We start from the raw sequence: 72,089 nt of genomic DNA on the forward strand, positions 1-72,089 counted from the left end.
AGGTACGGCTTAACGTCGGGGATGGCCGGAATCGCTCGGTCCACGCGCGCAGGCGGGTGTTCTCGTCGGCGGCGAGCGTACCGGCCAAACCACGGCGAACTGGTTCAATCCAAGGGCACGGTGAGCTTCACGGGGTAACGTAGTGACCGTGTGCACAAGGAATCGAAGGATGGTTGAGTGGATTACCCGGTCCACGTACTCCAGCGGGGTTGAGAGCTCCGGCGAGCGTGGACTGGCCTCTCCGGCGAAGCAAACTCCGATTCCTCGCTCGGGGAGCTTCACGGAGGTGTGCACAGTCTTCTCCGAGGGCTGGACGGGGTTGGGAATGGCTCTATTGGCCGGTCTACGGTGGCAGAGGGATTGGGCGGCCGCGGACACGCTGCGCACGGGCAAACGGCGGCGAGCTAAACTCCGGTGTGGTTTGAGGGTGCGCGGAAGAGTGCAGTCGAAGCCTGGGAGGGCTTTATAGGCTCGAGCGCGGGCCATGGCGCTGGCTTGGCTCGGGCGCGGCGCTGGGCATGCGGGGGCACGCGCGGGCGTGCTCTGGCGCGGGCAGAAAGCGTCGAACACGTGGAGGTGTGTTTCTTCCATTGTTCAAACGTCTGCAGAGATCGCAAACGTGCGAATCTTGCCATGAATCCGGCGCAGATCTCTTCCTGGCACCTAGGGCTATCTCTCATGTGTGAGTTCCAATGGAGGATACGCCCTAGATCAGGAGATAGACGGGCGCCAAATCTGGCTTGTCTCACTGCCCATATCGCGACAAAACTGATGCCAATACCTGTCAAACGTCAAGGTCTCGGTTTCCACTTTTTCCAGGGGGTGCCTTAGGTGGTATGCCACACTTTTGGTATAGAACCTAAGTGGTTTTGGTGCCATCTTCGAGGTGAACACGGTTGGTCTTTGGATTAGGGTTAGAATTTGACTTAGAGAGAAATAGAGAGCTCTAGCTCTCTCTCCACTTGGAGATTTGAATAGGGGTTTCTCCAGGGGTCTTTATGCAATATTTCCCTCCCCTAATTGCTGGTTATAAGGTTACTTAAGGTTTGGGTAAATGTTACTCATGCTTTGCACACTTGTTCATTCTCTTTTCCCTCTCATCAAGGGTTTTGGGTGATAGGGTTTAAGAGAGGTCTAGGGTTCTTCTCCCCTCTTATCCAAGGTAGTAAGTGTGCAAGGATTAGAGTAATGCTTTTGGTCACTCACAATCCTTGGCTAAAATTTAGCTTTCCAAGGCCCTCATGCTTTTGCTCCTTAAGTTCTTCCACATGTGATCATAGCCTTTAGTATCAAGGTGTGCTCTAGCCATGGTAACACCTGGGGTGTTACAGCCCTCCCCCCTAAAAGGAATCTTGTCCCGAGATTTTAGGTAGAGTCCCTTGGGGGTGCTTGAAGGTGTGTTAGTGCTATTCTTTCTTTATACTCGAGTTTCTCTTATTAACTGCTCTTCGAATGTCATTCTCTTTGCAACTTTAGAAGGAAGCCCTTCTTAAGTTAAATCCACAACTTAGACTATCCTTGTTATCTAAGTTTTTCTTATAATTGAATTCAAAGGGCAGGCGGGGGTGGGGTTTTGGGGTTACATACCGACTCCTTTGGGTAGAAAGTCGGGGAAGTGGGAGCGTAGAAAATCCTCAGTCTCCCATGTAGCTTCTTCTGCTGAATGGTGACTCCACTGAACTTTATACATTCTGACCGACCTTGCCCGAGTTGATCTCTCCTTTTGATCTAATACCTTGACGGGGTATTCTTGGTAGGACAAGTCTGGTTCTATCTCAATGTCTGGTTCTGGCAGCATCTCAGTGGGTAGGCGAACACATTTCCGCAGCTGAGATACGTGGAACACATTGTGAACTACTGACATGTGAGGTGGCAATTCCAATTGATATGCTACAGGTCCACAACTTGCCTTGATCTCATAGGGTCCAATGTAACGAGGAGCTAACTTGCCCTTGATCCCGAATCTCTGGACACCCTTGGTTGGTGATACCTTGAGATAAACATGATCTCCCACTTCAAACTGTAGAGGCTTCCGCCTCTTATCATGATAGCTCCTTTGCCTGGCCTGAGCAGCTTCTAAGTTCTTGGTAATAACCCTGACCTTTGCCTCTGCCTCAAGTACCAAGTCTGGCCCAAAAATTTCCCTTTCTCCTGCTTGAGACCAATTTAGTGGGGTCCTACATCTTCTCCCATATAAAGCTTCAAAAGGTGCCATCTTTAGACTGGACTGATAGCTGTTATTGTAAGAAAACTCTGCCAAAGACAGACACTTGTCCCAATCCTTTCCGTAATGTAGTGCACATGCCCGCAACATGTCTTCCAAAATCTGATTCACCCTTTCTGTCTGACCATCTGTTTGTGGATGGTATGCTGAGCTTCGAATTACTTGTGTCCCAAGAGATTCTTGTAGCTTCTCCCAAAAGCGTGCCACAAACAGTGCTCCTCTGTCGAATATAATGGTCTTTGGAATACCATGCAATCTTACTATCTGATCAATGTAAATTTCCGCATACTTTTCTGTCTTGTGGGTGGTGTGCACTGGCAAGAAATGAGCGGTCTTGGTCAACCTGTCCACAATAACCCAAATAGAATCATGGTGCCTGGAGGTATTGGGTAATCCTACGATAAAATCCATGCAAATGTCCTCCCATTTCCAAGACGGTATGGGAAGGGGTTGCAAAGGGCCTGCTGCCTTCAAATGACTAGCTTTGATTCTCTGGCAGGTATCACACTCAGATATGTACTTGGCAATTTCCCTCTTCATTCTGGTCCACCAATATAAAGATCTGAGGTCATGGTACATTTTGTTGCTACCAGGGTGCATGGAGAATTTGGAAAGGTGAGCTTCATCCAGTATCTTCTTTCTGAGCTCAGGGTCCTTGGGAACAACCAATCGATCTCCAAACCATAGAATTCCCTTGCTGTCCTGTCGGAAACACTTGTATTTTTCTGCCTTTTGCTTGATCATATCTTTGATAACCTGAACACCCTTATCCTCAAACTATGCCCTGACTATCTGTTCTTGCAATGTGGGCTCTACCGAGATATAGCTTAGGTCACCCAAAGAAACAACTTCCAGGTTCAATCTGCACAACTCATCACACAGAGTGGTAACTCCCACATCCATGTTCATACAATTGCACTGGGCCTTTCTGCTCAAAGCATCTGCCACTACATTGGCTTTACCAGGGTGATAATGCACCTCTAGATCATAGTCCTTGATCAACTCCAACCATCTTCTCTGCCTCATGTTCAGATCAGCCTGAGTGAAGATGTATTTGAGACTCTTGTGATCGGTGTAGATGTTACAGTGAGCTCCCATCAAGTAGTGTCTCCATATCTTAAGAGCATGAACTACAGCTGTCGATTCTAGATCATGTGTAGGGTAGTTCTGCTCATGGGGCCTGAGTGCTCGGGAAGCATAAGCAATGACTCTGTTCTCTTGCATCAAGACACACCCCAATCCTGTACCAGAAGCATCACAATAAACTTCAAATGGCTTGGTGTTATCCGGTTGAGCCAGCACTAGGGCTGTTGTCAAATGCTGCCTCAAGGTATGAAAAGCATCTTCACACTTTTGGCTCCACTCATACTTGACTCCTTTCTTCAATAGTTCAGTCATTGGTTTGGCAATCCTGGAGAAATCCAGAATAAATCGTCGATAATACCCTGCCAAACCCAGAAAACTTCGAATCTGCCTTACTGTAGTCGGGGGTTTCCAATCCATTACCTCTTGCACCTTCTCAGGATCAACTGATATCCCATCCTGAGAAATTGTGTGACCCAAGAATTTGATTTCCTTCAGCCAGAACTCACACTTAGACAACTTAGCATACAACTGATGGTCACGCAGTCTCTGAAGTACAATATGCAAATGTTTGGTGTGCTCGGCTTCATTCTTGGAATAAACCAGAATGTCATCAATGAAAACGACCACGAACTTGTCTAACTCTGGCATAAATACTGAGTTCATCAAGTACATGAAATAAGCCGGGGCATTGGTCAGCCTAAAAGACATCACCAAAAACTCATACAGCCCATATCTGGTAGAAAAGGCTGTCTTGGGAATATCGCTGGCATGGATCTTGATTTGATGGTAACCTGAGCGAAGGTCTATCTTGGAGAATACCTTGGCTCCTACCAACTGATCAAACAGAACATCAATACGGGGCAGTGGGTATTTGTTCTTGATAGTCACCGCATTGAGAGGGCGGTAGTCAACACACATCCTCAAACTCTCATCCTTTTTCTTCACAAATAAAGCTGGACATCCCCATGGTGAAGTACTTGGGCGAATAAACCCCTTGTCCAATAACTCTTGCAATTGCTTCTTCAATTCTGCCAATTCCGCGGGAGGCATCCTATAGGGTCTCTTGGAGATAGGAGCAGTCCCGGGTTGCAACTCAATTGCGAACTCAATGTCTCGGTCAGGTGGCATCCCTAGCAATTCATCCGGAAAAACATCCGGGTAGTCACGGACCACTGGGATCTTTTCCACTGGGGAATCTATCATGACGAAGGCACAAGAACGGGTACAACCCTGGTCAGGCAGATATAGTGTAGTTTCACCACAAGTTGGTGAGTGCACCTCAATGGCCCTAGCTGCAATATCAATCACAGCCTGATGTTTGGTCAACCAGTCAGTTCCCAATATGATATCCACACTATCCAAACCCAAATTGAGGAGGTTGGTTTTAATTATCAGACTACCAAACTTTATAGGCACATTCTTGTTGATTTGGTAGGTGGCAACCCTGCCTCCTGGTGTTGAAATTGTGATACCTCCATTGGTGTGGTGAAAAGGTAATTGGCACTTGGCACTAAATTTGGCACTGATAAAACTATGCGAAGCACCAGAATCAAAAAGAATAATAGCAGGATAATTCAAAACTGTAAAAATACCAGTCATGACGGGTGCTCCCTCTGGAATATCAGCCATGGTGGTGAAGTTCAGCCTGCCTTGCCTCACTTGCACTTTCTGCCTCTTCCCTTGGTTCTGATTAACATTTTGCCCCTGCCTCTGCTGGTTCCGGGGGCAATTCTTGGCATAGTGTCCGGTGTTGCCACATGTGAAGCACATGTTGTCATTTGCCTGGCGGTACTGCTGCTGCTGCTGATTGCTCCTCTGAGCTGGAAACTGGGTGCGGTTGGGTGCCTGCTGCTGCTGCGGTCGGATCACCCATCTCCCCTGCTGCTGCTGAGGTCCCCTGTTCTGAGTGTCGGATACAATCCTGAAGCGCTGTGGCTGAGCTGAAGGTCCTGCCACAGGGGTCTTCCTCTTCTTCTCCGCCTGTCGAGCTGTAATGCAGTCCTCCTGGGAGATAGCCATGTTGACCAACTCATTGTAACTGTTGGCCCTGACGGTGTTGAGAAGGTCACGGAGCTTGGTGCTGAGCCCCCTCTTGAACCTGTCTCTCTTCTTCTCATCCTTATCTGCGAGATACCCAGCATACTGGCACAGGTCATTAAAAGCCTGGGCATACTGCAACACTGTCCTGTTGCCCTGAGTGAGTGCCAAAAACTCATTGAGCTTCCGGTCCATAATCCCGGCTGGTATATGGTGTCCCCTGAAAGCTGCCTTGAACTCTCTCCACTCCACCTCTCGGTCCTCTGGCTGCATAGCAAGAAAATGATCCCACCAAGTCCTTGCAGGTCCGCGAAGCTGCTGGGTGGCGAACCTGACTTTGGTGACCTCTGAGCAAGCTCCATGGAGTAGTGGGAATTTGGATTCCACCACTCGCAACCACACGTCTGCATCAAGTGGGTCCTCTGCCCTTGTGAACAATGGAGGCTGGGTGCTGAGGAATTCCTGGTAGGTGGCTGTCGCGGGGTGACGCTGATGGTCTCCACCACCATAGTGCTGAGGTGGTGGCTGACGCTGAGCTAGCTGCCTCAAAATCTCATTCTGCTGAGCCATGAGCTCCTGCAGAGTGGGAGGTGGTGGCGGCGGTGGAGGAACGTGCTCATTCTGACCACGACGCTGCCTCCCGGCCATCTGAAAAACCACATACTTAACACCTTATTTCCAAGTTCAAGATTTTATTGCGGAGAAAAAGAGTCAGAAACAAAATGATATACTCCAACTTCAACAAAAGGATTTTAAAAAGGCATAAATTCTTCCTTCCAAATTTAAACTGATGACAGCATCCATCAACAAGCTTCCAAGAGGGTTTAGCACGATTACATCAATTGTCCCAAAATGACTCAACTCTATCTAGCCTAGTACCCCAAGGGTGCAAAAGCTAAGCTAGCTGCGAGGAGTCCTACCATCACCAACGTCTAACTCTATCCTGAACACCTAGTGAGCGAACGAGGCAACACTCGACTCGGGGGATGGTGGTCTCCCTGAGCCGGCAGTGTCCAAACTAGAGGCAGGCTCATCTCCTCCCTCGATGTCGGCTTCCTCGTCAGCCTCCTGGTGATGCATATCCAGGTGCTCATTAGCTTCGGCAAGCTGCTGCTGAGTGTTGATAAGCTGGTCCTCGAGAACCTCGATGGTGTTCTCCCTGGTGCCCACTAATTCCTCCAACTCTTGGATATCAGTGGATAGCTGCTCCACCTGCAAGTCCTTCTCCACCATCTCTTGGGACAAGTCAACCACGAGTTCCTCTCTGTTGTCCAAGGTGATCTTGGTAGCCTCCAATAATGCCATCAGGTGGGACATCGCCTCACCGCGCATTACTTGCAGACGGTACATCGCATTCATGCACCGTACGGTCAAGTGCGCAGTCTGTCCTGGGTAGATAGCCCAGATGTCCTTGGCATGCTCCACCCGATCCTTCCACATTGGGTCGTCCTCCTTCTCGGCGGGGAACAAGCCAATGGGGTGGGTAGACAGCTCCAACAGATGGAATCCGCAGAAAGTGGTCAATCCATGCAAGGCAATCGCCTTGATGGTGTCCTCAGCTCGGTATCCAAAAGACTCGGAGTCCAAAGAGCGCCAGCCTGGCTGCAGGGGATGAGGCTCCAAAGTCATCCTCACCCTACAGCGGGGCACTCGGTGCTTCTCGAACTGCTGCACCACGTACTGAGGAGGCGTCGTGTATCCGGCCCCCTGAAGTACCTCCCACAAAATGCGGGGAAAGCCCTCTTGTGCAAGTCCGTCAGTGTGGGACAGTGCATTTCCGTCATCGGAGGATCCGTGGGAAGTCATCTGTGTACGGTTAAGCGTAAGTAAAAGAAAAAAAGAATTATAAAAAGAACAAGAAAAATAAAACTCAGCCCCTTTCTCTAGTTAAAATAAAATGGTACTGGGAACTTCGTTGATTGTTATCTTGTTTTTAAGTCCTTACTTAGTTATCCATTTGCTTAATTAAGAATGCATGCATGCTCGTCCTGAACGACCTCACAATAAGATAAAAGGAATCGGGAAGAACTCCCATCCTGTAAAAGTGGCCTGTAGGGCCTAGTTACTTAACCACCTAGCTACCCTTCTATTACCCTAAGGCTTCATGTCCTAGGTCTATCCTGCTCGTCCTACTATCTATCCAACATTGTTTCTACCAAGTTTTACTTTAGAAAACGATGGTATTCACATTTTATTGATTCCTCTGTGGTGGTACAAGCTCCGATACCAGCTGTGGCGGAACTGCCCGAATTATTCCAACTTAAGTGCCTAAGCCCCGCCTTAGAGGCTAGACCACACTTAAATGGGAATAACCCGTCAATCCCTCGGATCTAGTCCGACACGGCTACTGACAGGATCAAGTACCACAATCTCACTCGATGGTGAGTCACAGAGCAAATACAATAAAGCATAAAACCATGCATGAAAGGGGTAGTAAGTTATTACATCATCATAGAAGTTTTGCAAAAGTAACCATCATTGTTCGAAGTGCAGCGGAAATAAACTAACGGTAAATAAATAGAGAGATGGGGAAGCCTGTTGTGGGGGATAGATATCCCCCGGGTCCACTAAAAGAGTAAAGGACCTCACGAAAGGCCCAAGGGCCCAATAAATCGTGTGGTCATTCTTTCGTGGGCCTGGGGAGAAACAACCAGCAAAGCAGAACGATATGAGGCCGGATTGGTGCAAACTCGGACGGCCCACAGCGTCGAGTGAGTGACCGCAACAGATATCCGACTTTCCCGCGCTGGAGCCTCCATGCAACGAAGCCATGCGAGGATAAGTCGGCGAGGGTTACGTAGGGATAATCTCAAGAGGTTCACTATCTTTTAGCTACTTGTTATTATCTTATCCACGTGTACTGCCCCACGGTCGAGTATATAAGGCCTAGGGGGCACCCCTTCAGAACAATCGACCCTTTACTTAGCCACCCACGTCAACTCTCTGTATTCTCAATCCAGAGAGCTCTCTTGTAACCACATTCACCAAGCATACTCACCAGGACGTAGGGTGTTACACATCTCTAAGCGGCCCGAACCTGTAAACCTTGTCCACTGTCCCTCGTGCGATCGGCACGAACCATTTTGCTACAGTTGTCGACACCGTCCTACTCCTAAAACACCTTGAGGGGTAACCCCGGGTGTGCGGTCGGACCCAAAACACCGACAGCTGGCGCGCCAGGTAGGGGGTGTGTCGACGATCCAAGCTAGCTCAATGGCCGTCACCTTCTACAGCAAGATCACCCTGCGTCCCGGATCCGTATTCTGCTTCGGAACAATATCATCTGTAGCGGACGAAGAAGGAATTCTGCACCGTATCGCGGGTCTGTCGGAAAAGAAGTCTCCCCCAACGAACTCCGAAAATACCGGAGAAGCACAACCTCCAGCTTTCCGGACGAAGATCGTCTCCGGAAAGTCGGGGGCCGAGGGCTCGCTGACCCGGAGAACTCCACTGCCTACCTCTCTGACAAAAGAGTGGACACAGATCGCAAGGAAGAAGGTAACCGGGGAGAAGCAAGTTGCTCTTTCTGTTCCTCATGCCTCAAAGGGGAATGGGAAGAAGGTCACCACGACAGCAGCACCATTCTACCCCGACGTCCTCTTCATCGGGAGAGTGGAGTCGCATATCGTCTCCGACGACGAGCCGACCGTACCCGGGGAAGAACTGCCTCAACGAGAGTCCCGACGACGGAGGAACCGGCGCAGGAACGTTCGACGACATCACGTGGCCGGAGAGCGGAATCCGGAGCAGCCTGTCTCGCGAGACGAGGTCTCGAAGATAGGAGAAACTCCGGAAGAACGCGTCTTCAGAGAACGAAGGAACTCCCGACGACGTGATCGCCGACGAGCTCAGGAACAGGCTGAGCAAGATGCAAGGCAGCGCCGGGAGAATCCATTCTTCGGGCGCAACCTGAATCCCGACTTCGCCCGAGCTATGAACACGCCGAGCGAAGTCGGAGGGGTATTGGCTCGGATAGCTGATGGACTTCCTCGGACTCCTGACGCCGAGGGCTACCGACGACTGTTCACCCAGGCGGCCAACCATCTTCTACCGCTTGCTCACCCGCCGAACGATCTACGACACGCCATCAACAGCCGCCGAGACGCGCGAAGCTCCATCAATGCTTCGCGCGAGCGGCGGCATGAGAACGAGATTCGCCGTCGGGAGGAGTACGACAGGGATCATGGCATCCCGACTCAGAGCCAAGCCACCGGAACTGAGTCAGCAACGGCCTCAACTGGCGGAACCGCCCGGGGATGGTCGAGGAACCACAACTCCCCTCCAGGGACAGACATCGTCCCCGACGACAGGAGGACACGTGTGGAGTGTCCGCTCTTACTCCGCGCCTTCGGGCCATCCAATGGCCTCCCAACTTCAAGGTATCCAATGTAGACAAATATGAACCTAAGCAGGATCCAGGGGGTTGGCTAGCCGTCTACACCACCGCTGCTCGAGCTGCCGGGGCGTCCGAAGACGTGATGACCGCGTACTTACCCATTGTCCTTGGGCAAGACGCGCTGCAATGGCTGCGACATCTACCCCGACACTGCATCGACGTCTGGGGCGACTTCAGTCGACGCTTCACCGCCAACTTTCAGTCCCTCTCCGACAAGCCGGCGCAACCGTGGGACCTCAAATCCATCAAGCACCGGGGGGACGAGACTCTCCAGTCGTACCTCAAAAGGTTTCAGACCATGAGAAATCGTATCCCCGAGGTCACGGAGGCGGCCGTGATTGAGGACTTCTACAGAGGATCCAATGACTCGGCTTTCGTTCGAGCCATACTACAGAAGGCACCGACTACCTCTGAGGAGCTGTTCCGGGAAGCCGACCTCTACATCACCGCCGACGAGCGGGCCCAGGACCTCATTGGAGGAGCAAAGCCTGCACCGGCAGCACCACGACGCGACACGAACCAGCAACCCGACAAACGATGGGAGAAGAGGCCTCGCGAAGAAGTGCACGCCGCCGGACCACCTGCCTCTCGCGCCTAAGGAGGACCTCGTGGAGGCGAACGCACGTTGGACGACATCCTCGACGCCCAGTGCCCGTACCACAAGGACATGCGCCACACTCTTCGTAACTGCCGAGACTTCAAGCATTCCGTCGGACACGGCCGACCCTTCCAACCTCTACCTCCTCCTCCGCCGAGGGGAGGACCAGATGAACCACGACAACCCCATCAGCAGGAGGAGGGAGGAGGAGGAGCTTTCCCACGCGTTGACAGGGAGGTCAACGTCATCTTCGGCGGACACGGATCACAGGAGAACAGAAGACAGCAAAAGCTCAAAGATCGCCAGATACTAGTGGCGACCACCGGTCCTCCCGCCCCATACCGGTGGTCGGAGCACCCGATCACCTTCACTCGGGCAGATCAATGGCTCAACTTTGACCATCCGGGCAAATACCCGCTTCTCGTCGATCCGGTGATCCGAGAGAGCCGGGTGAAGAAGGTGTTAGTGGACGGGGGGAGCAGCATCAACGTCACCTTCCCCCGGACACTCCAAGGCTTGGGAGTTCACCTCAAAGAGCTCCACGAGTCGGACACTCCTTTCTTCGGCATCGTGCCGACAGAAGGGGAATACCCGCTGGGCCACATCTACATGCCGGTCACCTTCAGAACTCCGGAGAACTACAGAACCGAGTTCCTGAGGTTTGAAGTGGCGAACTTCGACTGCGGGTACAACGCCATCATCGGAAGGCCGGGATTGGCCAAATTCATGGCCATTCCGCACTATACATACATGATACTAAAGATGCCAGGACCGCAAGGGATCATAACTGTGCGCGCCGACTTCCAAGGCGCCGCAGAATGTTTCCGAGTGGCCATCCAAGTAGCCCTCACCACCAAGCCGTCAACGGTCCCTTCTACACTGGCGAACTCTAAGCCTGAGGAGGACCTCGCAGTACCGGCAAACGAAGCTCAGGCCGCGACCTCTATGCGGTCGACTGAAGAAACCAAGAGAATCAACCTGGGGTTCGCTGATGAGAGCAAGACAGCCATCATCAGCTCCAGCTTGGACGACAAATAGGAAAGCGCGCTCGTCCAGTTCCTGCAAGATAACCGAGATGTATTCGCATGGCAACCTGCGGATATGCCGGGAGTCCCAAGAGAACTGGCCGAGCGCAAGTTGAAGGTTTATCCCCAGGCGAGGCCGATCCGGCAAAAGCTACGTCGTTTCACGCACGACAAGAGAGAGGCCATTCGCACTGAGTTAGCTCGCTTGGTCGCGGCTGGATTCATTAGAGAAGTGTTACATCCCGAGTGGTTAGCCAACCCTGTTCTTGTACTCAAAAAGAATAAAGTGGATTGGCGCATGTGTGTTGATTACACTGATCTCAACAAACACTGTCCGAAGGATCCTTTCGGGCTCCCGAGGATAGATCAGGTGGTGGACTCCACCGCCGAATGTTCTATGCTGTCTTTCCTGGATTACTATTCTGGATACCATCAGATTAGTCTGGCAAAGGAAGATGAAGAAAAAACGGCATTCATTACTCCGTTTGGTGCTTTCTGTTATACCTCCATGCCGTTTGGCCTCAAAAACGCTGGAGCAACTTACCAGAGAGCCATTCAAACATGCTTGGCCGATCACTGGGGCAAGCGTGTGGAGGCCTACGTGGATGACGTGGTAATCAAAACACAGGACTCAAAAAACTTCATCGAAGACTTACAACTGGTTTTCAACAGTCTGAGGCGGTATAGATGGAAGCTTAATCCCGAGAAATGTGTTTTCGGGGTACCAGCAGGAAAGTTGCTCGGGTTTATCGTCAGCCACCGGGGAATTGAGGCTAATCCAGATAAGATTGAAGCTATCATGAAGATGGAAGCACCTCGATCGCAAAAGAAGGTTCAGCGACTTACTGGATGTATGGCAGCTCTGAGCAGATTTATATCCAGGCTAGGAGAAAAAGGTTTGCCATTTTACAAGCTACTCAAGAAGGTGGATAAGTTTCAATGGACTTCAGAAGCACAAGAAGCTCTAGATGCTCTGGAAAAATTCTTGACAACACCACCAGTACTGAAACCACCCCGGCGAGCTACGTCAACTCAACCAGCTGAAGATTTGCTACTGTATATCTCTTGCACGACTCACGTGGTAAGCACCACGTTGGTAGTCGGGCGAGTAGAAGAAGGACATGCCTATCCAGTACAACATCCTGTTTACTTCATTAGTGAAGTCCTAGGCCCCTCAAAGAAAAAGTATCCTCAAGTTCAGAAGCTATTATACGCAGTACTTCTAACTGCCCGCAAGCTGCGTCACTACTTTGACGACCACAAAGTCATAGTAGTTACAAGTTTTCCAATAGGGGATATTCTTCACAACAAGGAAGCCATCGGTCGAATAGCCAAGTGGGCTTGCGAGCTGGGATCTCATGACATCGAGTTCCGACCTCGCACTGCCATCAAGACTCAAGCACTGGTTGATTTCGTATCAGAGTGGACCGAACAACAAGTACCAGACAACCCGGAGACTGCAGAAGTATGGCGAATGTATTTTGATGGCTCACTGAAGCTGCAGGGAGCAGGAGCAGGGATTCTCTTCACTGCGCCTGGAGGCGAACACCTCAAGTACGCCCTCCAGTTGCTATTCCCGGCCTCCAACAATGCAGCCGAGTATGAAGCTTTGATCCATGGATTGAACATTGCCATATCGTTGGGCGTCAAAAGATTAATGGTATATGGAGACTCTCTGGTAGTCATCAGCCAGATAAACAAGGAGTGGGATTGCTCAAGTGATTCAATGGAAAAATACTGCACTGCCGTCCGAAAGCTGGAAGATAAATTCGAGGGTCTGGAGTTTCATCATGTAGAAAGAGATCGGAACACAGCAGCCGATGTACTGTCCAAGCTAGGGTCCAGTCGAACTCAGGTCCCACCCGGAGTTTTCGTGCAAGAAATTCTGCAGCCGAGTATCTCAGTGGATCAAACAGAAGAGTGCAACATCATAGATCAACCCGAGTCAGACCCTGATGACTGGAGAAGGACGATCATTAAGTATATAAAGAATGAAGAAGAACCAGACGACAAGAATTCGGCAGAGCGCATTGCAAGACAGTCGGCTCACTATACACTTATTGGGGAGACATTATACAGAAGGGGTGCATCAGGCGTTCTCATGAGGTGCATTCTCCCGTCCACTGGGAAGCAACTTCTGGAGGAGGTCCATGCTGGGCAATGTGGAATACATGCAGCCTCCAGAACACTAGTCGGGAAGATCTTCAGGTCAGGATTCTATTGGCCAACAGCAAACAACGATGCAGCCGAGTTAGTTCAGAGGTGCGAAGCCTGCCAATACTTGTCAAAGCAACAACACATGCCAGCACAGCAACTGCAGACCATACCAGTAACTTGGCCTTTCGCATGCTGGGGACTGGATATGATTGGACCTTTCAAGAAAGCTCAAGGGGGATACACTCATGTATTGGTAGCAATTGACAAATTCACTAAATGGATAGAGTTCAAGCCCATTGCCTCTTTAACCTCTGCTAAGGCTGTGGAATTCATACAAGACATAATATTCAGATTCGGGATACCAAACAGCATCATAACTGATTTAGGATCCAACTTCACAGGTTCAGAATTCTTTGACTTCTGCGAGCAAAAGAGCATTCAGATCAAGTACGCATCTGTAGCACATCCAAGAGCCAACGGGCAGGTTGAGCGAGCCAACGGAATGATATTGGAGGCACTCAGGAAAAAGGTCTTCGATAAGAATGAAAAATTCGCAGGAAAGTGGATAAGAGAATTGCCTTATGTTGTTTGGAGCCTAAAAACTCAACCTAGCCGAGCCCTGCATGGAAACACTCCTTTCTTCATGGTCTATGGGTCGGAGGCAGTGCTACCTGCTGATCTCAAGTTTGGGGCGCCAAGGTTGATCTTCGAAAGCATAGCAGAAGCTGAGGCCACCAGGCTGGAGGACATTGATGTACTTGAGGAAGAACGGCTGAATGCGGTAATCCAATCAGCACGGTACCAGCAGACTCTAAGGCGCTATCACGACAAGGCTGTGCGGCAACGGTTCTTTTCAGTAGGAGACCTCGTCCTCCGCCGAATTCTAATAGGGGAGGGACGACACAAGTTATCACCCTTATGGGAAGGACCCTTCATAGTAGCAGAAGTCACTCGGCCCGGATCATATCGCCTCACTCAGATGGATGGCACAGAAGTTGGGAACTCCTGGAACATAGAGCACCTCAGAAAGTTTTATCCCTAGCTGTATTTCAAAACTGCTGGGGCGACAATGTATTCTGTAAAGTGGAAATATGTCATCAATAAAGAGAGATTTCAAAGATACTCAGTTCGTTTACGATTGACTTGCATTCTTACTTAACTCGGGGTGACCACTATGCCCTGCAAACGGAGCAATCGACTTAAGTCGGCAACGACTTAAGGCGGTGCAACATGCTCACGCTTACTTAACTCGGGGTGACCACAATGCCCTGCAAACGGAGCAATAGACTTAAGTCGGCAACGACTTAAGGCGGTGCAACATGCTCACGCTTACTTAACTCGGGGTGACCACTATGCCCTACAAACAGAGCAATCGACTCAAGTCAGCAACGACTTAAGGCGGTGCAACATGCTCACGCTTACTTAACTCGGGGTGACCACTATGCCCTACAAACGGAGCAATCGACTTAAGTCAGCAACGACTTAAGGCGGTGCAACATGCTCACGCTTACTTAACTTGGGGTGACCACTATGCCCTACAAACGGAGCAATCGACTTAAGTCAGCAACGATTTAAGGCGGTGCAACATGCTCACGCTTACTTAACTCGGGGTGACCACAATGCCCTGCAAACGGAGCAATCGACTTAAGTCGGCAACGACTTAAGGCGGTGCAACATGCTCATGCTTACTTAACTCGGGGTGACCACTATGCCCTACAAACGGAGCAATTGACTCAAGTCAGCAACGACTTAAGGCGGTGCAACATGCTCACGCTTACTTAACTCGGGGTGACCACTATGCCCTACAAACGGAGCAATCGACTTAAGTCAGCAACGACTTAAGGCGGTGCAACATGCTCACGCTTACTTAACTTGGGGTGACCACTATGCCCTACAAACGGAGCAATCGACTTAAGTCGGCAACGATTTAAGGCGGTGCAACATGCTCACGCTTACTTAACTCGGGGTGACCACTATACCCTACTAACGGAGCTATCGGCTAAAGTCAGTGGCGACTTAAGCCGGTGCAACATACTCGCGCCTATGTAATTCAGGGGATGACTTCCATATCCCGCAAACAAATTTCATAATCATCATGCGTCATTTCATTATCGCAAATTTACGAACCAATAAATTCTGATACAATAAGAGAGTAATTATGTCATTCGAATGATAAACTGATGTCCTCTAACAAATACTCGATCATGCTAACCGCGCGCTCAGAGCACGCAAAATGTTTCTCTATTTCACAATGTCTTTCTCAGGAGCGACCGACGAAGAAGGGCGACTCGAGGAATCAGGGGCAGCATTCACATCAGCTTTTATGTCTTCAGGAACAACCACGCCGGGTCTCCTCATTAAGATTCGTCCCGCCCGAATAGCCTTGTCCATGGCTTTATCGCGCTGGGCTTTGAGAGTAGCAGCAGTTTCTTCGGCAACTTTAGCAGCCAGCCGAGCAGCCTCTAACTCCTGAGCAATGGATTTCTTGGAGGCTCGGAGTTCCTTGATGGTGGCATCCTTTGCTGATATCAATTGCTTAAGGCGGGTCACTTCGTCCGCAGATTCCTGCAGCTTACAACGTTGATTGTCCAGTTCCTCCATTGTAAAACGGTGACTCCTCTCCAAGATTGACAGCGAGTTGCTAGAATCACGATACAATCTGTCAAGGTTGTCACGAGAAGCAGCAAGGATACGCTTTTCTTCCTGCAAACAAAAATCAACTCCTTCAGAAACCAAGCAAGTAATAGGAACATAGCAAGGCAAGGCACAGTTTTGTAAGTTACCTTTTCAGAGTCAAGCCGAGCATGAAGAGAAGAACTCAGGGCATTGGCGTCATCCAAGGCAGCGGAGACCTGATTTAGTTCAGTTTGGCTCTGAGAGTACTTCTCCTCGAAGTCAGCGCACCGTTGAACCATTTCAGCCTGATCTCGGGAATGTTTTTCCTCAAGAATTGCAATCTGCCGAGTCATTCCTAGCAAGAGGTAATCAAACAAAACGAGGTCAGAAGGTAAAACAGTCCACAACAAAGGCGAAGAGAAGAAAAAGGGCACTAACCAATGTTAGTTGCCTCCAAATCGGATACACGACGATGAAGTGACACTGGATTCCAACACGCAAGAGACGAAGCCACTTTTGGGACGGAAGCACCCTGCAATCTCAGCTGGCTGGCCATCCCATCCACCAAAGCCTGATGAGAAGAACAGATGAACATAATGACAAAAGTTCATGCAAAGTAAAGATCAAGCTAAAATACAGCACAATACCTGGAGGTCGGAAAAGAACGAAGGGATCCCCAAATCAGGAGAAATCAGCTGATAACCAGGCGCAAGGCCACCACCCGAAGCAGCTTGCAACGGACCAGTAGGAATCAGCTCAGTGCCTTCAACAGAGCCAAACGCCCGATCAGCGGGGACGCTGCCCTCTAAAGCGACTCCCTGGTCCAAAGTTTGAGCTACCACCATGCAACCAGAATGTGGAGGTGATCCCGCGTGAACGTCCATGGAAGTGCAAATAGGAGACCCTGCTTGGGCACCCTCGGGGGCTGGGTCATAGTTGGCACTGCCCACTTGAGCTGGATCATCCCCGGCAGCACCCTCGGGGGCTGGGCAGTGGCTTACACTCTTCACCCGAGCTAAGTCATCCCCGGCGACATCCTCGGGGGCTGGGCATGGGTCAGCACCATTCTTGAGGTCCAGACTCTCCGCAGTAACCACCTCTAAGGTTTACGGGCCTTCAGCCACTTCCATGGGACCAGGACAATCCAAGTCAGCATCCCGACCCTCAAGATCGCGCTCTAAGGTCGACGAGGCACGGGATGACCTCAACCCAGCATCAGGCACGGCAGCGCAAGCCTCCGTTGCATCATCATCCACTGGCTCTGATAACAAGTCCTCTGGGACCATATCCTCAAGAGTTTGATCAAAGTTGGCCAGGGACAGTTCTTGCAGACCAATGAGGGCAGACAAAGCAGGAGAAGAAACTCCACTACTTTCACCGCTGGCGATGAACTGCCGACTGTTTTTCCGAGTTAAAGGAGCCTCATTTTCTTCCTCCTCATCTTCCACAGTGACAACACAAGCAGCACCCCCATTGGGATCAGCAACAGATGGAGCACCCACATTGGGATCAGTAGTACTTTGGGTACACCCATTGGGGTCAGCGTCAGTAAGTCCAGTCGCAGGCACTTCTTCAGTAGCAGGAACTGAGGTACCAGCGTCCTCATCAAAACTGGATACTCGCCGGAGGCGTCTTCTTTTCTTCTTTTGCTCATCAGTAGAAGGCTCAGGCTGATTGGTTCGGCTAGGGCGCCTCGGGCGAGTACTGACAGGTTTCTGGACATCCAAAGTTGTATCAACCTCTGGAAGGGGCACCACTGCCAACGTACCAGCAGGAGCAGCGTCGGAGGAATCCTCAGCTAGCAGATCAAGCATGGCATTTATATCCGCATCACTAGGGTTCAGGGGCACCTCAAAATGGACCTGCCGTTCGTCATCAGGAATCTCCCCAAGCGAAGCAACCAAAGTACTGACTTCTTCAGCAGAGGGTCGCACTCTAAGGCCCAAATTGCCATCAGTCACAGGCAGATTTGACACAAAAAGGGTGAAGGCTTTGGGAGGAGGCAGGTTCTAGGCTGAGTATGCCACTGGAGCACCAACATTTGACACCTTACCACTGAGGATCATTTCAAGTCGGCTTACCAAGTCTACAGAAGGAATTCTCCTATTGGTAACCCGAGTTGAGTCGGCTAGCCCTCGATACAGATATGCTGGATAGGCCCTGTCTTTCAGTGGCTGAATGTTCTTGAAAACAAAGTCAGCAACCACAGCTTCAGCTGTCAGACCTCTCTCTTTCAGCAGTCCAACTTCAGTTAGCAACACACCTGCCTCAGCCACTTCCTGATCTGTAGGAGACTCGGTCCAGCTCGGAGTGCGAACGTCTGGCTGTCTTCCCGACCGGGAGGGGAGAGAATTTCCATAATTATCAACTATGAACCACTCTAGACGCCACCCCTTAATACTGTCCTTGAGGGGAATCTCAAGATACTCAGTTTTCCGCTCGCGACGCATCTCCAAACTGGCACCTCCGACCAACTGATGTTGTCCCCAAGCCATCCCAGGGCGACAATGATACAAATACTTCCATAAACCGAAATGCGGCAGCACGCCAAGAAAGGCTTCGCATAGGTGAACGAAAATGGAGATTTGCAGAATGGAATTAGGGTTCAAATGGGTCAAGTTAATGTGGTAGAAATCAAGGAGGCCACGGAAAAAGGGAGAGATGGGAAGGCCGAGGCCGCGGAGAAGAAAAGGAGCGTAAACTACAGACTCGTGGGTATCCTGTGTCGGGACAGTAGTCCCGTGGCAAATCCGCCAAGAACAGAGTTCCCGCGGAGGAAGAACCCCGATGGATACGAGGTGGAGAAGTTCAGCTTCGGAAATGATGGACATATGGTTACCTGTGAAAGGCAACTGGCTGTTGGGGTCGATCGGAGGGATCACCGCAGCAGACGAGCTCACAGTCTTCCTCTTGGGCGCCATCTCGATTTCACCAGCGAGCAGAGCAGGAGGCGAATGGCAGAGAGAATTCGGAAGCGGGAATGCAAGAACTAGGGCACGGAAAGCAAAGGCGGTTAAAAGCGCAGCTCTTATGGGATATTCTCGAGCCAGATACCGTTTCAAAAAGTGCCCAGTCATCACCCGGCGGTTATTTCCAAAACCCCAGCATGCCACGTGGTCATCCGGCAGTTATTTCCAAAAAACCGATGCGCCACCTCATCACTCGGTTATCATCCTCAAAATAGCTCATGCGGCCTGCTATCACTCGGCGTTGACTCTAAAACGCTGATTTCGTATTCAGTTGCTCGGCATTACTTCTAAAATGCCAACGTCGACCTCCAGTCACTTGGCGTTGCCTCTAAAACGCTGATTTCGTATTCAGTCGCTCGGCATTACTTCTAAAATGCCGACGTCGACCTCCAGTCACTCGGCGTTACCTCTAAAACGCTGATTTCGTATTCAGTCGCTCGGCATTACTTCTAAAATGACGACGTCGACCTCCAGTCACTTGGTGTTGCCTCTAAAACGCTGTTTTCATGTTCAGTTGCTTGGCATTACTTCTAAAAATGCCGATGCCGACCTCCAGTCACTCGATGTTACTTCTAAAATGTTGATATCATATTCAGTCACTCGACGTTGCCTCTAAAACGCTGATACAATGATCAGTTGCTCGGCGTTGCTTCTAAAAACGCTGACACAATCTTCAGTTACTCGGCAGTTACTTCTACAAGCGCCGACACCACCTACAAAGTTACTCGGCAACCATTTCAGAAAACATCAGTTCAATGCCCAAGTATTTTACTTACTCTTTCAAAGGGATTAGACTCACAAGTAAGCAGGACAGTCATCAAAAGAGAAGCCAAACGCCATTCTTTCATTCAAAGGGAAGTTAATAAACTTACAAATCAACTCTTCGCGAGTTGATACTCCCCTACTATTACTACATTACATTACTACTACTACACTACGCTATACTACTCTACATTACTACTACATTATTCTAACTATACTATACTATACTAATATCTAAGAAGACCAGTGGCGTCTAGCCACTGGCCCTGCCCCTGCTGCCGCTGCCGCCCTTGGTGCTGCCCTTGCTGCTGCCGCCTTTGGTGCTGCCCCTGCTGCTGCCGCCGTCACCGTCCCTGCCGCCGTCGCCGCTGCCCCTGCCACTGCCGCTGCCGTCGCCGTCGCCACCGTCGTCGTCGTCGCCATCTTCGTTGTCGTCGTCCTCGTCCTCGCCGCCGCCGTCCGAGTCCTCCTCATCCGAGGAGTACTCCGACTCATCCGAGCCCTCGAGCCCGGAGCGCTCGACGGCCCGGATGTATGTCCAGACTTCCGCGGCTATCCCCTGGGAGTCGTCCGAGTCATCGGACGACGCCGGGGGAGAGACGGGAGCCGGAGATCCCTCGGACTCGGAGGAGAACTCCTCCTCCGAGTATTCCGAGTCACCAAAATCCTCCGATGGAGGAGTCGGTTCGCGCTTGCGCTTGTTACTCTTGCCCATGGCGGAAGCAGACGGGAGAGAAGAGAAGGAAGCAGTAAAGAACAACGAGGAGAGGTGAAAAAACCAGAAAGGCAACGGCGTTATTTATAAAGGGAGAAGGCAACCGCTCACCTCCAACCGCGATCACTGAACAGTCGCAAAGCATTCAATAAGCACTTCCACCCGTCTGAAGACACGTCAGGCGGCTGACGCCGTTTCATGCAACACTACACCCATTGGGACTCCAGTCAACAGCGCAAAGGATATGATTACACTCGCCATCCCATCACATTACTACTCAGAAGCAGCCGGCTAAAACACTCAGCGTACCAAGCCGTCCCTTGCCCACACCCATTGGGGGGGGACGCCCAGAAATTATCAGTATATTTTTCAAAACGGTCACATCTGTGCAGGGCACGCAGTGAATACCTCAAGACAAAAATGAGATATCAGTAAGGATCAGAGGAAAGCCAAATATAGCCAGCGAAGTACAAGATATGGCCGACAGAAGCGACGTGAAGACTAGACAGAGAACGTCCATCAAACGTCCAATCAGTCGTAGAAGCAAATAAATTGCACTACCTAGCAAGATATGGATGGATTGCGAACTCGGCTGCAAAAGACAAAATACATGCTGACCTCTGAAGCATAATATTGATGACATAGTGCGGATGACATCATACCAATTTTTTACAAGCAGAAAGGATAATCTTCAGCAAAAGGACACAAAAGGAAGACCTTCGAGTGGTTTATCCTCAAAAATCCACTTGAAGGTCAGGGGCTACACCCATTGGGTGCACCTCTGGTGCACCCCATGGATTATCATTCCAAGCCGAGATAGTGCCGATTTCTAAAGCGTGGGACAAGATTAAAAAAGCCAACCCTCAACCAAAATGAAGGAACACAAATGGAAATAATCTCTACTGAAGACCTTCGAGTAGATTATTTTCTAGAATCTACTCGAAGCTCGGGGGCTACACCCATTGGGTGCACCTTCGGTGCACCCAATGAAGTTCAGAATCCTACAAATTGGAATGCCGACCTCTAAGGCACAAACACGAAACTAGGCTTTGGTCAACGAGTGATCGGAGCAGGGGAAGACAACAGGAAGCCATCTTTCTTCAAATCACCTGCAAGCTGAACCTGGGATCTTCGGGTTGATTACCTCTAAATTAACCCAAAGATCGGGGGCTTGTGGGGGATAGATATCCCCCGGGTCCACTAAAAGAGTAAAGGACCTCACGAAAGGCCCAAGGGCCCAATAAATCGTGAGGTCATTCTTTCGTGGGCCTGGGGAGAAACAACCAGCAAAGCAGAACGACATGAGGCCGGATTGGTGCAAACTCGGACGGCCCACAGCGTCGAGTGAGTGACCGCAACAGATATCCGACTTTCCCGCGCTGGAGCCTCCATGCAACGAAGCCATGCGAGGATAAGTCGGCGAGGGTTACGTAGGGATAATCTCAAGAGGTTCACTATCTTTTAGCTACTTGTTGTTATCTTATCCACGTGTACTGCCCCACGGTCGAGTATATAAGGCCTAGGGGGCACCCCTTCAGAACAATCGACCCTTTACTTAGCCACCCACGTCAACTCTTTGTATTCTCAAATTTAAGTGTGACTCTCTTAAGGCTAAAGATGTACTATCTATTCATACATGGTAGCAAGCATTATTATCAATCAATAGCTTACATCATCTCATCACACTTCCACTTGTTACTCAATGCAGTACAATGGATCAAGCAGTCTCATTAGCTGCGAGAAGCAGACGATTCGAATCGAGTTTTTATCCTTGCAAGGTAAACCTAAACACACGACATGTAGGGGCACTCCGTCCCCACACACATCAACCGTCCCCATCGATTCCCTGGCAACAGATCAGGGCTCACCGCCTTGGCGTACAATGCCTCACTGACCCCGACTACCGTCGTGCAGTGACCGCACTTGTACCCACCATAACAGGAATGGGAGACCTTGTCTCAGGTCGCGTGAGGGGATGTCTGCGGGCAGGTTCACTCAGGTACTAGGCTTACCGATTTACCATATTTCTCGGTATGTGTTTAGTACGTTCAAACGCTTGACACAGGTATCCGCACGTTAATCCTTATTCCATTTTCCCATCTCGTAGACAACCAATCCCCATGGATTGTTGTCTACCACTAGTATCATAATAGTATGAAGGTGGTACAACCAAATCCTGATCTCGCGCGAGTGCTAGAAAAATCACTCGTCTTCTACCGAGATCCTAATTAATTAAAGCAACTACTCGACCTATCATACTAGTATTCATCTCAAAAGGACTCCTGAGATCATGCAACTAGGGTTTCAAACAATTCCTACACTTAAGTGCACAATCAATCCTACAATCATTAAGTGCAGTAAAATAGCATATATAATGGTTATGCATAAACTGGGGCTTGCCTTCCAAAGCAGTGGCAGGCAGGTCCTCTGGTGCAGGCTCGGGTGCTGGATCCGGGGCTACCTCCTGAGCAGCTCCTTGCTCCGGCACGAGGATGTACTCTCCGTCAGCAAGGTTACAGTCTATCGAATGCAATGAACATGTATGTCATGATTATGCAGGATTTAATAACATTATGCTAAAAAGAAAATAAGTCAAGAAGTAACTTAGGGTTTCTTGGTTATGTGGGGCTTCTAGTGGGTTAGACTTATCACCTTTAGGCTTAGGTTTTTGTTGAGGATAAACATAGGGAATTTGTATTGCTCTTGTATCCTTCAATGGATAAGATATAAAGGATTTTAGGATGGCACCATTCTTCTATTACCCACTTTTCCCTTTCTTTTATTTTCTACTTATGGTTTCTAGGGTAGGTTTGAACTATGACAGGGGTTTAATATTTTCCAAAAATTCTGTAAAAAGTACAGTGGGTTGCCATTTGCCATTCTAGCCTGTTTTAAGAATTTGAGGCTTAAAGTACAAAGGCTAGGCTTTAAACAAAAATAACAAGAGTTATGCAAAATGGGCCACTTTACACTACATCTCTTAGTTAGGGGTGGGTTCTGTCCTAAAGGTTATTTTTGCTGGCATCCAATAGTAATAATAGGCTTCTGTGCTAAAAATCACAGAAAACTAAGGGGTGGTTATTTAGTTATGATTTTCTTAAGTTTAATGTCAAAAAGGCACTTTCTACTACATTATTATTTGAAAAATGTCAAACAGCAGATTTCATATTTTTCCTAAGTTCTCATTAATAAAACATTAGTTATCCCAAGGGTGGGGGTGTTTTTACCTTGGGGTTATTTTTGTAGGGTTTTTCTAAGTTATCCTTATTTTATTAAAATAAAAGGTATCCTACTTATTTTATACTAAACCAGGGTATGATAGATTTTTCTAGTGAACTATATTGAATAAGTATCCCAACAAAAATAGAGGTGCTCTCTGGTTCATTATTTATACCCCCTTTTCTATTTTTCTTAATCCTAAGCATATTGCAAAATAAGGGGTAAAGACTAACTTATTGGGGTGGACAGAGAGGTTTAACATTTTTAAACAGGTCAGTAGGTAGATATAAACTTCTCCAAATTTTTCTAACCCTAGTCAAATAGCACAACTATTTTTCTTTCTATTATTGAGCTTTTGGCTAAAACTATCATTAAATCAGAACTTTAAAGTTTTCTATAGTACCAAGGGGTTTTATATTTTTCTTAAGTAGGTTACATTAATTAAAGTCTGGCAAAATTGGTTTGACCAAATTTGGATGAACTAAACTGAAGTTATGAGTTTTTAAAGTTTCTGTTCAAATTAAAAACAGACTTAATAAAGGTTTTCTGGAAAAACAGTTTACACCGAGGTCCCTGGGTTTAAACTAAATCAACCTTCGCAATTCTACCCTTGCACCACTATTCCCCTGTGTCTCTAACATTTCACAAAACCCCCTGACCTTCTCTCCCTCTCACCCGCAGTCCTTCCCCCAATGTAAACAGTAACCACGGGAAAGAAAAGGGTGGCGCGGCTTACCGGCGGCGAGGGAGGTCCGGCGAAGGGCAGGGTTGGCTCGGGGAGACTCTAGCGGTCACGTCGAGGTACGACTTGACGTCGGGGATGGCCGGAATCGCTCGGTCCACGCGCGCAGGCGGGTGTTCTCGTCGACGGCGAGCGTACCGGCTAAACCACGGCGAACTGGTTCAATCCAAGGGCACAGTGAGCTTCACGGGGTAACGTAGTGACCGTGTGCACAAGGAATCGAAGGATGGTTGAGTGGATTACCCGGTCCACGTACTCCAGCGGGGTTGAGAGCTCCGGCGAGCGTGGACTGGCCTCTCCGGCGAAGCAAACTCCGATTCCTCGCTCGGGGAGCTTCACGGAGGTGTGCACAGTCTTCTCCGAGGGCTGGACGGGGTTGGGAATGGCTCTATTGGCCGGTCTACGGTGGCAGAGGGATTGGGCGGCCGCGGACACGCTGCGCACGGGCAAACGGCGGCGAGCTAAACTCCGGTGTGGTTTGAGGGTGCGCGGAAGAGTGCAGTCGAAGCCTGGGAGGGCTTTATAGGCTCGGGCGCGGGCCATGGCGCTGGCTTGGCTCGGGCGCGGCGCTGGGCATGCGGGGGCGCGCGCGGGCGTGCTCTGGCGCGGGCAGAAAGCGTCGAACACGTGGAGGTGTGTTTCTTCCATTGTTCAAACGTCTGTAGAGATCGCAAACGTGCGAATCTTGCCATGAATCCGGCGCAGATCTCTTCCTGGCACCTAGGGCTATCTCTCATGTGTGAGTTCCAATGGAGGATACGCCCTAGATCAGGAGATAGACGGGCGCCAAATCTGGCTTGTCTCACTGCCCATATCGCGACAAAACTGATGCCAATACCTGTCAAACGTCAAGGTCTCGGCTTCCACTTTTTCCAGGGGGTGCCTTAGGTGGTATGCCACACTTTTGGTATAGAACCTAAGTGGTTTTGGTGCCATCTTCGAGGTGAACACGGTTGGTCTTTGGATTAGGGTTAGAATTTGACTTAGAGAGAAATAGAGAGCTCTAGCTCTCTCTCCACTTGGAGATTTGAATAGGGGTTTCTCCAGGGGTCTTTTTGCAATATTTCCCTCCCCTAATTGCTGGTTATAAGGTTACTTAAGGTTTGGGTAAATGTTACTCATGCTTTGCACACTTGTTCAATCTCTTTTCCCTCTCATCAAGGGTTTTGGGTGATAGGGTTTAAGAGAGGTCTAGGGTTCTTCTCCCCTCTTATCCAAGGTAGTAAGTGTGCAAGGATTAGAGTAATGCTTTTGGTCACTCACAATCCTTGGCTAAAATTTAGCTTTCCAAGGCCCTCATGCTTTTGCTCCTTAAGTTCTTCCACATGTGATCATAGCCTTTAGTATCAAGGTGTGCTCTAGCCATGGTAACACCTGGGGTGTTACAGCCCCTTCGCCGGACCTATCTCGCCGCCGGTAAGCCGCGCCACCCTTTTCTTTCCCGCGGGTACTGTTTACATTAGGGGAAGGACCTCGGGGAAGAAGAAGGAAAGGTCAGGGGGCTTTTTGAACTGTCAGCGACCCAGGGGAATAATGGCGCAGGGGTAGATTTGTGCGGGTTGATTTAGTTTAAACCCAGGGGCCTCGGTGTAAACTGATTTTCCAGGAAACTCTTATTAAATCTATTTTTAAATTGAACATAAACTTTAACAATTCATAACTTCGGTTTAGTTCATCCAAATTTGGTCAAACCAATTTTGCCAGACTTTAAATAATGTAAACTACTTAAGAAAAATATAAAAACCCCTATGTACTACAGAAAACCTTAGGGTTCTAATTTAATTATTGTTTTGGCCATAAGCTAAATAATAGGGCAAAAAATTAGTTGCACTATTTGACTAGGGTTAGAAAAATTTGGAGAAGTTTATATCTACCTACTGATCTGTTTAAAAATGTTAAACCTCTCTGTCCACCACATTAAGTTAGTTTTTGCCCCTTATTTGACAATATGCTTAAGGTTAAGAAAAATAGAAAATGTGATTTAAATAATGAACCAGAGGGCACCCCTATTTTTGTTAAGGTACTTATCCAATGAAGATCACTAGAAAAATCTATCCTACCCTGATTTAGTATAAAATAAGTAGGATACCTTTTATTTTAATGAAACAAGGAAAACTTAGAAAAACCCTACAAAAATAACCCCAAGGTGAAAACACCTCAACCCTTGGGATAGTTAATGTTTTGTTATTAAAAACTTAGGAAAAATATGAAATCTGCTGTTTGACATTTTTCAAATAACCATGTAGTAGAAAGTGCCTTTTAGGCATTAAACTTTAGAAAATCATAACTAAATAACCACCCCTTAGCTTTCTGTGATTTGTGGCACAGAAGCCTATTATTGCTATTAGATGCTAGCAAAAATAACCTTTAGGACAGAACCCACCCCTAATTAGGAGATGTAGTGTAAGTGGCCCATTTTGCACAACTCTTGTTATTTTTATCTAAAGCATAGCCTTTATATTTTAAGCCTCAAATTCTTAAAAAAGGCTAAAATAGCAGATGGCAACCCCCTGTAATTTTTACAGAATTTTTGGAAAGTATTAAACCACTGTCGTAGTTCAAACCTACCCTAGAAACCATAAGTAGAAAATAAAGAAAAGGGAAAGTGAATGCCAGGAATTTAGTGCCATCCTAAAAACTCTTTATAACTTGCCCACTAAAGTATATAAAAAGTCAATACCAATTCCCTATGATTATCCTCAACAATAAAAACCTAAGCCTAAAAAGTAATAAGCATAACCCACTGGAAGCCCCGCATGACCAAGAAACCCTAAGTTACTTCTTGACTTAGTTTCTTTTAGCATAATGTTATTAAATCCTGCATAATCATGACATACATGTTCATTGCATTCGATAGACTGTAACCTTGCTGACGGAGAGTACGTCCTCGTGCCGGAGCAAGGAGCTACTCAGGAGGTAGCCCCGGATCCAGCCCCAGAGTCTGCATCAGAGGATCTGCCTGCCACTTCTTTGGAAGGCAAGCCCCGGTTTTATGCATAACCTGTTAATTATGCTATTTTAATTTACTTAATGATTGTAGGATTGATTGTGCACTTAGGTGTAGGAGTTGTGTTGAAACCCTAGTTGCATGATCTCAGGAATCCTATTGAGATGGATACTAGTATGCTAGGACGAGTAGCTGCTTTATTAATTAGGATTTCGGTAGAAGTCGAGTGATTTTCTAGCACTCGCGCGAGATCAGGAATTTGGTGGTATCCACTTTCTTATCATAATGATGCTGGTTTGTAGGCAACAATCCATGGGGATTGGTTGTCTACGGGATAAAAATTTGAATAAGGATTATGGTGTGGTACCGTGAGTCAAGCGTTTGAATGTACTAAGCACATGCCGAGAAATATGGTAAATCGGCAAGCCTAGTACCTGAGTGAACCTAGCAGTGGACATATCCCCTCACGCGACCTGAGACGAGGTCTCCCATTCCGGTTATGGTGGGTACAAGTGCGGTCACTGCACGACGGCAGTCGGGGTCAGTGAGGCATTGTACGCCAAGGCGGTGAGCCCTAATCTGTTGACGGGGAATCGATGGGGACGGTTGATGTGTGTGGGGACGGAGTGCCCCTACATGTCGTGTGTTTAGGTTTACCTTGCAAGGATAAAAAAACTCGATTCGAATCGTCTGCTTCTCGCAGCTAATGAGACTGCTTGATCCATGCTGCTACATTGAGTAATAAGTGGAATTGTGCTGAGATGATACAAGATGTTGATTGCTAAAAATGTTTGCTACTATGTATGAGTAGATAGTACACATTTAGCCTTAAGAGAGTCACACTTAAATTGGCAAAGTTAAAACTTGACTTAGAAACTCAGCTAGTGCTTTTGGCAACCAAACCCCACAGCCAAACAGCTGCATGTCTAGAGGTAGAGGAGTAGACTCCTCACACCGGGTAAGTCTAGCTGAGTATTAGTATACTCAGCCTTGCTTGTGGCACAATTTTACAGGTTCTCTGGAGGACATGGTTGCTGGAGTGACTTGGCCGTCCACCTTACCACCGGGTTGGACTGTCGAGTGGGACCCTACCTCGGCTGAGGAGGAGCATGAGGAGTGATGGGACAGGCTTCCCCATCTCTCTGTTTATTTACCGTTAGTTTTATTCCGCTGCACTTCGAACAATGATGACTACTTTTGCAAAACTCCGATGATGATGTAATAATTTAATACTCTTTAATGCATGGTTTTATGCTTTATTGTATTTGCTCTGTGACTCACCATCGAGTGAGATTGTGGTACTTGATCCTGTCAGTGGTCGTGTCGGACTAAATCCGAGGGATTGACGGGTTATTCCCATTTAAGTGTGGTCTAGCCTCGGAGGCAGGACTTAGGCACTTAAGTTGGAATAATTCGGGCAGTTCCGCCACAACCGTTGCGCTGGCGGCCGTTGGCTCACCGGACAGTCCGGTGAATTATAGTCGTACGCCGCCGACGAATTCCCGAGAGTGGCCAGTTCGCCAGAGCCCAGCCTGGCGCACCGGACACTGTCAGGTGCACCACCGGACAGTCCGGTGCACCCAGACTGAGCAGCAGTTGGCTGTACACAGCCAACTCATTTCCAATCCTTCTCTTTTCCTGATTCTAGCACTTAGACAAATATATTAGTACACAAAAACCAATGTACTAAGTCTAGAACTATACCTTCTTGTCGATTTGCACTTCATCCATCATTTGGTATATAATTACTCACTCAATATGTGTTGGGCACTTAATCACCAAAATATACTAGAAATGGCTCAAGGGCACATTTCCCTTTCAGTTGGGTTAGCTCTTTTTTGGCTCACGGTTGAGTTGGTTTAATGCACTAATTTAGGTTTAAGTGCATGAGGGGAGAACAAGGTTTATAGGAGTAGGATCTAGTTCATTTCACTAGTGTTAACTTGTTAAGTGACTCACACTAGATTGAATAAGCTCTAGATTAGTATAAGTTGAGTGTGTTATGTCAAATTTTAGTTAGGTGACTCTGTTTTAGGTCGGAGTTGGAAAAGCAATGATATATATCCTTGGAATAATGTAGATCAAGCTGGTAGATTAGAATCTATCTCTTTTTTTAATAAATAGCTTGGGCAATTTATCAAGAATGTGTAGATTGATTGTATATGGCTGAGTTTGGCTGAGTTGATCTAAATCACCAATTTAGGTTTAAAACCCATTTGGGAATATGGTTTAGTTAATACTTGTAACATAGATTAGACCATATTAGATTAGGTAGGGTCAAGATTAGATTGGATATAACTAGATTAGACTAGTTTAAGTTAGATAGATCTACCAAGGTAGGGTAACATATTATTAGGATATGCTAGAATCTTTTGAGTAGGAGGAATTATATGGTGTAGGTAAGTCAGAATCTCTTTCGGTTAAAACAGAGGGGTTATGCAAATATTGGGTGCTTAAGGTAGTTGCCTATGGCCAGGTTGGACTAAGATTCCAATTTAGATTAAAACATATTTATAAGAGTAGGATCCAATCTTATTTTACCAATATTATCTAACATGTTTGTCCATTAGGTTAGATCTGATCAGATTAGATGGGATCAGAATTAAATTGGTGTAATCAGATTAGACTGGGTAAAATCTACATAATTTATTTTGGAATAGGTCACGTTTGTTACACTGTTATGAGATAAGCAAAGTGGTGGGGATAAGTATGCTTATTAGGACAAGATGAGTTTCTAAGAGTAAGATAGAATCTTTTGAGATTAGTTAGATCTATTAGGCTAAGAAAAAATCTTTTCGGGATATGATGGATCTATTAAGATAAGAGAGAACCTTTCAAGATAAGATGAAGCTATTAAGATGAGAGAGAATCTTTTAAGATAACGTGGATCTATTAAACTGGATATATTTTTAATAGGGAATATTTTGTGTTGTCTATTCTATAAACATTTTCCCTTATGTCTAGGTGTATATGCAGATGCAATTATGGACATAACACCACAACCCATCACACTCAATCAAAGATCCAAATCAGGCAAGTATCATAAGAACAAATACTCAAGCGTATAGATACCTATAAAAATAGTTTTATTTTTGTTCCTATGAGTAGGTCTCCTATTCCTAAAGGTCACTTTAGGCACAAGATTTCAAAGTGTGAAATCCACCTTTATCTTTAGAAAGAAAAGCTAAGAATAATCAGAGTAGAGCGGAAATAGATGAGAAAAGATTAAGAAAAGTTTAGAAAAGAATCATAGTAAGGTAGGTAGGTAAGGGTTGTCTAGTTCTATCTAGGTTTCATCGTACAGTCAACATTTCTCTGGTACCACTTCTGTCACACCCGGGTTTTAGGGCACCAAGACCCGGGCACGAACATAAACACCAGGTGTGCTGGGACCAAGTCTCACACATATGATGAATCATGGTACAGGATCGAAAGTCACATCTTTACTTGTAACGCCCTAAATTTGGGAGTAGAATTTTTTCTCCCTTTCACTCGCCAAATTCAAGCGTTACTCTCTTTTCTCTTCCCGTTTCGCTCCTTCTTCCCAATTTCAAAGCAATATAGTAACAGGTGTCCGTGTCATGTGTAAACAAAACTTAAATGTCATGGGTGTTGCATCATGATGAAGCATATTTCTTTGTTTGATGTAGTGGTTAGTCACATGTTCGTCTCGTCCCGTTTGGGATTTCGGTTCGCGATCGGATTCCGAATGGTGGTTGTGCGTGTCGTGGGTTTTGACCCGCGGTGTGACCCAGCCCGGCCTGGTCCGGCCCAGTCCGGCCCGCGTGCCCCTGGCGCCCCCTGCCCTCCCCATGCGCGCCCCCTCCCTCTAGTCTCTTTCTCTCATTTGATTTCTCTCGCACAACAACCTTCCTCTCCCTCTCCCACCTCCCTCTCTCTCTCTCCCCCCGTGGTGCACTAGGGTTTGGAGACGGTGATCGCCGGGGTTTGGATCCCCGAGGTGAGCTTCCCCTTCCCTCTCCCTCTCTCTCTCCCTCCCCCTCCCTTTCTTCCTCCCTTGCCCGCGCGCCCTCCTCCTGGCTGCGCGCCCTCCCCTACCCTGCCCGCGCGCCCTCCCCTGCCCCTCCACGCGCCCCTCCCCGGCGGCCCTCCCCGGCGAGCCTTGCCCCCGTCGCGCCCCTCCCCCCACGCGAGCCCCTCCCCGGCGAGCTTGCCCCCGTCGCGCCCCTCCCCCCGCGCGAGCCCCTCCTCGGCGAGCCCCGCCCCCGTTGCGACCCTCCACCCCGCGCGAGCCCCTCCTCGGCGAGCCCCGTCCCCAGCGGCCCTCCCCAGCGAGACCCTCCCCCGCACGCACCCCGCCCCGTCGCGCCCCCTCCCCGGCGAGCCCCCCCCCCCCCCCCGCGCCCTGGCCGTGCGCCGGTGGCCGCGCCCCGGCCCCGCACCCTGGCTGCGCCCTGGCCGCGCGCCCTCGGTCGTGCCTCGGCCGCGTGCCCTGGCCGTGCCCCGGCCGTGCCCCCGGCCACGCTCTCGCGCGCCCCTACCCGAGCCCGTGCCCCGGCGGCCTCGCGCCTCGCGCGCCTGCACGGTTCGCGTGCCCTCGGCACGCGCAGCGTGCTCTCGCTCGTGCGACGTAGTCGCGCTGCGTTCAACTCTCGTCTTAATCCATTTTAATTTTAGTTTAGTCGATGTGCTGCGTCGCACGCTTCGTCGCGTGACGGTTCATTCTAAATTCGCCTTTATTAATGTGCTGCGTCACGCGCTTCGTCGCGCGACGATTCATTTTAAAATTTATATTTAATAAGGTGCTGCGTCGCGCGCTTCGTCGTACGACGATTCGTTTTAAATACAGTTCTGTTGACGTAAGTCGTTGTGCGTTTCGTCGTGCAATGCTTAACGTTTATCTATAATTAATGCAAAAATCTCGTTGCGCGCTCTGTCGCGCGGCGAGTCGTTTATTTCTTAATTCAATTTAAATGTTGTGTCACGCGTCTCGCCGTACGACCACTCCCTTTCATTCACCTTTATCTATTTATAAGGATTAAAAGTGGAACATGACCTTACTTTATGCTAAAAGCAGTGGCCAAATTAATACCCTTCTGTTAAACGAGTGGTTTAATTTATAATTATGTAACGTGATCGCTTCTCGACCGTAGACTCGACCGTCATTTCCTCTTTCTCGCTTAACCGTAATTGCGAGTCCCACGTTGAATGTATGTTTGATTATTGCATTCCATTGTATGGTGTACTGTTCTTTTGTATTAAATGTGTGGAATGTATGTTTGAACTCGTATAGAGAACGATCTGGTTGAAGAGCCCGAAGAACTCGCAGGAGAAGCCCCTGAGCAGCAGCTAGTTGGTGGAGGCAAGTGTCCCTTGACCCACTTATGTCCTATACATTCCTTAATTCACTTTCCACATTTACATAATTATACCTAAGGATTGACTAGCTTTTATTACCCATGTCCTTGCTTACCTATTTGGGTTGGATTATTATTGTTTAGCTTTATGCTATTGCTCAACACTAATCAATGAACATGATGAGAATTATCAATGATACGCTGTTTCCCTCCTTTATTATGATGTTATACATGTGACATTTAAGGGGGCTCGAGCGGTTTCTCGAGTGCCTCTCTATAAGGACCTGTTCGTTGGATGCCCGCCCGGGAAAACAGTGCAACCATGAGGGTGGAGTGGGACGCCCATAGCTGAATAATTAGAGGAACCGGGGTGTAGTTCGCTTAGCCGTCGTGCCGTTAATGGGGCTCGGTGTATGCGGCTCACTCTGCCAAGTTGGGTTCGCTCCTTGGGGAGGAGTGCGGTGCATTTAGGAAACCTAACGGGCGGCTACATCCCCGGGGAATATTTGTAAAAGCTACGTAGTGATGCCCTGCTGGGTCACCTTGGTAGTGATCAATGGAGAGTCATGATCTCCGGGTAGAAAGGGGATCACGGCTTGTGGGTAAAGTGCGCAACCTCTGCAGAGTGTTTGAAAACTGATATATCAGTCGTGCTCGCGGTTATGAGCGGCCAAGGGAGCTCCATTGATTAGTGGTACTTGATCAGAGATGTTTGGATTACAAGTGCCAATGAGAATGATGGTTTTGGTATTGACTCTGGTAATGGTAAGTGGTATTCTTTCCGTTTGGAAAGGGTACGTTTGGGTTAATAACGTGGGTTAATTCTATAACTTGGCTTTCTCTACTAGTAATAATAATCTGACCAACTAAAAGCAACTGCTTGACTTACCCCCCACATAAAGCTAGTCCACTACAGCCAAATAGGACACTTGCTGAGTATGTTGATGTGTACTCACCCTTGCTCTACACACCAAACCCCCCCAGGTTGTCAGCATTGCAACCACTGCTCAGAAGAAGATGAAGCCGTGGAAGGAGACTTCCAGGAGTTCCAAGATTACGACGAGTTCTAGGCGTGGGTTAGCGGCAACCCCCAGTCGGCTGCCTGTGAAGGCCATGTGTATCTACGTTTCTTTTCCACACTTTGATTATTGTAAAGACTATGTGAATGTCTTAGACATATGATGTAATCGACTATTATTCCCCTTTTATATTATGATTTGAGCACTGTGTGATGATGTCCAGTTATGTAATTGTTGTGTACGTGAATTGCTGATCCTGGCACGTACATGGTTCGCATTCGGTTTGCCTTCTAAAACCGAGTGTGACATAGGTGGTATCAAAGCCCGTGCTGACTGTAGGACCGCTAACCTAGAGTAGAATGGACGTTCTAAGGATTATAGACCCCTATTATAACCTTGACTTAGATATCCCTTCAAAATTGGTCATATCGACCAAACCTATGTTCTACTATATATTATACCTTTGCTAAAAATCTTGTTGTTTACTCTAATTCTTCATTTTATTTATGGTTTATTACTTGCTGGTCATATTAGTTCTGTTCTCACTCTTATGCTTGCGGTGTCTTTTGTAGATGGCTCGTCTTAGACACACTACACGGAAGTCTGTCATCCCCTTCTTACCCTCCCGTCTCGCGGAGTGTCCGCTTCGCCGTCCAGTGACCGGTCAGTCCATTCACTTGGAGAGGCTGCACCACCGCCTGCATGAGGAGCAGGAGCGTTGACGACAGGAGTAGGAGCAGCAGGGCTCTTCTTTCTCGCTCCAGCAGGAGATAGAGTCTATGAGGAGCTGCTCTCCCGTGCTTCCACTGGAGGCGCCCCCTGCACCACCACTGAGCGCCCCAGCCCCTGGACTAGCTGTTGGAGGAGACCCAGACGACGGAGGTGGCGACGATAGCTCGAGCTTCAGCACCGACCTTTCCGCCGACCAGGAGTTGGAAGGATGGGTTGCTCGACCCATCACTCGCGACGCTGCTCGCGGGTGTCACTTCCACGACGCGCTCGACACCCTGCTGCGCCAGGCACTCGACCGGCATACTTGGTCTATCGAGTATCGCTGTGTGGTCTTCCAACACAGTCGCGGAGTTTACCCGGACCGCTGGGAGGCGACCTGCTTGGTGCGCCGTCTGGAGAATAGTCTTCGGGGTGCAGAGGTCTACTCAGAGCACTATTCCATCTCTGAGCGGGACTTGGCTAAGGCAGCCATGCAAGATGCCGCACAGCATGCGCTTTCGCACTACTTTTCAGTGCTCGGTGGGGTAGCTGATGGTCTCAACCTGAAGTATTACCCCCGTCGTCCATCTGGCAGCACAAGAGGCGTGATTGTCTCACCTGTTGGTGAGGACAATCCTAGGTTGAGCAGCATAGTCAACCTAGCCGCCGTGCTAAACAGGGAGCTGGACCATGCACTAGATGAGTTGAGTAGGGCTCGTGTTGAGATCGCCCAACTACGGGCTAAGCGCGTGGAGCATCGTCACCTGGAGGATGGCTCCCCCGCTCCCGTCGCAACTCAGCACCTGTACCGCTCACCTCGGCGTGGACACCAGTCCTATGGCAACCCCGACTGCAGGACCAGGATAAATTTAGAACCATAGATTGTCGGAGTCGGATCTTGTAATTAATATGAAAATATATACATAGAAGCTATAGTCTTAGCGTTAGTCTTTCTTTTAGTTAGTCTTAGTTAGACATGGTAGTTTGCTTATCCTGTGCATTTATGTTTGTCATGATGAACTATGTTGGATTTGGATCTTTGTAATGACTGTCACTGGAGTGTGGGTATCTCCTCCATTTTGGTGTACCTGTTATATGTTAATGCAGTTAGTTATCTAGTTGGGAAGCCTTTTTATTCTACTTTCCCCTTTATCTGAGAAGCTGTGTTGGTCTGTGTTGGAGATCAGTGAAGATGTTCTTCTATTCAGTGTTGTGGAAGAATTCTATACTCTTTTCTTATGCTGCAAGATTTGCAAGGTCAGTTCTGATGTGTGGTTGCATTCTGCAGATGTCAGAAAACAGGCGCAGAGGAGGAAGTTGTGCTCAGCAGGAGCAGGCAGCACCACAGGATGAGGCACCCTAGCAACAGCAGCTGCCACCCCCGCCCCCGATGTCCATCGAGCAGATGTTCATGATGCAGACTCAGGCAGTTCAAGCCATCAGTCAAACTCTGGCCGCCATTCAGCAGTAGCAGTAGCAGCCACCACCTCAGCCTCAGATGCCTCAGATGCCTAGGGACAAGCGTGCTGAATTCATGAGAGGTCATCCCCCATTGTTCGCTCACTCTTCTGACCCCATGGATGCTGAAGACTGGCTACGCACAGTGGAGCGGGAGTTGCATACCGCTCAGTGTGATGACAGGGAGAAAGTTCTGTTTGGTCCCCGTCCGTTGAGAGGAGCCTCTCAGTCTTGGTGGGAGTCTTACCTCGCCACCCATGCCAACCCCGACACTATCACCTGGGAAGAATTCAGAGATAACTTCCGTCAGTACCATGTTCCTGCAGGTCTGATGACAGTGAAGGAGGAGTTCCTGACACTCAAGCAAGGGTCAATGTCTGTCAGTGAGTATCGAGACAGGTTTCGGCAGCTGTCTCGCTATGCTCCTGAAGATGTCAACACCGACACCAAGAGGCGGTATCGTTTCCTGAGAGGCTTGGTCGACCCTCTGCATTATCAGCTGATGAATCATACCTTCCCCACTTTTTAGCACCTGATTGACAGAGTGATCATGAAAGAGAGGAAGCGTAAAGAGATGGAGGATCGCAAGCATAAGATCAGTGGACCTCATCCTGGAAGCAGCAATCTTCCTTGGTTCTCAGGCAACTCACCTCAGCAGTTCAGGTAGAACCAGCGCCCACCTCAGCAGCAGCAGTTCCAAAGGCAGTATCCTCAGCACCAGCATTAGAATTGTTGGATCTTTTATGGGCTTGGCCCATTTATTGAATAAACTCTAAGGTGTGTAATGGTGGAGAATACCTATAGTACCACATTGGAAGTCCAAGGGTCTTTTGCCTTGACTTATATGGTGAGATTTATTCCACTTAACTTGAGAAGTCAGGAAATGGACAAGGGCGTGCCACACGCGCGCGCGCGCGCCGCCGCCGCCGCCGGCCGGGCCGGGCCGGGCCGGGCGTGGCGTGGCGTGGCGTGGCGAGGCGAGGCAGGCAGGCAGGCGAGCGGGCGTGGTGTGGTTGTGTTAATTTTTAGCACTCACTAACCGCGTACGTCAGCCGAGTGACCCTGTCTCTTCGTCAGCCGGGTGACTCTGTCTCTTCGTCAGCCATCCGAGTGACCCTTCTCCTTCAGCTGCCGACTTATGGCGTGACTTGGCGAGAGCTGGCCGACTCATGGCATAACTCGGCTAGAGCTGGCCGACTCTTGGCGTGACTCGGCGACCTTTCTCCTTCAGCTTCCCTCTGCGAGAGGTTAAATAGAGGAGCACCCCTGTCACTCGGTACACGCGAGAAAACACTTTCAGAACACAATCCAGCAGCCGAGTGAGGGTATTTCCATCTCGTGACTCTGCGCGCACAGAGAAGCGAGAGGGCAGGTGCCTCCGGAGCCCTTGCCGTTCGAGACCTTGCACGAGGGATCGGCAATTAGGTTTTTGGGGAGCGTCTACGCGACTGCCCAAAGTCTTCTTCCTGCTGACATGACAAGTGAAGTTGGACAAGGATCTAGATCCTCGGAGCGCATGGCAGGGTATGATCAATTCATCTCCTTACTGTTTTTCATTCTGCAAATTATATATGTTCATACCTGCTGTTTTATTTATAGCCATAAATTTATCCAATCTGTTTTGTCGCATTATATCATGACATGTCTGATGCCTGATCATACTAGTAATATGATAAATTTGTTTGTCTTAATTTTACAGTCATGCTGTTTATGTTGCTATCTGTTTATTTTCAGTTGTTCCATAATAATACATGTTCCATGTTTATTTGCTTATTATATTTATATGATTCATATGTTTTGTGTTCTCATGATCCATATTGTTATGGATAATTTTGAGATCATGTTATCTATGTTTGATTATCTATTATATGTCATCATCATAATGTTAATTTATGGAATTAAAATGGTACGGAAAATGCCTATATTTCTAACACTCCAAAAACCTAATGTTAGGCATTTTTCTGTCAGAGGTTTTGCTGCTGTGCTAAAGCCTGATCCTTTTGATGGTAAAAACTTCTTGATATGGAAAGCTAAGATGGAATTGTGGCTAACTGCAATGTCTTGTTTTCATACCGCTGAGGGCAAGCCTGCCAACTTACCTCCTGAGGATGAGGCTAAGTTTAAGGCTGAAGACAACCTCTTTCGAGGTGCAGTGATTAGCGCACTTGACACAAAATTCCAGAAAAGCTATATCATCCTTCCCACGGGGAAAGAGCTGTGGGATGCTCTTGTTGGAAAGTTTGGAGTTACTGACGCTGGTAGCGAGCTGTATCTCATGGAGCAGCTGTATGACTACAAGATGGTTGAGAACCGATCTGTAGTGGAACAGGCTCATGAGTTTCAGGCACTAGCTAAGGAACTCGAACTTTTTCCTTGTCCTTTGCCTGACAAGTTTGTGGCTGGCGGTATAATCGCCAAGTTACCACCTTCTTGGAAGGACTTTGCTACCTCTCTCAAACATAAGAGACAAGAGTTCAATGTGGAAGAGCTCATTGGTACTCTTGATGTTGAGGAAAGGGCTAGAACTAAGGACAATGGAAAAGGTGTGGAGACCTCTACTGCTAATGTGGTGCAGAAGAGAAACTTCTGCAAGCTTAACAAGAAGAAAAACCAGAACAAACAAGAGAATGCAAATAAACCTGTTCAAACAGCACAGTTTAAAAAAGAAGAACAACAATAACAAGGGAAAGGGAGGATGCTTTGTCTGTGGCAGTGATAAACACTGGGCAAGAGAGTGCCCTGATCGCAAGTTCACTCAAGACAAGAAATCAGCTCATGTTGTAACCACTGAAACTGAAGGAGGAACATCTGGGTATGGTAATTGTTTACCATTTGTTCATTCAGTCTGTAATTCACCTGAGTGGTGGATGGACAGTGGTGCAAACATTCATGTGTGTGCTGATGCCTCTATGTTCACTTCCTATCAGGTCGGGAGGTCTGGCGCCTTGTTGATGGGAAATGGGTCGCGTGCTCATGTTCTTGGTGTTGGTACGGTCATTCTGAAGTTTACTTCGGGAAAGACGGTGCCATTGAAGAGCGTGCAGCATGTGCCCTCTATCAAGAAGAATCTCGTTAGCGCGTCTATGCTATGTCGAGATGGATACAAAGTTGTTCTTGAGTCTAATAAATGTGTTGTGTCTAAACATGGTACTTTTGTTGGGAAAGGATATGACTGCGGAGGGTTGTTCCGTTTATCACTGCATGATGTGTGTAATAAACTGGTGAATTCTGTTCATTTTTCTGATGAGTCAGATTTATGGCATTCACGTTTTTGTCATGCAAGCTTTGGCTGTCTTATGCGGTTAGCAAATATAAATTTAATTCCTAAATTTAACTTGGTCAAAAAGTCTAAGTGCAATGTGTGTGTTGAATCAAAACAACCCCGCAAGCCTCACAAGGCTGCTGAGGCGAGGAGTTTGGCACCTCTAGAACTTATTCATTCTGAACTGTGCGAGATGAATGGAATTTTGACCAAAGGTGGTAAAAGATACTTTCTCACTTTTATAGATGACTCCACTAGATTTTGTTATGTGTATCTCTTAAAAACAAAAGATGAAGCGTTCAATTATTTTAAGGCCTATAAAGCTGAAGTTGAGAACCAACTTGAGAGGAAAATAAAACGGTTAAGGTCTGATCGAGGTGGAGAATATTTCTCTAATGTGTTCGATGAGTTCTGCGTGGAACATGGTATTATTCATGAGAGGACACCGCCATTCTCACCACAATCCAATGGGATTGCTGAAAGGAAAAACCGCACTCTAACAGATTTGGTGAATGCCATGTTGAGTACAGCGGGATTATCCAAGGCATGGTGGGGTGAGGCGATTTTGACAGCATGTCATGTCCTGAATAGAGTTCCAACAAAGAACAAAGAGATCACTCCATTTGAGGAATGGGAAAAGAGAAGAGTAAATCTCTCGTATTTGCGCACTTGGGGTTGCTTGGCTAAAGTGAATGTGCCAATCAACAAAAAGCGTAAACTTGGGCCTAAAACTGTTGACTGTATATTCCTTGGGTACTCTTTTCACAGCACTGGGTATAGGTTCTTAATTATAAAATCTGATGTGCCTGATATGTATGTTGATACTATCATGGAATCAAGAGACGCAACATTTTTTGAGAATGAGTTTCCCATGAAGAATACACCTAGTGATACAAGTCATGAGACTATAATTCCCCATGAGCACGAACTGTCGATTCCTATAGATCATGCTGAGGATTCTCACGTGCACATCCCTGAGGAGGATGACACTATAGTCACTCGAAAGAGCAAGAGACAGAGGGTTGCAAAATCCTTTGGTAATGACTTTATAGTGTACCTTGTGGAAGACACACCAACTACCATTAGTGAGGCATATTCCTCTCCTGATGCTGACTTATGGAAGGAAGCAGTAAGGAGTGAGATGGAATCTATTATGTCTAATGGAACTTGGGAGGTCGTTGACCGTCCTTATGGTTGTCAACCTATAGGTTGCAAATGGATCTTCAAGAAAAAGCTTAGGCCTGATGGTACAATTGAGAGGTACAAGGCAAGACTTGTGGCCAAAGGATATACCCAAAAGGAGGGTGAAGATTTCTTTGATACCTACTCACCAGTGGCTCGATTGACTACAATTCGCACATTAATAGCCGTGGCAGCCTCTTATGGTCTTATCATTCATCAGATGGATGTTAAGACAGCTTTCCTAAATGGAGAGTTGGATGAGGAGATCTATATGGATCATCCAGAAGGGTTCATTGCGGATGGTCAAGAGAACAAGGTGTGCAGGTTGATAAAATCATTGTATGGCCTAAAACAAGCACCTAAGCAATGGCATGAAAAATTTGATAATACTCTTACAGCAGCTGGCTTTGTTGTAAATGAATCTGACACGTGTGTATACTATCGGTATGGTGGGGGTGAGTCTGTTATGCTGTGCCTTTATGTTGATGACATCTTGATCTTTGGATCAAATCTCAATGTGATTGAGGAAATTAAAAATCTTCTATCGAGCAATTTCGAGATGAAAGATTTGGGAGAGGCTGATGTCATTCTAAACATCAAGCTTGTTAGAGAAGCTGATGGTGGGGTAACTTTGTTACAATCCCATTATGTGGAAAAGGTATTGAGTCGCTTTGGTTTTAGTGACTGTGATCCTGCTCCAACACCTTATGACCCCAGTGTGCTATTAAGAAAGAATCGGAGAATAGCAAGGGATCAATTGACATACTCCCAGATCATTGGCTCGCTCATGTACCTTGCAAGTGCAACAAGGCCAGACATCTCTTATGCTGTGAGTAAGCTAAGTCGGTTTGTGTTGAAACCAGGAGATGATCACTGGCGTGCTCTTGAGAGAGTGTTGCGGTATTTGAAAGGTACTATGACATACGGTATTCACTATACCGGAAACCCAAAAGTGCTGGAAGGCTATTGTGATGCCAACTGGATTTCTGATGCTGATGAGCTTTATGCCACAAGCGGATATGTGTTTCTGTTTGGAGGTGGCGCTGTTTCCTGGAAGTCTTGCAAGCAGACTATCTTAACGAAGTCTACAATGGAAGCAGAACTCGCAGCATTAGACACTGCTGGGGCTGAGGCCGAGTGGCTTCGTGATTTCCTATTGGACTTACCGGTAGTTGAAAAACCGATACCAGCTATTTCCATGAACTGTGACAACCAAACGGTGATTACAAAGGTTAACAGTTCTAGGAATAACATGAAGTCTACAAGGCATGTTAAGAGGAGATTGAAATCTGTCAGAAAGTTGAAAAACTCTGGAGTTATAACTGTGGATTATGTCCACACATCGAATAATCTGGCAGATCAATTCACTAAGGGTCTATCACGCAATGTGATAGAAAGTGCATCGAGGGAAATGGGTATGAGACCCATGTGAGATCTACTCTAGTGGTAACCTGCTCTATGTGATCGGAGATCCCGTGAAGTAGAGTGGAGAAACAAGCTAGGAGTAGATTGTGAGGAAAGATCCCTTCTTTAACTCATTTCTGATGCACATCTTTCCTATCTGTAAGGCAGGATGGTTTTTACCTTAATGTATTCCAAGAGTCTTATAAAGGTGAGATGTTGTCCTACAGAACATCTTTTGAGGAATACACCTATATGAGTCAGACTGCTGGTCACAGTCTATGGGACTTGGGTAATCCCTAAATACTCATGAAAGGCACTGAAGTGTGACTTATATGCTTCTAAACAGCGGGAATACCCTTTTGCAGCCTAGTATCAGCAAAGGATTTGAGTGAATCTTATTTCGCACAAAACTGTCAATTCAAGGCTTAGTCCATTGTTCAGTTGTGAATGAGTGAAACTCTTATTCTAGATGGAAGTTCAACTTAACAGTCTCCATCGAAACACTGGTATATCAAAGGATTGTGATTCTGATACTTCATCATTACAAACCCTAGAGTTTGGTGGGGATTGTTGGATCTTTTATGGGCTTGGCCCATTTATTGAATAAACTCTAAGGTGTGTAATGGTGGAGAATACCTATAGTACCACATTGGAAGTCCAAGGGTCTTTTGCCTTGACTTATATGGTGAGATTTATTCCACTTAACTTGAGAAGTCAGGAAATGGACAAGGGCGTGCCACACGCGCGCGCGCGTGCCGCCGCCGCCGCCGGCCGGGCCGGGCCGGGCGTGGCGTGGCGTGGCGTGGCGTGGCGAGGCGAGGCAGGCAGGCAGGCAGGCAGGCAGGCAGGCGAGCGGGCGTGGTGTGGTTGTGTTAATTTTTAGCACTCACTAACCGCGTACGTCAGCCGAGTGACCCTGTCTCTTCGTCAGCCGGGTGACTCTGTCTCTTCGTCAGCCATCCGAGTGACCCTTCTCCTTCAGCTGCCGACTTATGGCGTGACTCGGCGAGAGCTGGCCGACTCATGGCATAACTCGGCTAGAGCTGGCCGACTCTTGGCGTGACTCGGCGACCTTTCTCCTTCAGCTTCCCTCTGCGAGACGTTAAATAGAGGAGCACCCCTGTCACTCGGTACACGCGAGAAAACACTTTCAGAACACAATCCAGCAGCCGAGTGAGGGTATTTCCATCTCGTGACTCTGCGCGCACAGAGAAGCGAGAGGGCAGGTGCCTCCGGAGCCCTTGCCATTCGAGACCTTGCACGAGGGATCGGCAATTAGGTTTTTGGGGAGCGTCTACGCGACTGCCCAAAGTCTTCTTCCTGCTGACATGACAAGTGAAGTTGGACAAGGATCTAGATCCTCGAAGCGCATGGCAGGGTATGATCAATTCATCTCCTTACTGTTTTTCATTCTGCAAATTATATATGTTCATACCTGCTGTTTTATTTATAGCCATAAATTTATCCAATCTGTTTTGTCGTATTATATCATGACATGTCTGATGCCTGATCATACTAGTAATATGATAAATCTGTTTGTCTTAATTTTACAGTCATGCTGTTTATGTTGCTATCTGTTTATTTTCAGTTGTTCCATAATAATACATGTTCCATGTTTATTTGCTTATTATATTTATATGATTCATATGTGTTGTGTTCTCATGATCCATATTGTTATGGATAATTTTGAGATCATGTTATCTATGTTTGATTATCTATTATATGTCATCATCATAATGTTAATTTATGGAATTAAAATGGTACGGAAAATGCCTATATTTCTAACACTCGCCAGAACAATCAGTGAGGAGGAGGTCCGTTCCAGAGGCAGAATCAGCAGGACCTCGTCTTCCTGACCCAGCGAACCAGCAGAACAGTCAAGCAGCACCAGTTTAGGGTGGAAACAGAGCATTTTTCCACTATGGAGAGCAAGGCCATTGGGTGATGCAATGTCCGAAGAAGGCAGCCCAACAGCAGTCAGGCCTCAGTGCCCCAGCAAAGCAGAATGTGCCTCAGCCAGGAGCAGGCAACCGCTCTCAGCCACGCTATAACCATGGGAGACTGAACCACTTGGAGGCTGAAGCAGTTCAGGAGACCCCCGTCATGATAGTAGGTATGTTTCCAGTCGACTCCCATATTGCAGAAGTGTTATTTGATACTGGAGCAACACATTCATTCATTACTGCATCATGGGTAGAAGCACATAATCTTCCAATAACTACCATGTCAACACCTATTCAAATTGACTCATCCGGTGGTAGAATTTGAGACGATAGCATTTGCTTGAATGTAAGTGTGGAAATAAGGGGGATAGTGTTTCCCGCTAATCTCATAATAATGGGTACTCAGGGAATAGATGTCATCCTAGGGATGAATTGGCTAGATAAGTATTAGGCAGTTATCAGTTGTGATAAGAGGACAATCAAGTTGATGTCCCCACTAGGAGAGGAAGTGGTGACCGAGTTAGTCCCGCCTGAGCCAAAGAAAGGAAGTTGTTATCAGATGGCTGTTGATAGCAGTGAAGCAGATCCAATTGAGATTATCAAGGTTGTGTCTGAGTTCCCAGATGTGTTCCCAAAGGACCTACCAGGTATGCCACCTGAGCGAAAAGTTGAGTTTGCTATAGAGCTTCTTCCTGGAACCGCCCCCATCTTTAAGAGAGCTTACAGAGTATCTGGACTAGAGTTGGTTGAGCTTAAGAAGCAGATTGATGAGCTATCAGAGAAAGGTTTCATCCAGCCAAGCTCCTCGCCTTGGGACGCCCCTGTCCTATTCGTGGAGAAGAAGGATGGCACCAGAAGGATGTGTATCGACTATCGAGCTCTGAATGAGGTCACAATCAAGAACAAGTACCCCTTGCCCAGGATAGAAGATCTGTTCGACCAGTTGAGAGAAGTTAGCGTAGATTCTTGAGACTGCAGACAGAGTCACCCGGAGGAAAACTATCAGAATGTGCAAAGTCAGATGGAGTCGCCACTCTGAGGAAGAAGCAACCTGTGAGCGTGAAGATGATCTGATGGCCAAGTACCCCGAACTCTTTGCTGGCCAACCTTGAATCTCGAGGGCGAGATTCTTTTAAGGGGGATAGGTTTGTAACGCCCTAAATTTGGGGGTCGAATTTTTTCTCCCTTTCACTCTCCAAATTCAGGCGTTACTCTCTTTTCTCTTCCCGTTTCGCTCCTTCTTCCCAATTTCAAAGCAATATAGTGACGGATGTCCATGTCATGTGTAAACAAAAGCTAAATGTCATGGGTGTTGCATCATGCTGAAGCATATTTCTTTGTCTGATGTAGTGGTTAGTCGCGCGTTCGTCTCGTCCCGTTTGGATTTTTGGTTCGCGATCGGATTCCGATTGGTGGTTATGCGTGTCGTGGGTTTTGACCCACGGTGTGACCCAGCTCGGCCCGGTCTGGACCAGTCCGGCCCGTGCGCCCCTGGCGCCCCCTGCCCTCCCCATGCGTGCCCCCCTCCCCCTGGTCTCTTTCTCTCATTTGATTTCTCCCGCACAGCAACCTTCCTCTCCCTCTCCCACTTCCCTCTCTCTCTCTCCCCATGGTGTCCTAGGGTTTGGAGACAGTGATCGCCGGAGTTTGGATCCCCGAGGTGAGCTTCCCCTTCCCTCTCCCTCTCTCTCTCCCTCCCCCTCCCTTTCTTCCTCCCCTGCCCGCGCGCCCTCCCCGTGGTCGCGCGCCCTCCCCCTGCCCTGTCCACGTGCCCTCCCCTGCCCACGCGCCCCTCCCTGGCGGCCCTCCCCGGCGAGCCCCGCCCCCGTCGCGCCCCTCCCCCCACGCGAGCCCCGCCCCTGTCGCACCCCTCCACCCCGCGCGAGCCCCTCCCCTGTGTGCGCCCCGCCCCGTCGCGCCCCCTCCCCGGCGGCCCTCCCTAGCAAGCCCGCCCCCCGCACCCTGGCCGCGCCCGGCTCCGCGCGCCGGCGGCCACGCCCCGCCTTGCCACGCCCCGCGCCCTGGCCCCACGCGGAGGTGGCCGCGCCCCAGCCCTGCCCCCGTGCCCTGGCCATGCGCCCTCGGCCGTGCCTCGGCCGCGTGCCCTGGCCGTGCCCCGACCGTGCCCCCGGTCGCGCTCTCGCGCGCCCCTGCCCGAGCTCGTGCCCTGGCGGCCTCGCGCCCCGCGCGCATGCACGGTTCGCGTGCCCTCGGCACGCTCAGCGTGCTCTTGCACGTGCGATGTAGTCGCGCTGCGTTCAACTCTCGTCTTAATCCATTTTAATTTTAGTTTAGTCGATGTGCTGCGTCGCGCGCTTCGTCGCGCGACGGTTCATTCTAAATTCGTCTTTATTAATGTGCTGCGTCGCGCGCTTCGTCGCGCGACGATTTATTTTAAAATTTATATTTATTAAGGTGCTGTGTCGCGCGCTTTGTCGTGCGACGATTCGTTTTAAATGCAGTTCTGTTGACGTAAGCCATTGTGCGTTTCGTCGCGCAACGCTTAACGTTTATCTATAATTAATGTATGAATCTCGTTGCACGCTCTGTCGCGCGGCGAGTCGTTTATTTCTTAATTCAATTTAAATGTTGTGTCGCGCGTCTCGCCGTGCGACCAATCCCTTTCATTCATCTTTATCTATTTATAAGGATTAAATGTGGAACATGACCTTACTTTATGCTAAACGCAGTGGCCAAATTAATACCCTTCTGTTAAACGAGTGGTTTAATTTATAATTATGTAACGTGATCGCTTCTCGACCGTAGACTCGACCGTCATTTCCTCTTTCTCGCTTAACCGTAATTGCGAGCCCCGCATTGAACGTCTGTTTGATTATTGCATTCCATTGTATGGTGTACTGTTCTTTTGTATTAAATGTGTGGAATGTATGTTTGAACTCGTATAGAGAATGATCTGGTTGAAGAGCCCGAAGAACTCGCAGGATAAGCTCCTGAGCAGCAGCTGGTTGGTGGAGGCAAGTGTCCCTTGACCCACTTATGTCCTATACATTCCTTAATTCACTTTCTGCATTTACACAGTTATAACTAAGGATTGACTAGCTTTTGTTATCCATGTCATTCCTTACCTATTTGGGTTGGATTATTATTGTTTGGCTTTATGCTATTGCTCAACACTAATCAATGAACATGATGAGAATTATCAATGATACGTTGTTTCCCTCCTTTATTATGATGTTATACTTGTGGCATTTAAGGGGGCTCGAGCGGTTTCTCGAGTGCCTCTTCGTAAGGACCTGTTCGTTGGATGATAGCCCAGGAAAACAGTGCAACCATGAGGGTGGAGTGGGACGCCCTTAGCTGAATAATTAGAGGAACCGGGGTGTAGTTCGCTTAGTCGTCGTGCCGTTAATGGGGCTCGGTGTATGCGGCTCGCTCTGCCAAGTTGGGTTCGCCCCTTGGGGAGGAGTGTGGTGCATTTAGGAAACCTAACGAGCGGCTATAGCCCTGGGGAATCTTTGTAAAAGCTACATAGTGATGCCCTGCTGGGTCACCTTGGTAGTGATCAATGGAGAGTCATGATCTCCGGGCAGAAAGGGGATCACGACTTGTGGGTAAAGTGCGCAACCTCTGCATAGTGTTTGAAAACTGATATATCAGTCGTGCTCGCAGTTATGAGCGGCCAAGGGAGCTCCATTGATTAGTGGTACTTGATCAGAGATGTCCGGATTACAGGTGGCAATGAGAATGATGGTTTTGGTATTGACTCTAGTAATGGTAAGTGGTATTCTTTCTGTTTGGAAAGGGTACGTTTGGGTTAATAACGTGGGTTAATACTAAAACTTGGCTTTCTCTACTAGTAATAATAATCTGACCAACTAAAAGCAACTGCTTGACTTACCCCCACATAAAGCTAGTCCACTACAGCCAAACAGGACACTTGCTGAGTATGTTGATGTGTACTCACCCTTGCTCTACACACCAACCCCCTCAGGTTGTCAGCATTGCAACCACTGCTCAGGAGAAGATGAAGCCGTGGAAGGAGACTTCCAGGAGTTCCAAGATTGCGATGAGTTCTAGGCGTGGGTTAACGGCAACCCCCAGTCGGCTGCCTGTGAAGGCCGCGTGTATCTACGTTTCTTTTCCGCACTATGATTATTGTAAAGACTATGTGGATGTCTCAGACATATGATGTAATTGACTATTATTCCCCTTTTATATTATGATTTGAGCACTGTGTGATGATGTCCAGTTATGTAATTGCTGTGTACATGAATTGATGATCCTGGCACGTACATGGTTCGCATTCGGTTTGCCTTCTAAAACCGGGTGTGACATTACTACATAACAGGAGTTCTATACAAAATAAATAAATAATTACATCATATGAAGACAATGATCCAGCAACCCAAAGTTGACTGGGAGACGACGGCCTAGACCTCTCACGAACTCGTCACAGCATCCTCCATGCGCCTTATCCTGTGGTACCTGTTCTTGACCTATGGGGGGTGTGAGACAGCAAGAGTGAGCTCACATACGTTCATAGCTCAACAAGTTGTGGGGAATAATGTGTATGAACTCGCCAAAGATGGGAGCTCATGTGAAGTGTAAGGCTTACCAAAGAGGATGGTTGAAACTAAGCATTGCTTTTAAAGTTGGTCAAAATTTTATTAGCAATTACTAAGTATAATTAAATACCAAACCAATTAAGTAGTAGAACAAAAGTATTAACAACACCCTCAATGCAATGCATATGACAAATTGAATTTAGTTCCATAAATTAATCATGTGAGGGTCCGAGCTACTCATGACCGTGAGCACGGCTAGTATACCCGTTTTACACTCTGTAGAGGTTGCGTATATTTACCCACAAGTCATGTTACCCATCTGCCATAGGGTTGTACGGGCCCCATACACCTCTACCAAGGAAGCAAGGCAGGGTAATACTACGAGGCCTTTACAAAGTTCCACTAGTTTCAGAAAACCCGCTACAGTTTAAAGGAAGCTCCAATGCAGGGATCCCTCGCTTGACCGCCATTGCAGCAAAATCAGCCCAAGGACCTCCCTACACTAACCACTCCCCTACTGCCCTTGCCCCTTTCAGGTAAGGTAGTCATCCACTAGCTTTCCTAGTTAATCAGCCAAGGGGGTCCCATACTACCCTTGTGGTAGCACTGTTTTCCCGGGTGGTCGCTCCATGTTCCCATTAACATAATGATCTTAACATGATCAGTAATAATAAAAAGTGTAATCATGAATAATGTATCTCCATACCCAAAACCACATAAAGCAATAGCAAGTATTACCCAAAAATATTCAGTGGTAAATCAAGATATAAAGATAGCCAAAACTGGGGTAGCCGATTGGATCCCATCAAAATTAACATATGCAGATCATTATAATTAATAAGAACATGACTGGGTAAAAAGGAAGTGATCAAGGGCACAACTTACCTGGGACTTGAGATTCCAGGTACCAACTTGCTCTTCAGATGACACGTGTCCTCACTACTAAACGTAGCAATACAGATAAACATGTATAGGCAAAAATTAACATCACACCAAACATAAGAATAAACTGTATAATAATATTGTACGCTGTGTAACAAGATTGTAGAAACAAGAACCACTAAATTTGAAGTTACGGTTAAGGAGTTATGATTTTATAGAGGATTTATGTGATTAAAATGTTAAACTATATTATAAATTGGTTAATATAAATCATATAAGAGGTTATTCTATAAATAATTATCTCAACTTTAATCTAAGTTATAAATGGATCATAGATCATATTCTAGTAGTTTATAATGGTAAGCAGTTTAACCAGACTAACCAATATCATTTAAATACAGATCTAATTATAAAATAATGAGACATGATATAATAAATTTTGTTACTGTGTACTAAATATTTATACGAAGCTAACGCAACTGGAACGGTCAAATTGGAGTTAAAACGGTAAGTTATGAATTTCCAAGGTTTTATGTATGTGATACAAGATTAAATAGGATATACATTTTAATGTCACTTTCATGCCAAAACAGTGGTACTAACTGATAAACAATAATATTACAAAATTGTAGGAATTGGAATGGATTAATTTGGTCTTCATATGAATTTTCTATGAATTAAACAAATCCTAGCATTTATTTTTGCATTAAAAAGTATTTTCCAAATGAATTTATTTGATTTTCAGATTATCTGGACCGAGCGCATCATTACCAGAGAGTCCAGGGGCTAAACCATAAATGTTTCGTAGACTCAGAACTTCTCTGTTGTGGACTGCGGGTTGAAAAATAAAGATCCTAGGGGCTCTTTACCAATTATGGTCGGCAGCACTACGCGCATGCCCTCTGAGCCGTTAGATATTCATCCCATGACCGCAACTTAACACAGCGAAGGGGTACGCCATGTGGAGCCTCGGATCTAGATATGACGGCAACTAAAAGGGCATGAGCTGGCAACAAATCGCGCGTGTTGGATCACGATCTAATGGCCCACGACTAAAGGAACGAAGGGGTATCCTTTGACATAATCTAGGTCGTCCATCATCGATCCTACAGTCACGATTTAATAACCCCAAGCGGTATGCGATCGTCAAATCTCTACCACATGTTAACAGATTGACGACGCATGCTGATTTCTCCCCGGATCTAATCCTTGCCGCCAATTTCAAATCGATGGCCAGAGCCATCATCTCCCCACGCTACCAGGATGCGGCGGCGCTCCGCCCAGGGAGGTGGCGCCCTCACCGGAGCAACCATGCTCCACGCTCCGGCCACCAACTACCCAACAGAAATGGTGCAACGCAAAGAGGGAAGTGAGTGGAACACAGGAGGATATACTCACCGCGAATTGCCGCGACGGCGAGCCCGTTCACAGCACAGTGCGGCTGAGAGGTTGAGCGCGAGCTCCGGCGAGAAACCGCAGTGGCTTCGAGGCTCATCCTCACATGTTGGTGCCTCTGTGACTTTCAACACACGCTGGCGCCCCACCACGACCCGGTCACACACTCCGAACGATGGTGAAGGTGCAGGACCACGGCGACGTCACTTTCTCTCTCCTCTCCGCTTTCTTTTTCTACGTTCCCCATGGTGGCGCCTTCGAGTGCGAATCAGATGAGCGAGGGGGAAGAAAGGTTTATGAGTGCGTGTATAGAGATAGGGGAAAAGTCTGTGCTGAGAAGGTTGGTAGATCAGCGGTGTAGAATCAGGGGTTTCTGTTACGGTGCCCGTGATCCCGGTGAGGAAGACGGATCCGACTCCTAGGTCCCATCTGTCAGCAATGGAAAAAAGGGAAGGGAGCGCGTGGACCGCACGGTGGTTCTTGGAATACTGGGTCGGGTAGAGCGGGTTGGGGGAGATGGTAAATGGGCTAGGTCGAGGGGGTTTTGGCCCATGGCGCGGTTAGCAGGTGAGTTTTCTTTCTTTTTTTCTTATTTATTTCCAAATTCCCATTTTCAGGGTTCAATCTATGTTTAAATTCTCATTTTAAATTTCAGATTTCAACGATCAAACAAATTATGATATGAATAATACTCTACAGTTTGCAATAATACTATTTACTGATTATTATTATTTATTCTTCTCCCTATGGTTTAATTATGGAAGAAAGGAAGGACTTTATGAAAATTTCCTTTCTCATATTCTGTTTTATATTTATATTAGTAATTTGAGGTCAATTTAAGTTGTGATTTCTTTATTCAAATAAAATGCATCACAAAAATAACATCAGCATGAGATTCATATTTCTTTATTTATTGATTGATTGCTCAACTACTTTAATTCCCTTAATTGAGTATGCACCAGAAAAAAATCATCTGAGCCCCAAATCACCAACAATTAAGTATACTTAGTTATTTACCTTATTATTTTTCTCTTATACAGATTTTGGGCTTTACAGAGGTGTAATGCAATGTTTGAGCGGTTGACTTTGATTCCATCCGGTGCCGTGTTATGTGAAACGGCGCCAGATGCCTGACCCATTTCTTGGAGACTTGAGCAGCTATTTAAGTCTTGCGACTATTCGGTGAACGGGCGGGAAATGAACGATCACCTCCCGGCTCCTTGATATAGCTCGCTCGCCTTGGTTGCCCTCCTCACTTGCTCTTGTTCAGTCATTCTCCTCTTCTCACCTTCCTCCTCACCCAAGAGAGCGATGGCCGGAGGGAAAGGAAACAGGAGCGGACATCGCTCGACCGAGGGAAAGCGCAAGCATCCACCGAGCCCTCCGTTGGAGGACTTTGGGGACTCAGAGTTCTCGGAGGAGGAGTTCTCCTCCGAGTACAATGGCTCACCCGCTCCGGCGTCCCCCGTGGCGTCGTCCGATGACTCGAACGACTCCATGGGGTTGTCGACGGTTGAGCGAGCCTACATCTGATCCGTCGTGCGTGCGGGGCTCGGTGGGTCGAATGAAGTAGTAGTAGTAGCAGCAATAGCAGTAGTAGTAGTAGCAGCAGGAGGAGTAGTTGTAGTAGTAGCAGCAGTAATAGTAGCAGCAGCTGTAGTAGTAGCAGTAGAAGTAGAAGTAGTAGTAGTAGTAGTATAAGGAGCAGTAGCAGTAGTAGTAGTAGCAGCAGCAGCAGTAGTAGTAGAAGTAGTAGTAGTAGCAGTAGAAGTAGGAGTAGTAGTATTAGCAGCAGCAGTAGTAGCAGTAGTAGTATCAGTAGGAGTAGCAGCAGTAGTAGTAGTAGCAGCAGCAACAGTAGAAGTAGCAGTAGCAGCAGTAGGAGTAGCAGTAGTAGTAGCAGCAGCAGCAGTAGTAGTAGTAGTAGTAGTAGTAGTAGTAGTAGTAGTAGTAGTAGTAGTAGTAGTAGTAGTAGTAGTAGCAGCAGCAACAGCAGTAGTAGCGGCAGTAGCAGTAGCAGTAGCAACAATAGTAGTAGTAGCAGTAGGAGTAGCAGTTGTAGCAGCAGCAGCAGTAGTAGTAGCAGTAGCAGTAGTAGCAGTAGCAGTAGTAGTAGTAGCAACAATAGTAGTAGTAGCAGAAGTAGCAGTAGTATCAGCAGTAGTAGCAGTAGTAGAAGTAGTAGTAGCAGTAGCAGCAGCAGCAGCAGTAGTAGTAGTAGTAGTAGTAGTAGTAGTAGTAGTAGTAGTAGTAGTAGTAGTAGTAGTAGGAGCAGCAGCAGCAGCAGCAGCAGCAGTAGTAGTAGTAGTAGTAGTAGTAGTAGTAGTAGTAGCAACAACAACAATAGTAGCAGCAGCAGCAGCAGTAGTAGTAGCAACAACAGGGGCAGCAATAGCAGTAGTAGCAATAGTAGCAGCAGCAGCAGTAGCAGTAGCAGTAGTAGTAGTAGCAGTAGCAGTAGTAGTAGATCTGGCGAGGAGTTATCGTCCTGACGGAGGATACTCACAAGGCAGTTATTTTCGTGCCTTTCCTCATCAGAGGATTGGCCATGCCAGTTTCTCCCTTCTTTCGTGGCCTCCTTGATTTTTATTCTCTCAATCTTATGCATCTGAATCCCAACTCCATGCTTCAAATTGATGTGTTTGTTCACCTCTGCGAATCCTTCCTCTGAATTTTTTCAAAATTTGGCATGTGGAAATACCATTACCATTGTCGGCGTGGAATGGCTAGAGGGCAGCATTAGTTGGCTAGAGGTGCCAGTTTGGAGCTTCGCCGAGGTAGGAAAACTGAATACCTTCACATTCCTTTGAAGGACAGTATCAAGGGATGGCGTTTCGAGTGGTTTACCATGGAGAATCATAACAAGTTGCTACCCGCTCGCTCGGGGAGACAACCTGACATCCAAACACTTAGTTGAACAAAGGTCCCGACTGACTCGGAGCTTGCTGATGCCAGGGTTTTGCTCGCCGAGATATCTGCACTGAAGAACATAGGCCTGACTGCTGAAGCTGTCGTTGTCGACTTCATTTTCAAGAAGATTCAACCTTTGAAGGACAGAGTCTACCCAACTTATCAGTACAAAGGGGTTAATGACCCTTCTCGAGTTACTGATAAGCAGATATCTGAGGAGGACGTACTGAGTCGAGTTGATTCGATGCTGAGGGGTAAAACTTCAAAGGTTGGCACTCCTCCTTCATACTCCGCTTGGAATCTTCCCCTAGTGGTAAGTACCGACATGTAAGAGTTTTTGTACTGCCACATGTGGTGCTCTTAACGTGTCATTTTGTTATTGCACAGGTCCTTTATAGAGTTCGTGTCCAATCCACCTGTCTAAGATGGGAGCCCAGGCCATAGAGTGCAACCTTCTTTGGATGAGATTGAGGCCCTCATCACTGCGCATAGGGGTTTCCCTAAAGAGAAGAGACTGACTCACTTCTAAATGCAGCCTGTTGTTGATGATGCCGAGGTGAACACAATTCTAGATGTACTGGATGGAGAGTCACCTAGTCTGCTCTAGCTGAGTTGGCGGATGCTGTTATCGGGTGTGTGTGCTGTGGGGAGAAAAGAATTTGCAGCCCTGGTAGCGCTCGTCGCAAGCGGACACGCCACGTAGGCTCTCCGACCGTGTCCACCTAGACGAAGAGGAGGAAAAGAAAACATTGTCGTTCATCCGGCTTAGAGCTGGAGGCTGATTTCGCTGCTCCAGACCTTGGTGATGATGAGGCGAGCGTCAATCTTGAGAGTGACATTGAGAGTTGTGGCGGCACTAGAGCTAGTAGGTATGTTTCGGAGGAAGAGGATGTGCCTTCTTTGGTTCGTAGGAATCATCGTAGCAAGGTCAACAACAATGTCCCAGTTCAAGCTCTCTTGGGGATGGTTAGCCTTCAAGGAATGACAATGTCCGCCATTGACCATGCATTAGAGGATATTATTCCCGAAGACCTCTTGTTGGAACTTTCTGAAGCTGGAGGTGCCGACATCCGTATGGAGGTCCCGGATTGTGCTCCCTCCGCTAGTTTTCTGGCTAGGCAAGAAATAATCGTGCCAGTTAGCCATGCGCCTCCAACCTTTAAGGGTACTCTGATTTGTGAGAATACTCTGGTTCCTAAGGATACAGTTGAGGGTTGTCCAGCCCCCGAGGGTGATGCTGAGGATGATCCAACCCTCGAGGGTGCTGCTAAGGATGATCTAGCCTCCAAGGGAGCTGCTGAGGATGATCCAGCCCCCGAGGGTCCTGAAGCTGGTTCTTATTCTGTTGCTTCTATGGATGTTCATGTTGGGTCATCGCTGGTTCAATCCGAGGAGGCTGTGGTGATGAGGCTTGATCTTCCTGCTGTCCTCGCTGGTTCGGCTACTTTAGAGGTTAGTAATCTAGGTACCGAGGATCCAATATGTGCTGCTGGAGCCGATATCCCGCTGGGAGTCGCGCTGAGCATGAATTACAATCTTCCTTTGACGTTCAAACCTGCTCCTGATACTGCTTTTGTTAGTGCCTTGCCATCTGATAGTATCTCGATGCCTCCGACATTGGGATTTCCTTTGTTCCTTTCCAACCTTCAGGTGAGTGCATCCTTACCATGTTCTATCTTTGTAAATAGATGATTTCTCGTTAACTTTTATATTTGCAGAGTATTCTAGACTCGGTGTCAGCTCAGCTGAAGTCATGTGGTGTTCCCATTTCTGATCAGAATTTATCTATGTCCCAATGGAAACCTCTTCTTCTTCAAAAGCGGATAGACGACCTGAAAGCTTTGAATGCCGGTTAGTGGGTCAATAACTCTTTTGGTGTTCATTGCTTCCCTGCTAACACCACGGATCATTTTTGCTTGCTTTTCCAGTGTTGATTCGCCAGTGCTCTGATGCTGAAGAAAGGTGCACTCAGAGTCAGGCGGATCTTGATCAAGTATCCACATTCCTCGATGGTGCCTGAGCCATGAACTCTTCCCGAAATGCCCAACTTGATTTAGAGAAAAGACCCCATGGGGTAACCTCTTTGAGGGCTTGTAGTATTTTGTGTTGTGTTTTTGCCTTGATATTTGAAACTCTTCTTGTCTGTAGGAGGAGATGTAGAAACTTCTTGATTCTCGGGATAGTCTAGATAAATCATACCATGATGCCAACGTCTCTCTCACCACCTTGGAGAGGAGTCACCATTTCACTATGTCAGAGCTCGATCTCCATAGAGACAAGTTGAAAATCTCTCAGAATGAGGTATCACGACTTAACAGGTTGTTGTCTTCAAGAGATTCCATCATCAGAGATTCCGTCTTCAAGAGGTTGCTCATCGCGATGCAGAGGCTGCCCGTTGAGATATCAAGGTCTTAGAGGACGACCATGATATTATGAAGGCGTGGTGCAACAAAGCGATGGACAAGGCCATCCGTATTGGCCGGATCCTAATGAAGAGGCCTGGCGTTGTGGTGCCTGATGACATTGTGGCTGACGTGCTTGCTGCGTCGGCTACTTCGAGTAATCCTTCTACTTCCGATGATCTTGCAGATAAGGTTCCTCGCGAGGATGCTCCAGCACAGTAACCATGGAGTGAAAGCAAACATTAATTTGTTCAAACAGAAGGCATTTTTTGTTGAGATGACATTTTTCTAATTGATCGTGCTGCTCTGACTTAAGGCATTTCCGACCTAAACCGATTGCTGCGCTAGTAGGGTATAATGGTCACCCTAAGTATGTGTGAGCATGTTGCACCGACTTAAGGTGTTTTCGACTTAAGCCGATTGCTCTATTAGCAGGGTATAACAATCACCCTTAGTCATGTATGCATGAGCATGTCACACCGACTTATGGCGTTTCCGATTTTGGCCGATTGCTCCGTTAGTAGGGTTTAGTAATCACCCTTAGTCATGTATGTGTGATCATGTTGCACCGACTTAAGGCATTTCTGACTTAAGTCAATTGCTTTGTTAATAGGCTATAGTAATCACCCTTAGTCATGTATGCGTGAGCATGCCGCACCGACTTAAGGCGTTTTCGACTTAAGCCGATTGCTCTGTTAGTAGGGTATAGTAATCACCCTTAGTCTTGTATGCGTGAGCATGTCGCACCAACTTAAGGTGTTTCCGACTTAAGTCGATTGCTCTGTTAGTAGTGGTATAGTGATCACCCTTAGTCATGTATGCAAGCTGCATCGGTTTCAGGCATTTCTGACTTAAGTTGATTGCTATTTGAGAGTTTGTTTGCAAGTGGACGAACACAGAAGCTTTATTGATAATGAGATCTCTTGTTTACAATGTGTAGCTTGCCGACTGGAGTTTATGGTATCACTACGGGTAGAATCTCCTGAGATGCTCAATATTCCATGAGTTTCCTACTTGAGTTCCATCCATCTGGCTAAGCCAGTAGCACCCAGGCCGAGTGACCTCTGTAATGATGAAAGGTCCTTCCCACGGTGGTGATAGTTTGTGTCGTCCTTCTCCTACCAATATGCGGCAGAGTACCAGGTCTCCTACTGCAAAGGACTAGGTCAGGCCCAAATATTTCCCTCTCTCCAGCTTGTGACCAATTTAGCGGTGTCCTACACCTTCTCCCATACAAGGCCTCAAAAGGTGCCATCTTTAGGCTGGACTGGTAGCTGTTGTTATAGGAGAATTCCGCCAAGGAAAGGCACTTATCCTAGTTCTTACCATAGTGTAACACACATGCCCTCAACATGTCTTCCAGAATCTGATTTACTCTTTCTGTCTGACCATCGGTTTGAGGATGGTATGCTGAGCTCCTTATTACCTAAGTTCCCAGTGACTCTTGCAGCTGCTCCCAAAAACGTGCTACGAACGGTGCTCCTCTGTCTGACACGATAGTCCTTGGTATTCCATGCAAACGCACTATCTGGTCAATATAGATTTCTGCATACTTTTCTGCCCTGTGGGTGGTATGTACTGGCAAGAAATGAGCTGTCTTAGTTAGCCTGTCCACAATGACCCAAATAGAATCATGGTGTCAGGAGGTGTTGGGCAAACCCACAATAAAATCCATGCTGAGGTCCTCCCATTTCCAAGATGGTATGAGAAGAGGCTGTAAGGTACCCGCTACCTTCAAATGGCTAGCCTTGATTCTTTGGCATGTATCACATTCAGATACATACTTAGCAATTTCCCTCTTCATTCTGGTCCACCAATACAAGGATCTGAGATCATGATACATCTTGTTACTGCCGGGGTGCATGGAAAATTTGGAAAGATGAGCTTCATCCAATATTTTCTTCCTGAGTTTGAGATTCTTAGGAACAACCAATCGGTCTTCAAACCATAGAACTCCCTTGCTGTCCTGACGAAAGCATTTGTACTTATCCACCTTTTGTTCGAGCATATCCTTAATGACTTGAACACCCTTGTCACCAATCTGTGCCAGGACATTTGCTCATGTAGAGTGGGCTCTACTGAGATATAATTCAAGGTACCTAAGGAAACAACTTCCATGTTCAACTTGCACAACTCGTCACACAGAGTGGCGATCTTAGAGTTCATAGTTACACAGTTGCACTCGGCTTTTCGACTTAAGGCATCTGCTACAACATTGGCCTTGCCTGGATGGTAATGCATTTCCAATTCATAGTCCTTGATTAATTCCAACCATCTTCTCTGCCTCATATTAAGATCAGCCTGAGTGAAAATATACTTGAGACTCTTGTGATCAGTATAAATATTACAATGTGCTCCCATCAAATAATGTCTCCATATCTTCAGGGCATGAACTACGGCTGCTAATTCCAGATCATGTGTGGGGTAGTTCTGCTCATGAGGCCTAAGTGCTCGGGATGCATAGGCAATAACTCTGTTGTCTTGCATCAAGACACATCCCAATCCAGTGCTTGAAGCATCACAATAAACCTCAAAAGATTTGGTGTTGTCAGGCTGTGCTAGCACGTGTGCTGTTGTTAGATGCTGCCTCAATGTATGAAAGACATCTTCACATTTCTGACTCCATTCATACTTTACTCCTTTCTTCAACAATTCAGTCATTGGCTTTGCAATCCTGGAGAAATCTGGAATAAATCACCGATAATATCCTGCCAATCCCAGAAAACTCTGAATCTGCCATACGGTGGTGGTAGGAGGCTTCCAATTCATCACTTCTTGCACTTTCTCCTGGTCAACTGATATCCCATCCTGAGAAATGGTGTGACCCAAAAATTTAATTTCCCTCAGCCAGAAATCACATTTGGACAACTTAGCATATAAGCGATGATCGTGTAGTCGCTGAAGTACGATGTGGAAATGCTCAGTATGTTCGTCTTCATTCTTTGAATAGACCAAAATATCATCAATGAAGACCACCACAAACTTGTCCAGCTCCGGCATAAACACTGAGTTCATCAAATACATGAAATAAGCCGGGGCATTGGTCAGCCCGAAAGACATCACCAAATACTCATAAGGTCCATATCAGGTAGAGAAAGCCATCTTCGGAATATCACTGGCCTTGATCTTGATCTGATGATAGCCAGAGCGAAGGTCTACCTTGGAAAACACCTTGGCTCCCACCAACTGATCGAAAAATACATCAATGCAGGGCAATGGATACTTATTTTTGATTGTCACCGCATTGAGAGGGCGGTAATCAACACACAATCTCAGACTTTCATCTTTCTTCATCACGAACAAGGCTGGACATCCCCATGGTGAAGTACTTGGGCGAATGAATCCCATGTCCAACAACTCTTGTAACTGCTTTTTCAATTCTGCCAACTCCGCTGGAGGCATCCTGTAGGGTCCCTTGGATATAGGTGCAGTTCCGGGTTGTAGCTCAATTGCAAACTCTATGTCTCTATCGGGTGGCATCCCTGGCAATTCATCTGGGAAAACATCGGGGGTACTCACAGACCACTGAAATCCTCTCGACAGGTGATTCTATCAAGGTGAAGGCACAGGAACGGGTACAACCTTGGTTAGGCAAATATAACGTGATTTCACCACAAGTAGGTGAGTGTATCTCAATGGCCCTCGCTGCGATATCAATCACTGCCTGATGCCTTGATAACCAGTCAGTTCCTAATATGATATCCACACTATCCAATCCCAAGATAAGAAGGGTGGTTTTAATTACAAGACTACCAAATTTTATAGGCACATGCCTATTGATTTGATAGGTGGCAACCCTGCCTCCTGGTGTTGAAATTGTAATGCTCCCATTGGTGTGATGAAAAGGCAACTTGCATTTGGCACTAAATTGTGCACTGATAAAACTGTGTGATACACCTGAATCAAAAAGAATGACTGCAGGATAATTCAAAACGGAAAAGATACTAGTCATGACGGGTGCTCCCTCTGCAACGTCAGCCATAGTGGTGAAGTTCAGCCTGCCTTGCCTCACTTGCACCTTCTGCCTCTTGCCTTGGTTCTGATTGGAATTCTGCCCCTGCCTCTGCTGGTTCTTGGGGCAATTCTTGGCGTAGTGTCCAGTGCTGCCACAAGTGAAACATCTGTTGTCATTGGCCTGACGGTACTACTACTATGGCTGGTTGTCGTTCCTCTGAACTGAGGGCTGAGAGCGGTTGGGTGCCTGCTGCTGCTGTTGTGGTCGGATCACCCATCGTCCTTGCTGCTGAGGTCCCCTACTCTGAGTGTCAGACACAATCCTGAAGCACTGAGGCTGAGCTGAAGGTCCTGCCATAGGGGTCTTCCTCTTCTTTTCTGCCTGGCGAGCTGTGATGCAGTCTTCCTGAGAAATGGCCATGTTGACTAACTCATTGTAGCTGTTGGCCCTAACTGTGTTGAGACGGTCGCAGAGCTTAGTACTGAGGCCCCTTCTGAACCTGTCCCTCTTCTTCTCATCCGTGTCAGCATGATAGCCCGCGTACTGACACAGGTCATTGAAGGCTTGGGCGTACTATATCACTGTACGACTCCCCTGAGTGAGTGCAAGAAACTCATTAAGCTTGCGGTCCATGATGCCTGCTGGGATGTGATGTCCTCTGAATGCTTCCTTAAATTCTCCCCATTCCACCACGTGGTCAACCGGCTGCATAGCGAGGAAGTGATCCCACCATGTTCGCGCGGGTCCGCGAAGCTGCTGGGTGGCGAAACGGACCTTGGCCACATCTGAACAAACCCCATTAAGTAGTGGGAATTTGGATTCCACCACTCTGAGCCATACGTCAGCATCAAGGGGATCCTCTGCCTGAGTGAACAATGGCGGCTGAGTGCTGAGGAACTCCTGATAGGTGGCCGCTGCTGGGGGACGCTGATGGTGATCACCACCACCATAGTGCTGGGGTGGTGGCTGACGCTGAGCTAACTGTCACAGAATCTCATTCTGCTGAGCCATCAGTTCTTGCATGGAAGGAGGCAGCGGCGGTGGTGGAGGAATGTGCTCATTCTGTCCACGGCGCGCTCTTCCTGCCATCTGAAATTTCAGGATGCTCAGAATATCATACTTTTGGAAATTAGAGTTTGCACATGTTAAGAGATTTTCTTAAAGGACAAAGTCTATAAAATGTCAAACATTTCCTTGCATTTTCATAAGAGGTACCACATGACATAAATTTCCTTCATAATTAAAATAGACATCATCCATTATTCATCAAGCCAAAAGAGTTTTCTAATGGTTACAGCAGTGTTCAAAATACTCGACTCTCTCTAGCCTAGTACCTTCTAGGTGCAAAAGCTAAGCTAGTTTCGAGGAGTTCTACTACCGCACACTTCTATCCCAATTTTCTGAAACCTAATGGGCAAACGAGGCAACACTAGACTCGGGGGAAGGTGGTCTTCCCGAGCCAGCAGTTTCCAAACTAGATGCAGGCTCCGGCTCCTCTCCTCCCTCGATGTCGACATCCTCGTCGGCTCCTTCTGCCTCCATGTCTTGAATTTCATGATGGTTCAAATCCAAGTGCTGGTTGGCTTCCTCAAGTTGTTGCTGCGTGGTCAGGAGCTGATCCTCGAGAACCTCGATGGTGTTCTTCCTAGCCCCTACTTGCTCCTCAACCTCTTGGATTTGGGTGGCCATCTGCTCCACCTGGAGGTCCTTTTCCACCAATTCGATAGACAGGTCTACCACAAGGTCCTCCCTGTTATCCAGGGTGATCTTGGTAGACTCCACCAGTCCCATTAGTTGTGACATTGCCTCACCTCACACTGCTTGCAGACGATACAGGGCATTCATGCATCGCACTGTCAGGTGAGCAGTCTGCCCTGGGTAAAGAGCCCACACATCCTTGGCATGCTCCACTCGATCCTTCCACATTGGGTCGTCCTCCTTTTCAGCGGGAAACAAGCCAATGGGATGAGTTGACAACTCTAAGGGGTGAAAGCCACAAAAGTTCGTCAGCACGTGGAGAGCAATGGACTCGATGGTGTCTTCAGCCCTGAACCCGAAAGACTCGGAGTCCAACGAACGCCAGCTCGGCTGCAAGGGATGAGGCTCCAAGGTCATCCTCACCCTACAGCGGGGTACCTGGTGCTCCTCGAACAACTGCACCGCATACTAGGGAGGCGTCTTATACCTGGCTCCCTGCAGTACCTCCCATAAAATGCGGGGAAAGCCCTCGCGTGCAAGTCCGTCCGTGTGGGAATGTGCGTTCCCTCCTTCCGAGGATTCGTGAGAAGTCATCTGTGTAAGGGTAAGCATAAGCGAAAAAGGAAAAAGAATTACAAAAATGAAAGGGAATTAGTGCTTGGCTTTTCTAAGGTTATGTTGAGGTCTTGGAGTATACTTAAGCTTTTATTATCTTGCCTCATATCTTTTAAAAGTTCTTGACCACTTACCAAGTAGTTTGAATAAAATGATGCATGCATGCTCATCCTAAGCGACCTCACCTCAACCTATAGGGATAGAGAAATCTCCACCCATTATAGTAGCCTGTAGGGCACATTCAAATAGCCACCTAGCTACCCATCTAGTGTCCTAAGGTTTCACGCTCTATGTCCATCCTTATCGCCTTACCGATCTTATCCAACATTGGTTTCTAACAAGTTTTACTTTTTGAAATGATGAAAATTATGGTTTATTGATTCCTCTGTGGTGGTACAAGCTCTGATACCAGCTGTGGCGGAACCGCCCGAATTATTCCAACTTAAGTGCCTCAGTCCCGCCTTGGAGGCTAGACCACACTTAAATAGGAATAAAACGTCAGTCCCTCGGATCTAGTCCGACGAGGCCACTAACAGGATCAAGTACCACATACTCACTCGAAGGTGAGGCACAAAGCAAATACAATAAAGCATAAAACCATACATTAAGGAGTACGTAATTTATTATAACATTATTGGAGTTTATCAAAGATAGTGATCATTGTTTGGAATGCAGCAGAATATAGCTAACGTAAATACACAGAGAGATGGGAAAGCCTGGCCCATCACTCCTCGTGCTCCTCCTCTGCCGAGGTAGGGTCCCACTCGACTGTCCACCCCGGTGGCAATATGGACGGCCAAGTCACTCCAGCAACCATGTCCTCCAGAGAACCTGTAAAAATTATGCCACAAGCAAGGCTGAGTATACTAATACTCAGCTAGACTTACCCAGTGTGAGGAGTCTACTCCTCTACCTCTAGACATGGAGTTGTTTGGCTGAGGGGTTTGGTTTGCCAAAAGCACTAGCTGAGTCTAAAATCAAGTTTAGCTTTTCAAGTTTTAGTGTGACTCTCTTAAGGCTAGTGCACCTATCTAATAATACATGGTATCAAGCATTTAGCAATCAACATCTTTTGCCAAAACAACACAATTCCACTTGTTACTCAATGTAGCAACATGGATCAAGCAGTCTCATTAGCTGCGAGAAGCAGATGATTCGAATCGAGTTTTTATCCTTGCAAGGTAAACTGAAACACATGACGTGGCGAGGCACTCCATCCCCACATACATCAACCGTCCCCATCGATTCCCCGTCAACAGATCAGGGCTCACCGCCGTGGCGTACAATGCCTCACTGACCCCGACTGCCGTCGTGCAGTGACCGCACTTGTACCCACCATAACCGGAATGGGAGACCACGTCTTAGGTCGTGTGAGGGGCAAAGTCTGCTGCCAGGTTCACTCAGGTACTAGGCTTACCGATTTACCATATTTCTCGGCATGTGCTTAGTACGTTCAAACGCTTGACACACGGTACCACACCTTAATCCTTATTCCAATTTCTATCTTGTAGACAACGCATCCCCATGGACTGTTGTCCACAGACCATCATCAGTACGATATACAATGGATACAACCAATTCCTGACCTCGAGCGAGTGCTAGAAAAATCACTCGACTTCTACCGAGATCCCTAATTAGCAAAGCAGCTACTCGACCTAGCATACTAGTATCCATCTCAAAAAGGAATCCTGAGTTAATGCAACTAGGTTTTTCAGGTAACTCCTACACTTAAGTGCACAATACAAGCCTACAAACATTAAGTGCAGTAAAATAGCATATAGATTAGGTTATGCATAAAACCGGGGCTTGCCTTTCAAAGTTGGTGCAGGCAGATCCTCGATGGCAGGCTCTGGTGCTGGCTCCTGGGCTATCTCCTGAGCAACTCCTTGCTCTGGAACGAGGATGTACTCCCCGTCAGCGAGATTACAGTCTATCGAATGCAATGAATAAGATATATTTATATTAATGATATGACAATTTGTAATTACTAAGTATAGTAAATCAGTACTAAAATAGTGGTACACTAGGGTTTCCTTTGTTGGCCTTAAGAGTTTCATACATTCATTTTAGGGTCTTGAATGAACTTACAATTTCAGTCATCCCTTGGATTTTTGTTGTTGTGGCTCTTTGAGGAAATAAGGTTGCACTCCACTAAATTCCCCAAAAATTCGCATTTTACTCTCTATTAGGTTTTCTTATTGAGTTCCTTTGAACTGTCATGGCAAGTTAACATTTTCCGAAAATGTTACAAAAATTACAGTGGGTAAACATTGGCCTCTATGGTTTATTCTAAAAATTTGAGGTTGAAATTAATTCAGATACTCCTTATACAAAATTAACAAAAGTAAGGGTAAAAGGGCAGTTTACACTATAGCTCTACTTTAAGTGAGGTTTCTGGACAAAATTTTATTTTTGCCATAATTCCTAGGTGATAATAGGTCTTTGTGTTAAAAATCACAGAAAAATACTCACCGGGTATTTAGTTGTAATTTTCTAAAGTTTAATGCAAAAAAATGCACTTATAACTAACTTGTTATTTGAAAAATGTCAAACAACAAAACTTATATTTTTCCTAGATTCATACTATCATATTATTAGTTATCCCAAGGATTGGGGTGGGTTCTCCTTAGGGTTATTTTTCTAGGATTTTTCTAAGTTTTCATTGTTTTCATGAAATAAAATGTGGTGTATTTCTTTTGTACTAATAGAGGGCTTAACAAAATTTTCTAGTGAACTATGTTAATAAAGTAAGCTAGCAAAATGTGGTTGCCCCCTGGTTCTTATTTTAAACTCCCTTTTCTATTTTCCTTAGTTATGAACCAAAGTAAATTTAAATGGTAAACCCTTCCCTAATCTGGTGTACTGAGGGGTTTACTATTTTTAAACACGCTAGGTAGTGGTTTAGTACCTCTATGATTTTTCTTAACCCCAGTCTAAAAGTGTAGCTATTTTTCCCTTCTTTATTTAGCTTTTGGCCAGTTTACTATTTAAATCTAAACTTTAAAATTTCCTTAAATACTTAGGGTGTTTGGTATTTTTCCTAAGTAGTCCATATTATTTATAACCTAGCAAAATTAGTTTGACCAGATTTGGTTGGATAAAACTGAAGTTATGAATTTTGCAAGATATGTCTACATTTAAACGAATAATGTTTAAAGGTTTTATGAAAAACCAGTTTACACCGAGACCCCTGGGCTTTTCTTAAACCAAGTCTTTAAATTATACCCCTGCGGGACTATTCACATGAGTCACTGACTATTCAAAAACACCCTCGACTTCTTCTTCTTTTTCCTCGACCTCCCTCCCCCTCTGAAACAGTAACCGTGGGGAATAAACAGGGTGGCGCGGCTTACCGGCGGCGAGGGAGGTCCGGCGAGGGGCGGTCACGTCGAGGTGCGGCTCGTCGACGGTGATGGCCGGAATCGGTCGGGACACGTGCACAGGCGGTCGGGCTCGTCGGCGGCGTATGCTCCGGCCTGCTCACGGCGGTAGAGTTCAATTAAACCGCACGAGGAGCTTCACGGGAGGTTACTAGTGTTGTATGCACACGGAATCGAAGAGCGGCTCACCGTGTAGCTTGGTCTACGTGCATCGGCAGTCGGGCGAAGTTCGGCGACGTCAATCCGGCACCTCCGGTGAGGTGGTGCTCGGTCCAAGGGCTCGGGGAGCTTCACTGAGTTCGAGGGAGGCTAGCCAAGGGATTGGTTGGGGTGGAGGAGGGCTAGAGTGGCCGGTCCACGGTTGCCGGGGCTCGGGCGGCCGCTGGCACGCCGTGCGCAGAGCGATAGCTGGTGAACTTGCGCTCGGGCGGGGTCAAGAGCGAGTGGGGGCGTACGGTCAAGGCCGGGGCCGGCTTTATAGGCGCGGGCGTTGGCACGGGGTCTGGCGTGGCGCGGCGCAGCGCGCGCGGGGTCGAGCGTAGGGGCATACTCTGGCGTTGCCAGGGCGCGTCGAACATGTGGCCATTTCTTTCTGCCCGAGTTCTATCCCTTGCTGAGCAGCCAAACGTGCAAATCTCGCCATAAGACTTTTGTGAGATCTCTTCTCTGCACCTAGGGCTACCTAGTTCATGTGAGTTCCAAGGGAAGATTGGGTCTGGTTTGGGAGATATGGTGGCGCCAAGTCAGTAGTGTCGGCACTGTTCAACCCGCGACAAAACTGGTGCCAAACTGTGTCAAACGGTTCTAGATTGGTTTCAAATTTTCAAGAGGTGTGCCTTAGGTAATTTGGCTCCCTTTTGCCAATTGGACCATATGGATTTGGCGCCAGCAACTAAGTGAACATCTCTGATCTTTGGAAGAGGGCTGATTTTTAACTTAGAGAAAATTTGGTTGCTCTTGAGTGCTCTTCACTTAGGGGCTGAATTTGAGAATTTTGCGGGACCCTTTTGGAATACCTTCCTTACTATTTCTTGTAGATATATAAATGTACTTCAACTTTGGTGAAGGGTTTACATCATGAAATGGTCATTTGCATAGCTTTCCCACTAATCCCATGCTTGGAGGTCCAATGGCTCAAGAGGGGGTCTAGGGTGTGAGCATCTTTTTCCAAGGTGAAGATGCATGAAAATCTTGGGTATTTCTTTTGTCATGATCATTCCTTAATTAAACCATGGTTTCTAAAGTTTTGGTGCCCCTTCTCCCCCACTTAAACACATGTGATAATAGGCCATAAGTGCATGTATTGAGCCAAAACACCTGGGATGTTACATTGATCGTCCCGACTGAAGGATATTGTGTGTTCCGACCATCGATATGGGGCTACAACGTTGTAAGTGGCCACTAGAACTTGTCGATCAGTGAGTTTTTGTTGCCTCTTGTTTTGTTGTGCCCCATGCCCTCCGAATATGGCGTTAACTTCCCGTTCGATGCGCGGGAAGGCTCCGCCTCTACCTCCCTCCTGCTGCTGAGGCTGCCCTAGATCGACAGGCTCTCCTCGGGGATGGTCGGCCATGCCCGACAGAGTTTTTGAAATCTCTACTGTTCCGCAGGGTGTGCCACATGTCCTTGTGCTATGGGCACTAGGAGTCGAGGATCTCATCCTGTGTCCTTACTCCACCGCGGGGAGCGCCACGGGCTCGAGCCATGGCTGGCCCGGCGGCGTGCACTTCCTCCCGGGGCTTCTTTTCACAGCGCTTGTCTGGTTGCTGGTTTATGTGTTTCTGAGGTGCCGGAGGCACGGGCTTCATGCCTCCAATGAGGTCTTGAGCCTGCTCATCCGCAGTGATGTAGATGTCCGTCTCCCTGAACAGTTGTTCAGAGGTGGCAGGTGCCTTTTAGAGTATAGCTCGGACGAAAGCCGAGTCGTTGGATCCCCGATAGAAGTCTTCAATCACGGCTGCCTCGAAAACCTCAGGGACGCGGTTCCTCATCATTTGAAATCTTCTAAGGAACGAGCAGAGAGTTTCGTTGTTTTGGTGCTTGATGAATTTGAGATCCCATGGTTGCACCAGTTTGTCAGAGAGGGATTGGAAGTTCACGACAAACCGGCGGCTGAAATCTCCCCAATCGTCGATGCAGTGTCGAGTTAAATGTCGAAGCCATTGTAGCACGTCCTGCCTAGGACAATGGGCAGGTACGCTGTCAAGACATCTTCTGTTGCCCCAGCAGCCCGGGTGGCGGTCGTGTAGAAATTCAAGCAGCCCCCCGGGTCTTGCTTGGGTTCGTATTTGTCGACATTGGAGACTTTGAAGTTGGGAGGCCATTGGATGCCCCGAAGCCGGGGGGCGAGCGTGGAGACCCTGCACGTTTCCTCTTGTCGATGATCATGCCACCAGTCCTAGGGAGGGGAGCGAGTCTCATGTCACCTCGACCGTCCCCAGACTAGAGTAGTTGTGGAGGCTGCCACAGACTCGATCCTGGTTGCACGGCTACGTGTCGGTGCCCCATGATCTCGGTCGTATTCCTCCTAGCATCTTATTTCATTTTCATGTCGACGATCGCGTGAAGCACTGATGTTGCTCCACGCGTCTCTTCCGCTATTGATGGAGTGACACAGATCGTTCGATGAATGGGCGAGAGGTAGAAGATGATTGGCCGCTTGAGTGAGCACTCGTCGATAGCCCTCTGCGTCTGGAGTTCGTGGAAGGCCATTGGCTATCTGCGCTAGGACCTCTCCAACCTTGCTTGGCGTGTTCAGCATCCGATAGAAGTCAGGGTATAGTTTCCGTGCGAGGAGTGGGTTCTCTCGTCGAAGCTAGCATCATGTTCAGCTTCCTCGTGCTCGCATTCTTGAGCTTGGCAAAAATCGCGGCGGTGGGAGTTGTGCCGTTCTCGGTGTGTTCGTTCGTCAGGGGTCTCCCCCATTTCCGAAGCTTCATCCCGAGAGACGGGTTGAGCCGGGTCCTATTCCCTGGCCTCGTGGTGTCGTCGCACGTTTCGACGCCTGTTTCTCTGCTGTCGTGCATAGCGCTGGGGAGGCTCTTCCCCCAACACGGTGGGTTCGTCGTCAGAGACAGGCGACGACTCTAGTCTCCCCTGAATGAAGAGGACGTCTGGGAAGAAAGGAGTTGGTGCAGCGGTGCACTCCCTCCCATTCTCCTTTGAGGGCTGAGGAATCAGGGTGGTTGTCCGTTGCGCTGCTCTGCCCTGGTTCAGAGTGTTCACCCACTTTTGCCGGGTGATCCGTGTCCACTCCTTAGTGGGCAAGGTGGACAACGGAGCTCATCGAGATGAGGAGGCCATGGTTGATCGGCCTTCTACCCTCTGGGGGTCTCGAGTCTAGCCTTGTGTGGGACCACGCCTTGTCGCGCCATCAGTAGGGTTGCTGGCGCGATTCATGGTTTCACCATAGCTTCTTTTGGTGATCCTGAGGAAGATTTCTTCTCATGTGAAGTTGCTATGCAATGCAGAGTTCCCTCTACATCCACCACATAGGAGATGGTCCCAAAGCAGAAAACTGCCCCTCGTCTGAAGGTGATCTTGCTCTTCAAAACGACGACCATGGAGTCAGCGTTGATCGATGATGCCCCCCTACCTGGTACGTCAGCTGTCGGTGTTTTGTGTCCGACTGCACACTCGAGGTTACCCTCGTGGTGCTTTTGGGTAGGACGACATCGTAGATTGTGACCCGATGGTTCGTGCTGCTGCACGAGAGGGAAACACACAAGTTTGCACAGGTTCAGACCGCTTTGAGAAGCGTAATACCCTACTTCCTGTGGTGGTTTTCTGTATAGAGATGGGTTTATAGGTTGTGACTGCTAAGATGATGGGTTATTGATGAGCCAAAAATGGTAGGGGTGCCCCCTGGCCTTATATACACAACCAGAGAGGGCTCGCCCGTATAGGTGTTGATTATAATCTCCCTACTTATCGCCTAATTAATAGTGAACGGTCTTCCATTATCCTGGGGAAATCCGGCCCTCCCGCGCCCGAGCTATCACCGGCGGTTCAGGATGTCGGGTGTGTGGAACAAACCTGGCCCGACATATTCACACTTATGTTGTGGCTAACTCAGACTTGGGCCTCTTTCTCATCTAGAACCGCTCGCTTCTATTGGCCACGTTTACCCGGGCCATAGCGGGACGCCTCAAAGGGGCGACTGTTGTGTGGCCCCAGGCGCATTTTTGCACTCGTATGGACCCAGGGGATATCCATCCGCCACAACTCATATGTTGTGCTGGTAGGACTAGGGGTGTAATCGGATCGAATACGGAAGGATATCAATGAAATCATATTAGTTTTCATATTTTTATTCAGATATGAATTTGAATACGGATAGCTTCAAATACGAATACAAATACGGATGTTCTCGAATACAAATACAGATAGTCGTGGGTCGAATACAGAACTAGTCAGGCACGGATAGCATGTAAGACACCATTCCACACATATCATAGTTGTAATCATTTAGCCCCTCCTTTAGTCCAAACATTTTTGAGGATTATATGTCGACATATGCTACGACTCCATAATATTCCATGAATTTCTAAGGCTATGTTGAGTATTATTAATTGCTTTATGTAGAAAATTGTTAAAATGCAATTAAATTCATAAAATATTCTAGCATCGACCAGAAATTGCAAATAAGTTATCAAGACTAATAAATATTCTTCAAGAATATAACATCAAGTACCCACATGAAAATGATAAAAGTGAAGTATTGTTTATGTTGGAACTTAAATGTTTATGGTGGTTTCACATGGAACTCACACAAATAAGTGGAAATGAAATGAAATAATTGCTGACATCTTGTGGATTTTATGGTTCAAATATTTTTGAGGATGCTATATGGACATATGTTGCCCCTACGCCAAATTTCATGAATTTCTGAGACTATTTGTGTATTATTAAATTCTTTATACAGAAAATCATCAAAATGCATTTAAATCCATAAAAATTCTAGTATCGACCGAAAGTTGCAAATAAGTTACCAAGACTAATAAACATTCCATAAGAAGATAACCTCAAGTCCCTACATGAAAATGATAAAATAAAGTAAAGATTATGTTGAAACTTGGATACTTAAGTTGATTTCACATGTAACTCGCACAACAAGTGGAAGTAAAATGAAAAGAATTAACGACATCTTATGGACTTTATGGCCCAAACAATTTTTTTATAATTTTATGTGGACAAATGTTAGTCCGTTGTCAAATTTTATGAATTTCTGAGGCTATTTGTGTATTAATAATTTCTTTCTAAAGAAAATCTTCAAAGTGCAATTAAATTCATAAAATAATCTATTGTCTACCAAAAATTACAAATAAGTTCCAAGGACCAATAAACATTCTATTAAGGATAATATTAAGTCCCTATGTGAAAATGATAAAGTGAATTTTGATTATGTAGAAACTTGGATAGTTATGATGATTTCACATGTAACTCATGCAATAAGTGGAAGTGAAATGAAAGAATCCCTGGCACATTATGAAATTTATGGTCCAAACATTTTTTAGAATTCTATGTGGACATATGTTACCCCTCCGTCAAATTTCATGAATTTTTTAGGCTAGTTGTGTATTATTATTTTCTTTCTATAGAAAATCATCAAAATGCAAATAAATCCATAAAATATTCTAATGTCGACCTAAAATAGAAAATAAGTTAACAAAACTAATAAATATCATATAAGAAGATAACTCAAGTCCTCATGTGAAAATGATAAAGTGAAGTATTGATCATGTTAAAATTTGGATACTTAAGGTGATTTCACATGTAACTCACGCAACAAATGAAAGTGAATTGAAAGAAACACTGGCAATATTTGGATTTTATGGCCCAAACATTTTTGAGGATGCTATATGGGCATATATTCCCCCTCCGTCAAATTTCATGAATTTCTGAGACTATTTGTGTATTATTACTATTTTTTCTACAGTAAATTATACCACTGTCGACCGAAAATTGCAAATAGGTTAACAGGACCAATAAACATTATATAAAAACATAACCTCAAGTCCCCATATGAAAATAATAAAGTGAAGCATTGATTATGTTGAAACTTTGATATTTAGGGCGATTCCACATGTAACTATCTCAATATCCGAAATTTGAAATATGGTAAGATATCTAGGAAGATGTCCGGATATCCAAAATCTGAAATCTGGACAGGTATCCGAGAAGATATCCGGATATCCAAAATCCGACGGATATCAGTCATCTCATATTCGTACCCAATATCCGAACTGTAATATCCGAAATCCAAAAATTCTGAGGATATCCAAAAAAAACTATCAAGCCAAATAATTAGCCTCTTCAGATGATCGGACGACGCGATATACCACCAAGGATGAGGGCGCTTCCCCTTCGCTCCTCGAAGGCAGCCCAAAAGCATGATTACCCCCAGTAGCCAGTGGGGGCTCGGTCTATCCAAGCGAAGGCAAGCCAAGAGGAGACGAAGGCCACCTGCTCCCCCATCGCCCAGGTCACACTGGGCGATGGGTCCAAGCCGAGGCGAAGGCTTGTTGAGGCCAAAG

This window comes from Zea mays, chromosome 9, assembly GCF_902167145.1.
Source record: "Zea mays cultivar B73 chromosome 9, Zm-B73-REFERENCE-NAM-5.0, whole genome shotgun sequence".
NCBI lineage: Eukaryota > Viridiplantae > Streptophyta > Magnoliopsida > Poales > Poaceae > Zea > Zea mays.